Genomic DNA, 62,822 nt, shown 5'->3' on the forward strand with positions numbered 1-62,822 from the left:
GTGAAAAGCTTTTGTTGCATGATATCTCATCAGCAGGAATATAATACATGATTACAATCGATCCATTTACAGTGTATAGATACATGATAAGGGAATAACGATGATTGCAAGGCAAAGCCAGCAAAGTCCGGTCACGGATAGTCCGGGGACATCAAAGATAGTAGTTCAGGACTGCTCTCTAGTTGTGGTAGGATGATTCAGTTTGCTTGATAGCAGCTGGGAAGAAACTGTTATGAATCTGGAGGTGTGCGTTTTCACACTTCTGTACCTCTAGCCTGATGGGAGAGGGGAGAAGAGGGAGTGGCCGGGGTGCGACTGGTCCTTGGTTATGCTGCTGGCCTTGCCGAGGCAGCGTGAGGTGTTCAGAGACACCATCATCTGCAGTTTCTTGTGCCTCCAAAGTCAGAAATATGGTTTAACCAGGAGTAAACATTTCTCTTCATCTTGCTCTGATCTCCATGTGATGAATCTGTATCCAGAACGGTTTGTGTCAGCACAGGGTCTGATCACCATGGATAAGGCAGAAAGATCAGAATTACTTTCAAGCGGCATTATATCGAGTTTTAATTCTCTTTAATTAAAAGCTTTCGAAACATGTTCGCTAGACCAATAGCAACAACTATAAACTTAAGTTCCAAAACAGAGACTTATTTAGATTAGGTTTAGAGTAAAAGGAAAATTTAAAAAATCATGGGTGGCACGGTGGGGCAGCTGGTGGAGCTGCCAGTGACCCAGGTTTATCCTGACCTCTGGTGCTGTCTGTGTGGAGTTTGCTCGCTCTCCCTGTAGTCACACGGGCTTCTTCCAGGTGCTCCAGTTTTCTGTGTGGAGTTTGCACATTCTCCCTATGACCACGTGGGCTTCCTTTAGGTGCTGGTTCCCTTCCACAGCCCAACGTCATGCATATTTGTCGGCCTCTTCATTGGCCTCTATAATTGGCGCGGCCTGCAACCACAACAACCTGACCGCGGGAGAGGACAGCAGGAGAAGGGAAAAGACATTGTGGCCTTCCATCACAGTGAGGAGAGGACTGGAGGAGACTCACTGTGATGGATGTTTTCTTGATGGATGTTTCTTTTGTGTGTTTTGGGGGTTGTGTAATTTTAATGCCTATTTTGATGCTTTTGTTGTTGGACTGTGGGTGACTGAATTTTGTCCAATTTGGATGACAATAAAGCTATCTTGAATCTTGAATCTTGAATCTTGAATTGCCCCGAATGGGGAGAAGGTGAGGAAAAACTTTTTCAGTCAGAGAGTTGTGAATCTGTGGAATTCTCTGCCTCAGAAGGCAGTGGAGGCCAATTCTCTGAATGCATTCAAGAGAGAGCTGGATAGAGCTCTTAAGGATAGCGGAGTCAGGGGGTATGGGGAGAAGGCAGGAACGGGGTACTGATTGAGAATGATCAGCCATGATCAGCCATGATCAGCCATGATCACATTGAATGGCGGTGCTGGCTCGAAGGGCCAAATGGCCTCCTCCTGCACCTATTGTCTATTGTCTATTGAAAGTGGGATGACAGGGAACTGGTGTGGATGGGTGACCAATGGTTGGCATTGTCTCGATGGAAGCAAGGGCATGTTTCCATGCTGTATCTTTCAATCCATCAGTCTAAGATGGTGTAATGTGTAGGAAGGAAGATAGATACAAAAAGCTGGAGTAACTCAGCGGCTCAGACAGCATCTCTGGAGAAAAGGTATAGGTGTCATATGTTGAAAGATTGGAGCGACTAGGCTTGTGTACACTTGAATTTAGAAGGATGAGAGGGGATCTTATCGAAACATATAAGATTATTAAGGGGTTGGACACGTTAGAGGCAGGAAACATGTTCCCAATGTTGGGGGAGTCCAGAACCAGGGGCCACAGTTTAAGAATAAGGGGTAGGCCATTTAGAACTGAGATGAGGAAAACTTTTTCAGTCAGGGAGTTGTGAATCTGTGGAATTCTCTGCCTCAGAGGGCAGTGGAGGCCAATTCTCTGAATGCATTCATCAAGAGAGAGTTAGATAGAGCTCTTAAGGATAGCGGAGTCAGGGGGTATGGGGAGAAGGCAGGAATGGGGTACTGATTGAGAATGATCAGCCATGATCACATTGAATGGTGGTGCTGGCTCGAAGGGCTGAATGGCCTCCTCCTGCACCTATTGTCTATTGACGTTTTGTCTGAAGATGGGTCTCGATTACCTATTCCTTTTCTTGAGAGATGCTGTCTGACCGGCTGAGTTACTCCAACTTTTACTGTCCATCTAAGGTGGTGCAAAGATCAGTGGAGCCGATCGTAAAGAGTGGAGCAGGTGCTGAGCTCTCAACAGAGATTAATCTGTGGGGCTTCAGCGATTTGTCTTTCCGATGGATGGGTAGTGTCCTCTCCCATCCTAACCACCTCCAAGCGATGTCGCTGAGAAGAGTTTTCTGATAACCCCCTAGGTGCCACAGTGAGCGCCCTCTAGTGGTGACCCACCCTGGGATGGGGCACCCTAAATGCCCCATGATACCAAAGATAGGCACACCAAGCCGGAGTAACTCAGCGGGCCAGGCAGCATCTCTGGAGAGAAGGAATGGGTGACGTTTCAGGTGGAGACCCTTCTTCAGACTGAGTGTCTGGGGAGAGCGAGGCTCACAGATAAGGAATCTGAAACATCAAAAGAGATGCAGTTCAAGGAAACTGTCGAATTGATCATTGTTAGCTAGGAGAAGGTGACGGAAATAAAATGTAATCGGGGATAGTCAGACTGTCAGAAGACTGGGAAGGAGGGAGGGATGGAGAGAGAGGGAAAGCAAGGGTTACTTGAAGTTGGAGAAGTCTTAATGATAGCGGAGTCAGGGGGTATGGGGAGAAGGCAGGAACGGGGTACTGATTGAGAATGATCAGCCACGATCACATTGAATGGCGGTGCTGGCTCGAAGGGCCGAATGGCCTCCTCCTGCACCTATTGTCTATTGTCTAAGTCAATATTCATACCACTGGGGTATTCATACTGCCCAAGCGAAATATGAGCAGGAAGGAACTGAAGATGCTGGTTTAAACCAAAGTTGGACACAAAAAGCTGGAGTAACTCAGAGAGTAACTCAGCAGGTCAGACAGTATCTCTGGAGAAAAAGAATAGGTGACGTTTTGGGTCGAGACCCTTCTTCAGACTCTGAAGAAGGGTCTCAACCCGAAATGTCACCTATTCCTTTTCTCCAGAGATGCTGTCTGACCTGCTGAGTTACTCCAACTTTTTGCGTCTATCAAGTGAAATATGAGGTGCTGTTCCTCCAATTTGCGCGGGGCTTCACCCATTGCTTCATGGTAGCACCTGCAACCTCACCATACACTTGAAAAGTCATCCATTATGGCCAATGATCTACCCCCCACCATTAAAAATAAATGAAGGAACCAATTTCCTTTGTAAAATGGTTGCTCTCGATGAAACTTCTTTTAAAAGTGCTTCCTCATCAGTACATTAAACCATAATTATTTTGAATCAGCAAGGTTTTCAATAATCATCAGGTCTCAGATCATTTCAGTGTCTCCTTAGACAGTAGTGCATCAAGACAGAGTATTCATAAATTGCGAGCTTTGTATGAACTGATTTTGGTAATAATATAAATTGAACCAGTTCATTGTCAAAATAGAGTAGATAAGATTGTAATTGAAAGGAAAAGATTATTAATTGCAGTGTATCCAGTTGCAGTAAATCTGAAAGTAACATAATTGTGTATATTAATACACTTTCACCTGCAACACAAATTTTTGCCTGTACTCAAAATCCCAGAAGTTACAGAAAAATAGCAATTTCACATACAAATGAAAAACTAAATTTGCATTTTTTTAAATAGAAAGCTAAAGGGAGGAAAAAAATAAGAATCACATAAATAGGGAATGTAATGTTATTCAGCAAGGAATCCAGTTTGGTAAACTTAAGATGTAGAGCCAGTGATTGGGAAGAAAGTATTTTGTGTGAATTTAGTTTGGGGAGGATGGGGGGGGACAAGAAAATCTGAAAGCTATATGGTCCAACACTGCCATCTACAGGTCAGACACAAATATATTACCGAAGGACACTTAAAGTGTGGGAAGGAACTGCAGATGTTGGTTTAAACCAAAGATAGACACAAAAAGCTGGAGTAACTCAGCGGGGCAGACAGCATCTCCGGAGAGAAGGAATGGGTGACGTTTTGGGTCGCGACCCTTCTTCAGACTGATGAGTCTGAAGAAGGCTCACGAGCCTAAATGTCACCCATTCCTTCTATCCAGGACACTTAAATAGACAATAGACAATAGACAATAGGTGCAGGAGGAGGCCATTCGCCCCTTCGAGCCAGCACCGCCATTCAATGTGATCATGGCTGATCATTCTCAATCAGTACCCCGTTCCTGCCTTCTCCCCATACCCCCTGACTCCGCTATCCTTAAGAGCTCTATCTAGCTCTCTCTTGAGGGCATTCAGAGAATTGGCCTCCACTGCCTTCTGAGGCAGAGAATTCCACAGATTCACAACTCTCTGACTGAAAAGGGTTTTCCTCATCTCAGTTCTAAATGGCCTACCCCTTATTCTTAAACTGTGGCCCCTTGTTCTGGACTCCCCCAACATTGGGAAAGTACTTGGGAAAGTGGAAAATGAAGGCAAGCGCGACCAGAGCCTTCTTTATCACCCTGTCATAGAGTCATAGAGTCATACAGAACGGAACCAGGACCATCACCCTAACTTACCCATGCTGACCAATATGCCCTGGCCCTGCACTAGTCCCACATGCCTGCATTTGGCCCTTATCCCTCCAAACCTTTCCTATCCATGTACCTGTCCAAATGTCTTTAAAATGTTTAGGAAGGAACTGCAGATGCTGGTTTAAACCAAAGATGGACGCAAAGTACTGGAGTAACTCAGCGGGACAGGCAGCATCCCTGGAGAGAAGGGATGGGTGATGTTTTGAGTCGAGACCCCTCAATCTCTAAAATGTTGGTGTCAACCTGTATCACCACTTTCTAAACTCTGGTATTGAATGAGGATCACTGAGGGAACAAAGAGTGGGATGAGAATTACCACCCACGTCCCACTTTCTAAACATTGAAATAGTTCAGTGGGGCAAGATTTTTATTACAGAGGATCGTAAGTGCCTGGAACGCACTGCCAGAGGTGATGGTGGAGGTAGAAACGACAGTGGCATTTAAGAGGCTTTTAGATAGGCACATTGAACTGCAGGGCATGGAGGGATATGGATCACGTGCAGGCTAGGGGTGCCAACTATCTCACTTCCAAATAAGGGACAAGGTGACGTCACCACCCCGCGCCCCACGTGACCTCACCCAGCCAGCGGCCACGTGCTCCCACTCCACCAATGGCGGCCGCCCGGGACGAGATGCGGGTTGCTACTCAACATACGTTAGGCCTCCGGACCTACACTGTCCAGACCTATAGCGCCTGGGCCTACACTGACCGGACCTACACTGTCCGGGCCTACAGTGTCCGGACCTTCAGTGTCCGGACCTACAGCGCCCGGGCCTACAGCGTCCAGACCTACACTGTCCGGACCTACAGTGTATGGACCTACACTGTCCAGGCCTACAGTTTCTGGGCCTATTGTGTCCAGGCCTACAGTGTCCGGGCCTACAGCGCCCCCGGGCCGAATATGGGACAAGGGTGGTCCCGTACGGGACAAACCAACTTAGCCCAAAATACGGGATGTCCCGGCTAATACGGGACAGTTGGCAACACTAGTGTAGGCAGAAGTAATTAGTTTAACCTGGCATCTTGTTCAGCACCATCATTGTGGGCCAAAGGGCCTGTTCCTGTGCTGTACTGTCCCATGTTATATATTCTATTTAGGGTATATAGAGGTTTATAAAATGATGAGGGGTTTAGATAGATTAGATAACCACAGTCTTTTTTTCCAAGCATCAAACTCTGGCTCATTTAAAAATAGTTTTTTGCTCAGAACAATAGACAATAGACAATAGGTAATAGGTGCAGGAGTAGGCCATTCGGCCCTTCGAGCCAGCACCGCCATTCAATGTGATCATGGCTGATCATTCTCAATCAGTACCCCGTTCCTGCTTTCTCCCCATACCCCCTGACTCCACTATCCTTAAGAGCTCTATCTAGCTCTCTCTTGAATGTATTCAGAGAATTGGCCTCCACTGCCCTCTGAGGCAGAGAATTCCACAGATTCACAACTCTCTGACTAAAAAAGTTTTTCCTCATCTCTGTTCTAAATGGCCTACCCCTTATTCTTAAACTGTGGCCCCTGGTTCTGGACTCCCCCAACATTGGGAACATGTTTCCTGCCTCTAACGTGTTCAACCCCTTAATAATCATATACGTTTCGATAAGATCCCCTCTCATCCTTCTAAATTCCAGTGTATACAAAACCTAGTCGCTCCAGTCTTTCAACATATGACAGTCCCGCCATTCCGGGAATTAACCAAGTAAACCTACGCTGCACGCCCTCAATAGCAAGAATATCCTTCCTCAAATTTGGAGACCAAAACTGCACACAGTACTCCAGGTGCGGTCTCACTAGGGCCCTGTTCAACTGCAGAAGGACCTCTTTGCTCCTATACTCAACTCCTCTTGTTATGAAGGCCAACATTCCATTGGCTTTCTTCACTGCCTGCTGTACCTGCATGCTTCCTTTCAGTGACTGATGCACTAAGACACCCAGATCACGTTGTACGTCCCCTTTTCCTAACTTGACACTATTCAGATAATAATCTGCCTTCCTATTCTTACCACCAAAGTGGATAACCTCACACTTATCTACGTTAAACTGCATCTGCCATGCATCCGCCCACTCACACAACCTGTCCAAGTCACCCTGCAACCTCATAGCATCTTCCTCACAGTTCACACTGCCACCTAGCTTTGTATCATCGGCAAATTTGCTAATGGTACTTTTAATCCCTTCATCCAAGTCATTGATGTATATCAATGACTTGGATATCAAGAACTATTTGACAAATTCTTTAAAGGCCCTGGATTTCAAGTGCCTTGTAATTAATAGCTATAAACAAACACTGTTGAATGTTAACTCTCGGTATTAGTATAATATAAAGTTAGCCCTCGATATTTATTCCAGTGAGTTATCTTTTATTTATCGTTATGTATGAAGTTGGGAATCGTTTTTCACTTTGAACTTAAACTGTTTATGAATGCTCAAATATTAAGAGCAATGTGTTAATGTTCCACAATCAATAATCCATGAAATCATTCAGGATGAGCAGTAATCCTCATGTACATGTAACACAAAGAGTGTAGATTAAACAGTACATCCATCAGCCTGTTAGAAGATAGCATAGTTCACATTATTTGTCGAAGCTTTGCAGTGTTTAAACGGAAAATATATTAGTTTTTAAACTTTGCAATTCACTTGCATCATTCTTGAACACTGTTAAGATATTTCTTACTGCTATTTACAAAGATTCTCTCTGTTAGCCAAATTTTCCAGCGTGCCAATGTCAAATATTCAGGAAATGATTTTATTTAAGGAATCGTCTGTGCATTTTTATTTAATTGCCAATAACTTATACTTAATGGCAACAGTGACAGTATAAATAATTGGCTTTTATAGGTACTCAACACTTGGAAGATTGATAATCATCGTCACCCATTCCTTCTCTCCTGAGATGCTGCCTGACCCGCTGAGTTACTCCAGCTTTTTGTGATACCTTCGATTTGTACCAGCATCTGCAGTTATTTCCCTGCACATTCGGTGCATCAAGGTACATACTGGACTCCACAAGGGCAGAAATGTTTTACTTGTTTTGCAAATGGAAGGAACGGGTCGGATGGAGTTAAGAAACATCAAAGGGGCAGAAAGCAATGTGAGCATTAGTTTGTAGCTCTGTCCCCTTGGCAGAAGTTGTAGTATTGGACACAGTATCATTCATGGAATTAGGAGAAACATGGAACAAGGGTGATATAATAATCACGGTGATCATTGATCTTCACAGTCACTGCGGTGGCAAGGAGGACATGTTCATGACCCAAATGTATCGGGAATAAGGAGGCAGACACAAAATGCTGGAGTGACTGAGCGGGACGGGCAGCATCTCTGGAGAGAAAAGAATGGGTGACGTGGTTACGTTAAGCCTGACAATGTTCAATAACACAGGGTTAACTAATAAACAAACTGCAGATGCACAACCAGTGCTTTTTTTGCAGACTGAAAGGTGCTGGTAGGCATCATTAATAAACATATGTGTCATATGGCCAGAAAACTCTTTACAGGTTCCGATACGTTTTTCCAGCGTGTACAGTCACAAAAAAGCACTGTAGATAACAAGTTGAGTTGTTATGGCACATTGGGAAATTAGATGAAAAGATAATCTGGTAGCGGAACATTGGTAAACTATCAATGAAAATAGTTCTTCATTTGCAACAAATATGTCTTTCCTTAAGAATTAAAACAGCCCCCAAGCAAAGTAGTCTAATTGTAGTTTAGAGATATAGCGCGAATACAGGCCCTACAGCCCACCGAGTCCGCACCGGCCATCGACCCCCGCACATTAACACAAGCATACACACACTTAAGGACAATTTACACTCGTACTAAGTTTCCAAACTCAAGCCAATTAACTCACAAACCTGAACATCTTTGGAGTGTGGGAGGAAACCGAAGATCTCGGAGAAAACCCACGCAGTCATGGGGAGAAGGTACAAACTTTGTACAGACAGCATCAAACCTTGGTCTCCAGCACTTCAAGCACTGTGAGACTGCAACTCTATTGCTGCCCACTGTAGATAACAAATTGTAGAAACAAGGAACTACAGATGCTGGTTTACAAACTGAAGAAGGGTCCTGACCCGAAACAGCACCTGTCCGTGTACTCCTGAGATGCTGCCTGACCCGCTGAGTTACTCCAGCACTTTGTGTATTTTTCTGCAGCTAACAAAAGTTAAGTGTAAAATTACAAGAGCTTTATTTGTCTTTCTGCTGACTGGTAAGCATGCAACAAAAGCTTTTCACTGTACCTCGGTACACGTGACAATAAACTAAACGGAACTAACGCTGGTAATGACTCACAGGATGTGAAAGATTTTAGAATTTGGCATTGTGCATCCAAGCATTTGTTAAATAGAGAAAATAGCTTAAAGAATGTAAACTAGGGAATATGAAATAGATTGTAAATGCTCTGAAAGAATACACCTGTTAAAGTGCACAAGATTCCTTCATAAACAAGAAGGACTGGAAGTGATGATGCGAAAATAAAAAAAGGGCAGAGACAAATATTTTGTATATATCTTCATGACAGAAAACAAAATGATTCAAATTTAGTGGAAAAACTAAAAAACCAGGAAGAAAGAACTTAATACCATTTAGATTTTTATTTTAGAGATACAGCGCGGAAACAGGCCCTTCGGCCCACCGGGTCCGCGCCGCCCAGCGATCCCCACACATTAACACTATCCTACACACACTAGGGACAATTTTTACATTTACCCAGTCAATTAACCTGCATGCCTGCACGTCTTTGGAGTGTGAGAGGAAACCGAAGATCTCGGAGAAAACCCACGCAGGTCACGGGGAGAACGTACAAACTCCGTACAGACGGCGCCCGTGGTCAGGATCGAACCTGAGTCTCCGGCGCTGCATTCGCTGTAAGGCAGCAACTCTACCACTGCGCCACCCGTGCCGTTAGTACAATTATTTAGTACATTCTCAGGAAATGTTTTGTTGAGTGAGACATGGTAAATTGAAGAACAATTCCAATGACTTTCAATATAAAATTTTGGTTGTGACTAGGGTTGCCAACTGTCCCGCATTAGCCGGGACATCCCGTATTTTGGGGTAAATTAGTTTGTCCCTTACGGAACCTCCCTTGTCCTGTATTAGTAGGGTTGCCAACTTCGTCACTCCCAAATAAGGGACAAAGGGTGACGTCACCGCCCCCCCCCGCCCCACGTGACCTCACCCAGCCAGCGGCCACGTGCTCCCGCTCCACCAATGGCGGCCGCCATTGGTGGAGCGGGAGCACGTGGCCGCTGGTTGGGTGAGGTCACGTGGGGCACGGGGCGGTGACGTCACCTTGTCCCTTATTTGGGAGTGAGGAAGTTGGCAACACTAGTTGTGATCCAGAGCTCAAAATCCCTGGACAAAAAAAAAATCTACACGTTTCACCTTCAGGCTTAATAGTGAATAGTGAAAGGCCTAATATAAGAAATAAGTAGCCTGCTACGTTAGAGTGAGATATTAAGAATCTCCTTCACTCAAAGTACTGCGAGCCATTAGAATTCCCTTGCCAGAGATTGTCCAGGTCAGAAAACTTGGAATCGTAGAGCAAAGAGGCAGTCCCTTCTGCCCATCCAATCCATGCCATCCCCCTGGACTAGTCCTATTTTCCAGCCTTCTAAGCTTTGGCGATTCAAGATCAAGATTTCAAGATTTCACGATCAACTTATTGTCACATGAAGTGAAAAGCAGCAAGACACACGGACACATAAAATAAAGTTTAATGTAAACATCCACCACAGCGGATTCCACATTCCTCACCGTGCTGGAAGGTAATAAAGTTTGTCTTCCTCTTTGTTCATCCGCAGTCGGGGCTGTTGAACCGTCTGCAGTCGCCGCTGCCGACCGTCCGATTCGAGTCATTCATCTTAGAAACATAGAAACATAGAAAATAGGTGCAGGAGTAGGCCATTCGGCCCTTCGAGCCTGCACCGCCATTCAATATGATCATGGCTGATCATCCAACTCAGTATCCCGTACCTGCCTTCTCTCCATACCCCCTGATCCCTTTAGCCACAAGGGCCACATCTAACTCCCTCTTAAATATAGCCAATGAACTGGCCTCAACTACCTTCTGTGGCAGAGAATTCCACAGACTCACCACTCTCTGTGTGAAAAAAAACTTTCTCATCTCGGTCCTAAAAGACTTCCCCCTTATCCTTAAACTGTGACCCCTTGTTCTGGACTTCCCCAACATCGGGAACAATCTTCCTGCATCTAGCCTGTCCAACCCCTTAAGAATTTTGTAAGTTTCTATAAGATCCCCCCTCAATCTTCTAAATTCCAGCGAGTACAAGCCGAGTCTATCCAGTCTTTCTTCATATGAAAGTCCTGCCATCCCAGGACTCAAGTAGAGAGGTAGTTAATTTGGTTAATGACGGTATAAAGAATATGGAGACAATATGTGAATGTTGGAGAGGAAGGAATGCAGCAATTGGATGCCGACTGAATGTTGAGTCAAAATAGCTCACTCCTGTCCATGGTGTTTGCATTTACATTAATTTTCTCCTGCCCACGTCACCAGTATATTTACTGAAACATAACTGGAGGTTAATTTGACTGCTCAAAGTCTACCAAATGGCATAGAACATAGTTTTCAGTTTCAGTTTAGTTTAGACAATAGACAATAGACAATAGGTCCTTCGAGCCAGCGCCGCCATTCAATGTGATCATGGCTGATCATTCTCAATCAGTACCCCGTTCCTGCCTTCTCCCCATACCCCCTGACTCCGCTATCCTTAAGAGCTCTATCTAGCTCTCTCTTGAATGCATTCAGAGAATTGGCCTCCACTGCCTTCTGAGGCAGAGAATTCCACAGATTCACAACTCTCTGACTGAAAAAGTTTTTCCTCATCTCAGTTCTAAATGGCCTACCACTTATTCTTAAACTGTGGCCCCTTGTTCTGGACTCCCCCAACATTGGGAACATGTTTCCTGCCTCTAACGTGTCCAACCCCTTAATAATCTTATACGTTTCAATAAGATCCCCTCTCATCCTTCTAAATTCCAGTGTGTGCAAGCCTAGTCGCTCCAGTCTTTCAACATATGACAGTCCCGCCATTCCGGGAATTAACCCAGTAAAGCTACGCTGCACGCCCTCAATAGCAAGAATATCCTTCCTCAAATTTGGAGTTTATTGTCACGTGTACCGAGGTACAGTGAAAAGCTTTTGCTGCGTGCTATCCAATCAGCGGAAAGACAATACACATGCAGGAAGGAACTGCAGATGCTGGTTTAAACCGAAGATAGATACAAAATGCTGGAGTAACTCAGCGGGACAGGCAGCATCTCTGGAGAGAAGGAATGGGTGACGTTTCGGGTCGAGACCCTTCTTCAGACTAATCCTCTACAATCGAGCCATTTACAATGTATAAATACATACAAAATGGCGTAAAATGAATCAAAGTTTCGCCCATTTTGTTTCACATTATGGTATTGCAAAATATTAACACACGCACAATAATGGGGTTTTGTTTTTAGTTTTTTAGTTTTAGTTTTAGAGATACAGCACGGAAACAAGCCCTTCAGCCCATCGAGTCCACACCGACCAGCGATCCCCAAACATTAACGCTATCCTACACACACTGGGGACAATTTAAACATATACCAAGCCAATTAACCTACAAACCCGTACGTCTTTGGAGAGTGGGAGGAAACAGACGATCTCGGAGATCACGGGGAGAACATATAAACTCCGTACAGACAGCGTAGTTGTCCTTGTTGGGATCAAACACGAATCTCTGGCGCTGCAAGTGCTGTAAGGCAGCAACTCTACCGCTGAGCCACCGTGCGGCCCCACTTCTTTACTGCCCAGTCAACAATCTAATCAGTTGGCTAATCCAATGATCCCCAGCTTTTCTAATCCGGATGAAACAGAGTCATCTACTCGAGGGGCTTTTCTATCGGGGAGTCTGCTCATTCAAATGGCCGGCTCCTCTGAGCTGCGCTGAAACTATCCAAACAATCTCAGGGTTTAGTGGCTGTGATATCATCTGTGCTGCTTCCTATTTTAGTTTCTTTCCACGAATAATTGAATTCTATTAAAGCAACTGACCCATTCCCTGATCTTGTCTTAGACTCGTTAAGTCCAGTGCAGTTGACGCAAAACGACAGGGCTGTTCGAACCAGGACTAAGCCCGTAATTAACAGTGATGATTGGATCATTTTATGAGCATGACAGCTGAGTTACTGCATGTTATAATAACCAAATGATGTTACAAACCTTAATATATCTCACAGATCAAAATCAATAGCGGCATGCAAAGAGGAGAGGAAATGGCCTTCATCTCTTGTAAAGATTAATTTAGTTTAACAGTGCTTAATGGAACTTTTTAAATGCTGAGTTATGGTTTTGAAACATGTCATATGTTCTTAATGTATCGTGTGCCAGTGGTATTATATTCAAAGAGACATTAAGTGTGAATGCACAGAGCCTTTTGCCCAGTGTAGGAGAATCAAGAACCGGAGGACATGGGTTTAAGGTGAGAGGGGAAAGATTTAAGAGGAACCTGAGGGGTAAGAGGTTGGGTGGGTAAATGGAACGAGCTGCCAGGGGAGCTATTTGAGCATAGTTTAGTTTAGATTATTATTGTTGTGCGTACCAAGGTACAGTGATAAGCCTTTTACTTGCGTGCCGTGCTGGCTCGAAGGGCCGAATGGCCTCCTCCTGCACCTATTGTCTACCCAGTCAAAGAAAAGACAATAGGTGAAGACAGTCAAGCTGTCCACCATGAACAGATAATGGGATTATGGGGCGAAGGCAGGAGAATGGGGTTGAGAGAATCTGTTTCTTCTTCTTCTTCTTGTGTATGGCGTGCACAGCCTAAAGTTGTAGGCCAAGGGTAGACATCCAGGCCAGGGCAGCAGCAGGTGCTGGGTGGATGGCCTTGATGCTACCAGGGAGAAGCCTCAGTGAGCCGTCATTCACCATGTGTGGGATGGTCCGGTCTGGATATCCGCAGTCGCAAGCAGGGCTGTCTGTCCGCCATCCCCCACTTGTGCAGGTGATGGGCTGTGGAGGGTGCGGATCTTGTTCAGGGTTAGCCATTGCTTGCGATGGAGGTCAAATCCCAGTGGTTTCACTGTGGGGTCTGTGAAGACCTCTCCGTTGCTGGTGTTGGCATCTTTCCAGGTTCTGCGGCACTCAGTCTTGGGGTCAAAGTCTTCCAGGGATTTGGCTGAAGACCAGAAGGGTTTGCGGGACCTCAGGCGCATGTTGGGCAGATTGTTCAAGTCAGAGTGGATGGGAAGGTCAGGGTTAGCCTCGATGGTGCACCAATCTTTCAACATCCTCTCCCTTCTGCGTACGCTGGGAGCGGCGAAGTGAGAGAGGACAGGGAGCCACTGCAAAGATGTTGACTTGAGAGAATGAGATAGATGAATAGATCAGCCATGATTGAATGGCGGAGTAAACTTGATGGGCCGAATGGCTTAATTCTGCTCCTTGAACTTATGAACTTTTAGTTCAGTTTAGTTTAGAGATACAGCGTGGAAACAGGCCCTTCGGCCCAACGGGTCCCAGCCGACTGGCGATCCCCGCACGTTAACACTATCCTACACCCACTAGGGACAATTTTTACATTTACCAAGCTATTTAACCTACAAACCTGCACGTCTTTGGAGTGTGGAAGGAAACTGAAGATCTCGGAGAAAACCCACGCAGATCACGGGGAGAACGTACAAACTCCGTACAGACAGCGCCCGTAGTCAGGATCGAACCCGGGTCTCCGGCACTGCATTCGCTGTAAGGCAGCAACTCTACCGCTGCACCACCGTGACCGCCCTATGAAACTTATGAAAGGATAAAGGGAACAAACCTGAGGAAGGTAAGACATTACATAACGACAGCATTTAAAAGACACCTAGCGAGGTTTAGAGGGATATAGACCAAAACACGGGCCAAAGGCCATGTCTTAAATGGGGCATCTTGGTCAGCATGGATGTAATGGGCCGAAGGGCTTGTTTCTGAGCTGTGTGACTCTATGTCTGTGTGTGTCTGGAGTAAAATTGGATGTTGCTACAATAATAATACATCTTCTTTAAGGGAAACATAAACTGGTGTTACAAGGAGTGAACTATTTCTTCTCTCCAGAGATGCTGCCCGTCCCGCTGAGTTACTCCAGCATTTTGAGTCAATCTTCGGTTTAAACCAACATCTGCAGTTCCTTCCTACACATTGGTCAGAGGAGACTTGATGGGCTGAAGAGCCTGTTGCCAAACCTAGCTGTATCTCCAAACCTAAACTAAAATCATCTAACAACGAGTGCATGTGAGAGCACCAAAACATGTCTACCGTTGGGCATCTTAAATGACATTTGTTGTTTGAAGTTCATTATGTTGGCCCCCTTGCTTTTTCACCACAGATCGACAGCTACAGTTGGTGTCAGTAGAGTGCTCGACTGGCAGCTTTAGAAGAACGGACACCACCTGATGGCAGATGAAATAAAGGAAACAAAAAGAACTGCAGATGCTGGTTTACAGAAAAGATATAAAGTGCTGGAATAACTCAGCAGGTCAGGCAGCACCTCTGGAGAACACGGGGAGGGGGAAAGGGGGGAAATTGGTGTCCCATCCCCTTCCACCTATATTCCTTCATCCGGCTTCACAATTCATACCACTTCTCTGCTTATGCTTATTGGGCGCAGCGGTAGAGTTGCTGCCTTTCAGCGAATGCAGCGCCGGAGACCCGGGTTCGATCCCGACTGCGGGCGCTGTCTGTACGGTGTTTGTACGTTCTCCCCCTGGCCTGCGTGGGTTTTCGCCGAGATCATCGGTTTCCTCCCACACTCCAAAGACGTGCAGGTTTGTAGGTTAATTGGCTTGGTAAATGTAAAAACTGTCCCTGTAGGAGAAAAACTGCAGATGCTGGTTTAAATCGAAGGTAGATTACAAAATGCTGGAGTAACTCAGCGGGTCAGGCAGCATCTCAGGTGAGAAGGAATGCGTGACCCTTTGAGTCTCGACCCACAACCTCACGCATTCCTTGTCTCGCGAGATGCTGCCTGACCCACTGAGTTACTCCAGCATTTTGTGTCTACCTAAAAATTGTCCCTAGTGGGTATAGGATAGTGTTAATGTGTTGGATCGTTGGTCGGCACGGACCCGGTGGGCCGAAAGGGCCTGTTTCCGCGCTGTTTCTCTAAACTAAACTAAACTAAAAATCTCACACTTTTTGGCTTTTCATCCATGGCCTTTGTCCAACCATCTGCCTATCAACCCCCCTCCCTGCTCACCTGTATCCCCTCTCATCTGATAGCTATGCTCTCTAGGACATTTGGACAGGTACATCTACAGGAAAGATTTAGAGTGGTATGGGTCAGGAGTGGGCAAATGGGGCCAACTTAAATGGGGCATCTTGATCGCCATGGATTACTTGAGACAAAGAGCCTGTTTCCTGCTGTATGACTCTATGATGCCATTGTCCATATAATTGCCACCAATATGTATCTATAAATGGCAGGAGAATGGGGTTGAGAGGGAAAGAGAGATCAGCCATGATTGAATGGTGGAGAAGACTTGATGGGCCAAGTGGAAGATTTTCTTGTTTTCAAGATAGTTTCCATGCAGATCATACAAGAAATGAAAAAATGTCCCAACTATTTTGTGATACACACTCAATTTATGGTGTAGAAACGAAGAGCTGCAGATGCTGGTTTACAAAAAGAAAGAGTCTGAAGAAGGTCCCTAACCTGAAACGTCACCTATCCGTGTCCTCCAGAGATGCTGCCTGGCCCGCTGAGTTATGTATTTCATTCTCCATTCATAGTTTCTAGCAAATGCCAATTAAAAAGCCAAATCTGACAAGAGTTATTCACAACTTCTGGAAAACATGATCGATGAAAATCTTTTATTTAGCTCATCAACATTGGCAGGCCAACGTTACTAACTGCTGTGGTTTTTATTTCGACTGTAATCAGGTGTGCCTGCCACTAATTGACATGTGGGTTGCCCAGGAATAGCTAATGGTTCAATTAACTAAGTTCAAAGTGAGAGGTCACAAGACCACAATCAGAGATTTTGGCCTCGTGACCTTTCACTTCATCAGAGATCAATTGTCAAGCAGTCAGTTTTGGATGACTAAGTCCATCAGCGTTTATAAGAGAGATTGCAATGTTAATGCGTTTATCCTTGGGTCAGCTGCATAGTTAAATATATTGCTGACCCCTGCCAATTCAAGGTCAACAGGCCCAGTTTTACAAAGAATAAAGTAATTCTGTCAAGTGCAGTGAACTTTGCAAACCTTGTTCGAAGTGATGAAAAGGGGGAAGATTAATTTTGAAAGGTTCCAAATATCCCACAGCTCAGGGATTTGCTTCCATTTAAATCCTGGGGTTTATTGGCAGGTAGAAGATGGGGCGCTAGATAATAAACCTTAAAAACACATGAGAGAAGTACAGGTCCAGGACAACAGTTAACATAAATTTCAATAACATTTCCTTACAACCTAAATGGGTTTGATTTAGGTTGGTGCAAATTTCTGCAACAGTTGCAGATGGGTGGGTGAATCGTGCACTGTCATAGAGCCTCGTACCACGGAAACAGGCCCTTCTGCCCACCTTGTCCATGTTGACCAGGTTTGGCATACTAGACTTGGCCCATTCCCCTGCATTTGGCCCATATCCAAACCCTTCCTATCTGTATATTTGTCCAAACCGTTACGCTTAGGGTTGCCAACTTCCTCACTCCCAAGTAAGGGACAAAAGGTGACGTCACCGCCCCGCGCCCCACGTGACCTCACCCAGCCAGTGGCCAAGTGCTCCTGCTCCACCAATGGCGGCCGCCCGGGCTGGGAGGCGGGTTGTGATGCAACCTCTGTTAGGCGAACGCACTCGGCCCTGCTCCCCGAACACACTTCGTTAACCTACAGCGGCTCCGGGCCTACAGCGGCTCCCGGCCCTACAGTGTCCGGGCCTACAGCGCCCCCCCCGGGCCTACAATGTCCGGGCCTACAGCGCCCCCCCCCCCCCCCCCCCTCCCCGGGCCTACAATGTCCGGGCCTACAGCGCCCCCCGGGCCTACAGTGTCCGGGCCTACAGTGTCCGGGCCTACAGCAGCCCCCGGCCCTACATTGTCCGGGCCTACAGCGCCCCCCCGGGCCTACAGTGTCCGGGCCTACAACAGTCCCCGGCCCTACAGTGTCCGGGCCTACAGCGGCCCCCGGGCCTACAGTGTCCGGGCCTACAGCGGCCCCCGGGCCTACAGTGTCCGGGCCTACAGCGGCCCCCGGGCCTACAGTGTCCGGGCCTACAGCGGCCCCCGGGCCTACAGTGTCCGGGCCTACAGCGCCCCCCGGGCCTACAGTGTCCGGGCCTACAACAGTCCCCAGCCCTACAGTGTCCGGGCCTACAGCAGCCCCCGGCCCTACAGTGTCCGGGCCTACAGCGCCCCCCGGGCCTAATACGGGACAAGGGCAGTCCCGTACGGCACAAACCAATTTAGCCCACAATATGGGATGTCCCGGCTAATATGGGAAAGTTGACAACCCTAGTTACACTTCTTTGCAATACCCACAAATCTAGCTGGGATACGTAATGGGCAAGCAGTCCTTTGCACAATAGTTTGACCCATTGGCTGTAAATTGATGCCCTATTATAAAATCAAGCATGCCATCTTGCTTGGTGCATTAGTGCAGTGCCCATGGCAGGTCTCAACTCTTAAATGTGCAATGACATCTCCATAAGCTGATGGATGAGGCCTCAATCTAAAGACTCAAGACTTTAGTTGAAGTCCATGGAGATCTAGAAGTCATTGTCATTCTTTTCACAAAAACATTAACAAAAATAGATCATCTGATTAATTATGAACTCCCTATTTGTGGAACCTCACCTCTTGCAGCTTAGTGCATTCGCTGGCGTTTCAACAGAAGCTGCTCCTGAATCTGATGGGACATGCTTTCTAGATTATGTATCATCTGCCCAAAATCCATGATTATGTTGGCTGCTTTCTCACAACTGTAACGCATCAGTTCCATAGACAACGTCCAATGAAAGTCCAAAACATCACCTGTCCATGCTCTCCAGAATGCTGTCTGATCTGCTGAGGTACTCAGCACTCTGTGTCCTTTTGTGTGTTAATCAGCATCAGTATTTCCATGTTTCTACATCTTTCATGAACCTCGAACGGACATGCTCCCAAGTGATAGACCCAATGGGGAACAAGTGTGTGTGTGTGTGTGTGTGTGTGTGTGTGTGTGTGTGTGTGTGTGTGTGTGTGTGTGTGTGTGTGTGTGTGTGTGTGTGTGTGTGTGTGTGTGTGTATGTGTGTGTGTGTATGTGTGCTTGTTTCTGCGTGTGTGTTTGCGTGTGTGTGTGTGTGTGTGTGTGTGTGTGTGTGCTTGTTTCTGTGTGTGTGTGTGTGTGGGTGTGTGTTTCTGTGGGTGTTTCTGTGTGTGTTTCTGTGTGTGTTTCTGTGTGTGTGTGTGTGTGTGTGTGTGTGTGTGTGTGTGTGTGTGTGTGTGTGTGTGTGTGTGTGTGTGTGTGTGTGTGTGTGTGTGGTTGTTACTGCGTGTATGTGGGTGTGTGTGGGAATGCGTGTGTGTGTGTGTGTGTGTTTCTGTGTGCATGTGCTTGTTTCTGCGTGTGTGTGTGTGTGTGTGTGTGTGTGTGTGTGTGTGTGTACGTTTCTGTGTGTGTGTGTGTGTGTGCTGTGTGTGTGTGTATGTGTGTGTGTGTGTGCGCGTTTCTGTGTGCGTGTGTGCGCGTGTTTCTGTGTGTATGTGTGTTTCTGTGTGCATGTGCTTGTTTCTGCGTGTGTATGGGTGTGTGTGGGTGTGTGTGTGTGTGTGTGTGTGTGTGTGTGTGTGTGTGTGTGTGTGTGTGTGTGTGTGTGTGTGTGTGTGTGTGTGTGTGTGTGTGTGTGTGTGTGTTTCCGTGTGCGTGTGCTTGTTTCTGCATGTATGTGGGTGTGTGTGTGTGTGGGTATGTCTGTGTGTGATCTCTAAGCTGTACTTTTACAACCTTTGTGGCTGAATGCAGTTTTTACCATCCAGCTCAGAACAAAGCCAACAAACAGGCAGTCCTTGTCAATGCACGGTAGAGTTAGTGTTTGCTACAATCTGGGTTCTTGCAGATACTGCAGTGGTAGAGGTTGGAAGCAAACAGAACAAACCTTAACTGATGCACAATTCAGTCCATATCAATAGATAATAGACAATAGACAATAGGTGCAGGAGGAGGCCATTCGGCCCTTCGAGCCAGCACCGCCATTCAATGTGATCATGGCTGATCATTCTCAATCAGTACCCCGTTCCTGCCTTCTCCCCATACCCCCTGACTCCGCTATCCTTAAGAGCTCTATCTAGCTCACTCTTGAATGCATTCAGAGAATTGGCCTCCAGTGCCTTCTGAGGCAGAGAATTCCACAGATATCAGGTGCAGTCGGTGGATTAATAAGAGATTATCATACATCGATAAACTAGGATTGATCTGAATCATCCCCAGTTACTTGTGGTGGAATTATTTCCTTATTCCACGATCCTGGCCATCACTGAGAATGATCAGCCATGATCACATTGAATGGCGGTGCGTACAGGCTTGAAGGGCCGAATGGCCTCCTCCTGCACCTATTGTCTATTGTCTATTGACTTGTCACCCACCCTTCTTCTCCAGAGATGCTGCCTGACCCGTTGAGTTACTCCAGCACTTTGTCTACTTTTACTTCTCAGCTTTGTGCTCAATCTCAAATTATTTCCTTATTCCACGATTCCACTGACAAATTTGACATTTGTTGCCCAATTAAAATTTTCTGGAAATGTCAAAAGTATCAGCACGTTACCAGCTGGTGAAGTCCAGCATGAGGTTAAATCCAGTGCCAATATTTTCTTCATTTGTCCTAAGTACCATCTATCTCTCGTTCCCCTTTCCCCGTTCTGTCCCTCCGATGTGACTGACCTGTGTGTGGTATCACAAAATGCTGGAGTAACTCAGCAGGTCAGGCAGCATCTTGGAGAGAAGGAATGGGACCTGTGTGTGTGGGAAGCTTTGATGTGACACTGGGCCTCACCACCGAGGCTAATGTACCCCTACCTCCTCCTGGTACAAAGATGGAGTGAGTCAGTTTAGTTTTGTTTAGTTTAGAGATACAACGTGGAATCCGGCCCTTCGGCCCACCGATGCCTCACCAACCAGCGATCCCCGCTCACTAATGCTATCCTACACATAATTTACGTACATCTATACCAAGCCAATTAGCCCACAAACCTGTACGTCTTTGGAATATGGGAGGAAACCGAAGCTTCCCGGAGAAACCCCACGCAGGTCACAGGGAGAACGTACAAACTCTGTACACAGACAGCACCGGTAGTCAGGGTCGAGCCCGGGTCTCTGGCGCTGTAAGGCTAGCAACTCTACCGCTGCGCCACCCTTCTGCCCTGTCGAGTTATATAGAGAGTCATAGAAAGATACAACACGGGAACAACTGATGGCCCAACTCTAGCCCAACTGATTCATGATGACCACCACGTCTGGCATTCTGGGCTAGTCCCATTCGCTTGTGTTTGGCCCACACCCTCTCAGCACTTCCTATCCATATATCTGTCGAGTTATTGAGAGAAAAGCCAAACACATTTCTCCCTCTCACACACACACACGTCTATTTCTATATTTCACCTCAGACGTAAGTGTGAGATGCTCTGCCTTGATTGAACTTGGCTGTCTGAAGATAGAGCAGGAACTCAACCTTGAACCATTCTAACTGCATAAGCCTCTTACCACACGACGCATTTACCCATTTAGCCAAGAAGAGGTTTATGGTCTGGCTTTTAAAAGTTACTTCAACTTAATTAAGCCCACTTTAAACAACATTAAGATAATCAATTTTCCAATATACTCTGCCTTTACTCAAGTGCACTGATTGCAATTTATGAAAATTGACTTGACATTAACAGGCTGTTCATTAGTAGAAAGATCCTCGTAGTTTTAATGTGTTAAAACTTCACTGAAGAGGAATCAGAAACTTTATAACGACGGGGCACATAAATATTTTATATATTTCCATGCAGTGAATTTAGCATCTGATGTATTAGCACAGTCTTGTACAAACCATAAAGTGGGTTGCTGCCTCTTGCTTAACAAGGTGGGGATAGAGGGTTGCTACACACAGGAGGCAGCCCAATTCTTAATCTTGTATTTACTTTTTGGAATGCAGCCTTGGGTGTCAAAAAGAATCCAGAACCAGGGGCCACAGTCTAAGAATAAAGGGGAGGCCATTTAAAACCGAGGTGAGAAGAAACTTTTTCACCCAGAGAGTTGTGGATTTGTGGAATTTCCCAGCTACAGAAGGCAGTGGAGGCCAATTCACTGGATGAATTTAATAGAGAGTTAGATAGAGCTCTCGGGGCTAGCGGAATATGGGAATATGGGGAGAAGGCAGGCACGGGGTACAGATTGTGGATGATCAGACATGATCATGATGAATGGCGGTGCTGGCTCGAAGGGCCTCCTCCTGCACCTATTTTCTATGTTTCTATGTTTCTAATACCTTCTGACTGCCACTGATATGCTTTTTTCGTGTACTTAAGCCAAGAGATAAGTGCTCAATGGTAGACTCAAGGAACTGCAGATGCTGGTTTACAAAAAGAAAAGTGCTGGAGTAACTCAGCGTGTCAGGCGAATGTGAATAGATGATGTTTCTGGTCGGGGCACTTGTTGAGTCTAAAGAAGAGTTCCGACCTGAAATGTCACCCATCCGTGTTCTCCAGAGATGCTGCCTGACCCGCTGAGTTACTCCAGCACTCTGTGAAACGTCACCTATCTGTGTTCTCCAGAGATGCTGCCTGACCTGCTGAGTTACTCCAGCACTGTGTGAAACGTCACCTATCTGTGTTCTCCAGAGATGCTGCCTGACCCGCTGAGTTACTCCAGCACTCTGTGAAACGTCATCTATCTGCGTTCTCCAGAGATGCTGCCTGAACCGCTGAGTTACTCCAGCACAGGTGTGTGTTTCATTGTCATATGTACAGACAAAGGAACAACAAATTCTTACTTGCTGCAGCCTTACAGGCCCATTACTGCAATAACACAGAGATAAATATATAGTAATCAATGATACAATAAATGAATAACTTTAATATAAGGTAACCAAAATAATGAAAGACCAAAGTCTGTAGTCCAACCACAAACACAGTCTATAGAATATCGTAGTTGCTGAGGTTAGTGTTGTGCAGTGTTCAAAAGCTGGGTGGTTGCTGGGAAGAAGCTATTAAGAATAAAGGGGAGGCCATTTAAAACTGAGGTGAGAAGAAACTTTTTCACCCAGAGTTGTGAATTTGTGGAATTCTCTGCCACAGAAGGCAGTGGAGGCCAATTCGCTGGATGAATTTGAAAGAGAGTTAGATAGAGTTCTAGGGGCTAGTGGAATCAAGGGACATGGGGAGAAGGCAGGCACGGGTTACTGATTGTGGATGATCGGCCATGATCACAATGAATGGCGGTGCTGGCTCGAAGGTTGCTGGGAAAAAGTTAGTGGTCTCCTCCTCTCACCTTAGAGCTACGCCCTCTGGTGCAGGACATTCCCACCCTGGGAAAAAAGCTTCTGGATGTCTACCCTATCTATGCCTCTTATAATTGCATATACATTCACTTCAATGGACAGTGCATGCACAGGAAAGATGTTACATTTTCAGTCTGAAGAAGGGTCTCGTCACCCATTCCTTCGATCGATACGTCACCCATTCCTTCTCTCCAGAGATGCTGCCTGTCCCGCTGAGTTACTCCAGCTTTTTGTGTCGATCTTCATGTTAAATTTAAGCTGATTCTTGTTTTGTTTTTAATCAATTAATTATTGATTGAATGATTGATGAATATTTTATTATCACATGTGACATGTCAAGGTGAAATTCTTTGTTTTGCAAATCATACTCAAGGTATGCAAAGAGTCGCCACCTAAAGGGCGTCGGCAAAGTTACAGAGTGGTCAATGTAGTCCCCAATGGTCCCTCTTCGTTCTCCCCCCCCCCCGCCCCCCCCCCCCCACACGCCTTCTTTCTTCTGTTATTAATCATTTCAATTTTATCTAATTTTTTTTAACTTGAAACTTCAATTATGTGAAATCATGTTTGAAAAATTGTGAATATTTGTGAGTGTTTCTGGACTTCCTGAACAACAGTAGCACACTGGCCACAGTCTGGAGATTTGGTTCTTGAAACAATTCTGTACAATTTACAATCACAAATGTTGCAGCATCTCGCTAATTGGACTGGAGGCGGCTTTAACAAGACATTTTTGCCCGTAAATCTGTTCGCAGCAAGGGCTGGTTTAATAGGAATCACAGGAAACTCCGAGGCCATTGTTTTAAATGTAATAGAAAGATGCTGGTTTATACCGAAGTTAGGAACATAATACCGGAGTAACTCAGTGGCTCGGGCTGTGGGTCTGGAGAAACGGAATAAGGGACGTTTTGGGTCGAGACCCTTCCTCAGACTGACTATAGGAGTGAGAGCCACTGCAGTAAAGGTAATCTTACACTGGTTTAACTGATTGATGTATTTTTTGGTTTAGTTTAGTTTAGTATTATGGAATGGGAACAATTCCATGACCCTCCGAGTCCATACAAACCATCGATCACCCGTACACAAGTTCTAAGCTGTCCCATCCTGGTGCAGAAGGAATCAAACATTCATACGTTTGAGGCCCTCTGAGGGGGCGCTGTGAACTGTTTATGTATGTGCTGTTATGTTTATGTGCCATTGTATGTTCGTTTCTTAGTACCTGAACTGATGTACAGCACATTTGAGGCCCTCTGAGGGGGCGCTGTGAACTGTTTATGTATGTGCTGTTATGTTTATGTGCCATTGTATGTTCGTTTCTTAGTACCTGAACTGATGTACAGCACTTTGGTCAACGTGGGTTGTTTTTAAATGTGCTATACAAATAAAATTGACTTGACTTGACACTCACATGTGGCTAAAACTCACCCCCCTGGTTACTGGTTATCAATGATATCTTTCCAGATATTTTCTGGTATTTTGATTTGTTGCGTGCTTCCAGTATTGGTTTTAGTTTCTTTTAGTTGAGTTTATTATTGGCACGTGTATCGAGGTACATTGAAAGACTCTTGATGTGTGCTATCTGGTCAAAGAAACGTGATTACAAAAAAGCCATCCACAGCTACAGCTAAAGGATAAAGGGTTACAACATTTAGGCTAAGATAAAGTCCGATTGAAGGTCTCCAATGAGGTAGATAGGAGGTCCGGACTGCACTCTAGATGGTGAGAGGACACTTTAATTGACTGATAACAGCTGTGAAGAAACTGTCACAGTTTTGCAGTTACGTTAGTGATAAACTTGCATTAAAAATGTGTGGGAATGAACTGCAGATGATGGTTTAAACCAAAGTTAGACACAAAAAGCTGGAGTAACTCAACGGGTCAGGCAACATCTCTCGAGAGAAGGAATGGGCGACGTTTCGGGTTGAGACCCTTGTCACCCATTCCGGCTCTCAAGAGATGTTGCGCAGTAGCGCAGCGGTAGAGTTGCTGCTTTACAGCGAATGCAGCGCCGGAGACTCAGGTTCGATCCTGACAGGAGTGCTGCACTGTAAGGAGTTTGTACGTTCTCCCCCTGACCTGCGTGGGTTTTCTCCGAGATCTTCGGTTTCCTCCCACACTCCAAAGACATACAGGTATGTAGGTAAATTGGCTGGGTAAATGTAAAAATTGTCCCTAGTGGGTGTAGGATAGTGTTAATGTGCGGGGATCGCTGGGCGGCACGGACTTGGAGGGCCGAAAAGGCCTGTTTCCGGCTGTATATATATGATATGATATGATGACCCGCTGAGTTACTCCAGCTTTGTGTGTCTATCTTGCATCAAAAATGGTTCAACACTGACCTCTTGTGGTACTTCATGCTGACTGCGGCTTTTCCTTGACAAACCACAAACCTGCATTAGTGCCTGCATCAGCATGCGGACAGAGGCATTCTTGTCAAAACGGTCCGAAAGCCAGAACGTATTAATGTGGGCAGTTAGACGTACATTGGACATAGATTTTGTAACTAGAAGCAATTCAGCGTGCGTTATTCTTGACTATTCCTTGACAACCCTTTATTTTGACGCCACTCTATTCAATTTTAATCCTTGCATTTTAACACAACTGCATTTCAAAAATAAGTTTTGGCTTAAAAATTAGCAGAGGAGAAGCTTTTTATTGGCATTCAACGACAAACCCAGCATTTATTGGTCATTGTAGTTTTAATATGGTGTAGTGTTTGTATGTTATGTGGGGGGGGTGGGGAGGTGGGAGGGAACGGGAACTGTAAAATTCTCTCTCCCGAACGGAGACGCGACCTTTGTTTCTGTGTCGTGTCCCCGTTCCCGTTGCGGCCTACCACCGGCCATGCACCTGGGACCACCTGGGGCTCTGGTTCGCAGAGCCCGCGGCCCGGACTCACCACCTGCGGCGCTGGCTGCCTGCGGATGCTGCGGGAGCGGCTGCGATTCGTCTCCGGAGGCTCCGGCGCGGGCCGCGTGGATGTCGGAAGCCCGCAGGCCCCTGGGTGGGGGCCGACATCGGGAGCTCCGGCAGCGGCAGCGACAGCGTCTTCGCCCGCCCCGAATCGCGGGGCTTGGGTCGGCCCGCCGCGGACCTTTCACCGTCCGGCGCGGCCTGAAATAGGCCGTGGACCTTTCACCGTCCGGCGGGGGCTTCAATATCGGGAGCCCCGACCGCCCCGACCGCCCCGACGTGGCAACTCCAACAGCCTGACCGCGGGAGAAGACGGCAGGGAAGAGAAAAAGACATTTTGGCCTTCCATCACAGTGAGGAGGGACTGGAGGAGACTCACTGTGATGGATGTTTCTTTTTGTTTGGTGTTAGTTGTGATTGTATGTGTTATTGCATTTTTATTGATTATTCTTATTGGTCTTATTGTTCAACTGCGGGTAATGTTTCATTTCACTACACATTTATGTGTATGTGACAAATAAACCACTATTGACCCTATCCTTCTTCAGACTGATTGCGATCAGGGAGTGGGGAGAGCGCTGGAAAAGAGGAGGGGCAGGACAAAGCCAGGTGAGTGATAGTTGGATACAGGAGGAAGGGGATTCACGGGTCTGCTCAACAGCAGAGAAGGTGCTGTTCTTAAATCTGGTGGCATTTGGAAGGGAAGGATGTGATTTTATTTCAACAATATGTGGGTACATGGAACAAGAGAAGGTAGTTGAGGCATGTACTCTAACAGCTTTAATAGACCTTTGGGTAGGTACATGGATAGGAAAGGTTTAGAGGGAGATGGGCCAAATGCAGGGTAAATGGGATCAGCTGAGATGGGGCAACTTGGGCCAGCAATGGACGAGTTGGGCTGAAGGGCCTGTTTCTGTGCTTTATGACTGTATGACTAATCGATTTACTAAATTTAGTAAATCACCATGCAGCAACGTGGAACATACCAGCTCAGCAGGAAGTGCCCCAGTTAATGTATAATTACTGTCAGCTATCGCTAATGACCAAGAAGACAATTCTAGTATAGTTCCTTGCTTAAATCCCGTTTGCAATCTCACATGGATGATAATAAGTACGTTTAATTTATTTCTTAAGTAAGCTGCAGATTTGGAAATTATTATGTTTTGACAATTTAATTTGTTTTGTATCTTGAAAGCAAATCGTGTAATTAATTTGTTTGTATGCATTATTTTAATTAGATTTTATAGAGTTACGGAACCAAACACCATGGAAACAGGCCCTTCGGCCCAACTTGCCACGTCAACCAACATACCCCATCTACGCTCGCCCCACCTGCTTGCTTCCGGCCCAGATCCTGCCCTGTCCACGTGTCTTTGAAATGTTGTGACAGAACCTGCCTCAATTACCTCCTCTGGCAGCTCGTTCCCTCTGTGTAAAGAAGTTGCCCCTCAGGTTCCTATTAACTCTTTCCCCACTCGCCTCAGTCTGAAGAAGGGTCTCGACTGGAATTTAGAAGGATGAGAGGAGATCTTATAAGATTATTAAGGGGTTGGACACATTAGAGGCAGGAAACATGTTCCCAATGTTGGGGGAGTCCAGAACAAGGGGCCACAGTTTAAGAATAAGGGGTAGGCCATTTAGAACTGAGATGAGGAAAAACTTTTTCAGTCAGAGAGTTGTGAATCTGTGGAATTCTCTGCCTTAGAAGGCAGTGGAGGCAAATTCTCTGAATGCATTCAAGAGAGAGCTGGATAGAGCTCTTAAGGGTAGTGGAGTCAGGGGGTATGGGGAGAAGGCAGGAACGGGGTACTGATTGAGAATGATCAGCCATGATCACATTGAATGGCGGTGCTGGCTCGAAGGGCCGAATAGCCTCCTCCTGCACCTATTGTCTATTGTCTATTGTCTATTGACCCGAAACCTCACCCATTCCTTCTCTCCGGAGATGCTGCCTGTCCCGCTGAGTTACTCCAGCATTTTGTGTCTATCTTCGATTTAAACCAGCATCTGCAGTTCCTTCCTACACACCTTAAACCTATGCTACTTGATTCCCCTACTCTGAATAAAAGACTGTGTGCATTCACCCTATCGATTCCACTCATTATCAATTTGATATTCAATTTTATGAATTACAATCAATATTTTGCACAGTGTGTTTGATACACATTAAGCAGAAAGATAGAAGAACTTTTATTTGGGGTTATTGGTTAAATCACCAAAACCCGTATCATTCACTGATGTTATGTGTCCATTGATTACTACAGCAATATTTATTCTATGGGCTGGAACAAACATTATGGCTTCAGGATGCTTACAGAATGAATTGACCAGTGCTTGGTAGATCAGTTAGCATTAGTGGATAATGAAACAAAGCTAACATTTCAGATTGATGACTGTTCATTTGAACTCCTAGAAAAGTTTAAAGGAGAATTCTGGCTGTACAATTTTTAATGCCCAGAGCTTTGTCTCAAAGTACAAGTCGCATTTTAAGAGTTTAATCTATAGTCAAATAAATTGCTACATGCTAATAAAATGTAGATTAGTACAGGTGTCAGGGGTTATGGGGAGAAGGCAGGAGAATGGGGTTGAGAGGGTAAGATAGATAGATCAGCCATGATTAAGTAGACTCGATGGGCCGAATGGCCAAATTCTGCTCCGATAACTTGTGAACATGAAAATGTTAATTGTGTACACTTCTGAGTCCTACTATTCAGTGTAGACACTTCTTTGGCACATGCCACTTACCTCCAGAGTCAGGGACAGTTTCTTCCCAGCTGTTATCGGGCAACTGAATGGTCCTCTCACCATCTAGAGCGTGGTCCTGACCTCCCATCTACCTCATTGAAGACCTTTGAACTATCTTTAATTCAATCTGAAGGGTCTCGACCCGAAACGTCACCCACTCCTTCTCTCCAGAGATGCTGCCTGTCCCGCTGGGTTACTCCAGCATTTTGTGTCTATCTTTAATTCGACTTTATCATACACTAAATGTTGTACCCTTTACCCTTTATCTGAACAATGTGGACAGCTTGAATGTAATCATGTACAGACTTCTATTTGGCTGGATAGCACGAGACAAAAAGCTTCTCACTTAGTACACGTGACAATAATAAACTGAACTAAATTGAATGTGTAGCATGGAACTGCAGATGCTGGCTTGCGCCAAAGATAGACGCAACATGCTGGATTAATTTAGCGGGGCAGTCAGCATCTCTAGAGAAAAGGAATAGGTGGCCTTTCAGGTCAAGTCAAGTCAAGTCAAGTCAATTTATTTGTATAGCACATTTAAAAACAACCCACGTTGACCAAAGTGCTGTACATCTGACCAGGAAAAAAAAGAAACATACAGGTCGAGATCCTTCTTCAGACTGAGGGCCAGGGAAAAGGGAAACCAGAGGCGTGAAAAGTTATAAAGTACAAAGAAAATGAAAGGCATGAAAAGAACAAATCAGGCCAGCACCGATGATTGAGGGAAGGTGGAGCCCACAATGGTCCATTGTTGGCTGCGGAAAAGGTGATAACGAGGGGATATACGAACGGTGTAAATAAGCAGTGTGACAGTGAAACTAGTCTGGGGGAGGGATAGGGAGAGAGAGGGAAGAGCAAGGGTTACTTGAAGTTAGAGAAATCAATTTTCATGCCGCTGGGCTGTAAGCTGCCCAAGCGAAAAATGAGGTGCTGTTCCTCCAATTTGCGTTTGGCCTCACTCTGACAGTGGTGGAGGCCCAGGACAGAAAGGCCAGTATATGGTACACAATATCCATTATTGTACGTAGTGCCTGTCAGGAACAAGGGATGGGGCTGTTCGTGGGCAAAGAAGGGTGCAAAAAACAACTCTCTTCTGTTCTACGGGAACATCTGTTCCAATAAAAGCTGTTTTGTCTTAACTAGGTTCAAATGTCTTTTGTGTTTATTTAGTTTAGCTTAGTTTAGAGATACAGCGCAGAAACAGGCCCTTCGGCCCACCGGGTCCTCGCCGACCAGCGATCCCCGCACATTAGCACTATCCTACACCCACTAGGAGACAATTGTTACATTTACCAAGCCAATTAACCTACAAACCTGCACGTCTTTGGAGTGTTGGAGGAAACCGAACATCTTGGAGAAAACCCACACGGTCACAGGGAGAACGTACAAACTCCATTAAGACAGCACCCGTAGTCGGAATCGAACCTGAGTCTCCGGCGCTGCATTCGCTGTAAGGCAGCAACTCTACCGCTGCGCCATCGTGTTCATCAGGTGTTCTTGTTATTGGTGGATAATGAATGACTACTGTCCTCAACAACACTCAACAAGATTGGCACTATCAAGGAAACAAGTTACGACCCAACGATATAAACATTGAATTCTCCAATTGCAAGCAGTACCCTCCTAGCTCCTCTCTCTTTCCCATATCCCCCCCCCCCCTCCCACGCCCCACCTATTTCTCCTAATATCTAGCACTCCACCAGTCACCCTGCTCCTTTCCCCTCCTTTGTACACTCATCTCCCATTTTGGTCGCTCATTTTCATTATATCCCCCCTCTTCCCCCCCCCCCCCCCCCCCCCCCCCCGACGGGCCCTTCCATCCTCATTCCTCCCTCTGGCTTCACATTTCACTCCTTTTCTCTCCTTATCTGACACCCTTTTGCCACATTTACACCACCGCCGTTGGTCACTTAAAGTCATAAGGCACGGTGGCGCAGTGGTTGAGTTGCTGCCTCACAGCGCCAGAGACCCGGGTTCGATCCTGACTACAGGTACTGTCTGTACGGAGTTTGCACGTTCTCCCCGTGACCTGCTTTCTCCAGGATCTCCGGTTTCCTCCCACACTCTAAAGACTTGCGGCTTTGGTAAAATTGTAAATTGTCCCTAGTGTGTGTGTAGGACAGTGTTAGTGCGCGGGGATCGCTGGTCAACGCGGACTCGGTGGGCCGAAGGGCCTGTTTCTGTGCTGTATCTCTAAAGTAAAAATTAGGCCATTCGGCCCATCAAGCCAACTCCGCCATTCAATCATGGCTGATCTATCTCTCCCACCTAACCCCAATCTCCTGTCTTCTCCCCATAACCTCTGACACCTGATGGGTGACTTACTCCACCCATCTGCTGATCATCCCCGCCCCTCGCCTGTATCCACCTATCACTGATCTGACACCCTTATGTCGTTGCGTAGGAAAGGACTGCAGATGCTGGTTTAAATCGAAGTTAGACACAAAATGCTGGAGCAATCAGTCTGAAGAAGTGTCTCGACCTGAAACATCATCCATTCCTTCTCTCCAGAGATGCTGCCTTTCCCGCTGAGTTACTCCAGCATTTTGTGTCTGCCCTTATTTCTTTATTTGCCAGGCATTGCCTTGCCCCCACCTCTCTTTTCCAGCTTTCTCTTCCGTACAACAATCAGTCTGAAGAAGGGTCCCGACACGAAATGTCGCCTTGTCCATTGCCTCCCCTGATGCTGCCTGACCTGCCGAGTTCCTCCAACACTTTGCGTTTTGTTTATCAATAACATTGGAAAGAACATATCTGGAAAGGTAATGCCTTGTTCCAACCCCTGGTTGACCTTAGCACTATTCATTGCAATGGTAAAATGATCGTTAGGTATGAAACGCCTTCACTCCCAGAAACTAAAACATGGTATTTGTTTGGATAAATGCCAAAATGAAAAAGAAGAATGTTATATGAGTTGCATATTCATGTTAAGACACATTGAATTATTCAGATAACATGACCTGCAAAAGATATGTTCTCAAAAACCTTAATGTAATTTGTTACGACATGCCTTTCTAATTACTTTCCAATTAACTATGTACCTGTTTCAGCAAGCTAACACTGATTTTTTTTTCATTATATCGTCCTAATTGATGTTATACAGCAAATTCTACATGCCACCAATTTTCTTCAAAATTGTTCGGGCTTTGTAAAAATAACATTAAGATATGCAGTACTGTAGATTGAATTGGACCCACAATTACAACTCGCAATATTTTTTGTTGAGGTAAATCAAGTTGAAAAAATATCTTAACAGAATTTTTTCCTGGTTACCCAAGTCAAGTTTATTTGTCACATACACATGCAAGATGTGCAGTGAAATGAAAGGTCACCCACAGTCCAGCAATAGAGCAATAAAAATAAGCAATAACACACACAATCACAACCAAAAAAAAAGAAACATCCATCACAGTGAGTCTCCTCCAGTCACCTCCTCACTGTGATGGAAGGCCAGAATGTATTTTCTCTTCCCCTGCCGTCTTCTCCCGCGGTCAGGCTGTTGACGTACCTTAAGATGCGACGGACAAAGTTTAAAGGAGATGTGCTGGACAAGATGTTTACTTGGAGGGTGGAGGGTGCCTGGAATATGCTGCTAAGAGTGGAGGTGGAGGCAAATATGATAGTGGCATTTTAGTGGCTTTTGGATAGGCACGGGGATGTACAGGGAATGAAGGGATATGGATCGCGTGCAGGCAGAGGAGATTAGTTTATCTTGTCATCGTTCGGCACAGACACGATGGGCCGAAGGGCCTGTTCCTGTGCTGTAATGTTCTTTTCAAATCTTTTTATTAAATTTCAAAAAATAGTCAATAGTCAATTGACTAACAGTGATATTGATACATAGGGATCATGATTACATTAACAACAAATGTAACCTAAATATAAATCCAGTTTCAAAATACATAGAGGGTATAGACCTCCCAGTCTCTATGTAATTATAGATATAAGGTTAAAAGAGAACTTATATTAAAAAAAAGACAAAAAGAAAAAAAAAATTATCCCCCTAAACTAAAATAAGCAAACAAAAAAAACAAAAAACATAACAGAATCTGTTCTAAAATGGAGTCAGCAATTTAAATCTCAAAACTCGACCCATCTCACCCAGATTCTTTCCACTTTCAATCAATATCATTGAGTATACTTGACCATGCATGTACTCTCTGTTAAATGCAGAGAATCCAATCAGCTGAAACACTTTTCCCAGTGATTGAGATGAACCCTGTGTTCTGATAGCAGTCTTCGCTTGCCACACCAGCATTATGTAGCACCGTCATTATATTAACATAGAAACATCAAAAATAGATGCAGGAATAGACCATTTGGCCCTTCGAGCCAGCACCACCATTGAATATGGTCATGGCTGATCATCCACAATCAATACCCTGTTCCCGCTATCTCCCCATATCTCTTGATTCCGTTAGCCCTAAGAGCTATATCTCTCTCTTGAAAAGGTGTCTTCAGACTAATGGAGGGTCCATACCCAAGATAGACACAAAATGCTGTAGTAACTCAGTGGGCAGCATCTCTGGAGAAAAGGAATAGGCGACGTTTCGGGTTGAGACCCTTCTTCAGACTCAGGGTCTGATTCATCCTGATGCAGGTTCGCAAACTGAAATGTCGACAATCTCTTTGCCTCCACAGCGTGACCTGCTGAGCCTTTCCAGCAGCTTATTATTTTACTCCAGGTCCTAGCATCTGCCATATCTTCATCTCAAAGATTCATCTTCTTGCCCCATGCAAACAGAGCTTACAGAAATGCGAGAAAATGCAAGTCTGAAGAAGGGGCTCGACCCGAAAAGTCAGCCATTCCTTCTCTCCTGAGATGCTGCCTGACCTGCTGAGTTACTCCAGCATTTTGTGAAATAAATACCTTCGATTTGAACCAGCATCTGCAGTTATTTTCTTACACTTGCAGAAATGCAAGGAAGCCATTTGGACAGTCATGAGTCCAGTCCCGACCCGAAAGACCTATTTATGATCTTCAGGAATGCTGCCTGACCCGCTGAGTTACTCCAGCACTTTGTGTGTTTTTTTGTAAACAAACATGGGCAGTTCTTTGTTTCTATTTCTCAAGTGTGTTCGATTGTCGATTGTCATATGTACCGAAAAGGGATCAATTCTTACGTGTAGCAACATAACAGGTCAGTTAACACTGTATTCATAGATAATACAGTAAACAAAAGAAAGTCCAATAAATTAAAAAAATATATGGACCGTGCTCATCAGCGTCTTGGGATCAAATGCCTGCATTTGATATTCAATGATAGTACAATGTATATATTATTCTATTTAATCACACTGCAGATCTCCATACTAGCCAAGAGCTTCATACCCAAGGAGCCTACAGCTGCATGCACACACAGCTGCATGCCCCCACAGCTGCATGCCCACACAGCTGCATGCACACAGTTGCATGCCCACAGTTGCATGCCCACACATCCGACAGCTGCATGCCCACACAACCTTCCAGATGCAGGCCCACAGCTGCATGCCCACAGCCTTACAGCCGCATGCGCACTCAGCCTATAAAGAAGCCGCATTCCCACAGCGCCAGTGCAGATTGCATCTGCATGGCCCACACCGCTGCACGCCCAGAGCTGCACGCCAGTGAGTGTAGGTTTGCAGCTGCATGCCCACAGCGCCAATGCAGGGTTTGCATCTGCATGCCCACAGAGCTGCATGCCAGTGCACGGTTAGCATCTGCACGCCCACAGAGCTGCATGCCAATGCACGGTTAGCATCTGCACGCCCACAGAGCTGCATGCCAGTGCACGGTTAGCATCTGCACGCCCACACAGCTGCATGCCCACAGCGCCAATGCAGGGTTTGCATCTGCATGCCCACAGAGCTGCATTCCAGTGCACGGTTAGCGTCTGCACGCCCACGCAGCTGCATGCCAGTGCAGAGCCAGCGTTGCAGGCGCGCGCACCCTGTGGACGGACACGTCGGCAGCGACCCTGGACGCCAAGTCCCGCCCCCGCGTCTCAGCCCCCGCCGGCCATTGGCTAGACCCGCCCATCGAGCTGAATGGCCAGTCAGGAGGAGGGGGCGGGTCCTGTGGCGGAGGCGCGCATGCGCAGTGAGCGGGCGGGAGGGAGGCCCCGGCGGAGCCTGGAGGAGGAGGAGGAGGAGCGGGTGTCGTCGCCCCCGGCAACGGGCAGACAGACCCCCGGCAACCGGCCCCGGGTCCCCGGACAGAGCAGAGCAGAGGGCCCCCCCCCGCCTGGATGGACGCTTCGCTTGCGGTGAGTCATTAAACCCGGGTCAAACCCCGCTGGACAAGAGGCTCCACAACAGTCACTGCACCAACTTCATTGCAGCTGAGGCTCATTAGACGTGCAGATGCAAACCTACACTTCGATTTGTACCAGCATCTGCAGTTATTTTCTCACACTATATGATCAGCCATGATCACATTGAATGGCGGTGCTGGCTCGAAGGGCTGAATGGCCTCCTCCTGCACCTATTGTCTATTGTCTCCCCTCAAAACCTTGTGCACTCCCTCAATAGCAATAACGTCCTTCCTCCTCAAGCTAGGCGTAGTTTCCACTCTCCCCCCCCCATGACATGACAATAATAATAAGCCATGTCGTGTGTTGAAAGAATGGAGCGACTGGGCTTGTAGACACTGGAATTTAGAAGTGTAAGAAAATAACTGCAGATGCCGGTACAAATCGAAGGTATTTATTCACAAAATGCTGGAGTAACTCAGCAGGTCAGGCAGCATCTCAGGAGAGAAGGAATGGGTGACGTTTCGGGTCAAGACCCTTCTTCAGGCTGATCATTCTCAATCAATACCCCGTTCCTGCCTTCCCCCCATACCCCCTGACTTCGCTATGCTTAACAGCTCTATCCAGCTCTCTCTTGAATGCATTCAGAAAATTGGCCTCCACTGCCTTCTGAGGCAGAGAATTCCACAGATTTACAACTCTCTGACTGAAAAAGCTTTTCCTCATAGACAATAGGTGTAGGAGGAGGCCATTTGGCTCTTCGAGCCAGCACCGCCATTCAATGTGATCATGGCTGATCATTCTCAATCAGTACCCCGTTCCTGCCTTCTCCCCATACCCCCTGACTCCACTATCTTTAAGAGCTCTATCTAGCTCTCCCTTGAATGTATTCAGAGAATTGGCCTCCACTGCCTTCTGAGGCAGAGAATTCCACAGCTTGTACAAAAACTTAATAAGGAAAGCTAAATGTTCAGTTACAAACTGTACAGGTTTTCTACAGGTAACTTGAACATAGGTTCAAGAACTTTAATAGTTGCATGTTAAAAGGTGACACACGGGAACTGCAGATGCTGGGTCACAGAGTGACTCAGCGGATCAGGCAGCATCTGTGAAGAACATGGATGGGTGACAATAGACAAATAGGTGCAGGAGGAGGCCATTCGGCCCTTCAAGCCAACACCGCCATTCAATGTGATCATGGCTGATCATTCTCAATCAGTACCCCGTTCTTGCCTTCTCCCCATACCCCCTGATTCCGCTATCCTTGAGCTTTATCTAGCTCTCTCTTGAATGCATTGAGAGAATTGGCCTCCACTGCCTTCTGAGGCAGAGAATTCCACAGATTCACAACTCTCTGACTCAAAATGTTTTTCCTCATCTCCGTTCTAAATGGCCCACCCCTTATTCTTAAACTGTGGCCCCTGGTTCTGGACTCCCCCAACATTGGGAACATGTTTCCTGCCTCTAACGTGTCCAACCCCTTATATGTTTCGATAAGATCCCCTCTCATTCTTCTATGGGAGGGTAGGAAAACAACTGCAGATGCTGGAACAAATCGAAGTTATCAGAAAATACTGGAATAACTTAGTGGGACAGGCAGCATCTCTGGAGAGAAGGAATGGGTGACGCTTGTTCGGGTCCAGACCCTTCTTCAGACTGCACCATTTGTCTATTTATCAATGCAAAACCATTGATTCTGCTCACTATGCACGCGAGTCAGATAACACTACATAAATACATCAATCTGTACCATAACCAAGCTACTATACAGCAATACAATACAGTAGATAGACACAAAAAGCTCTCGTTTCCCTTATCCCTAACTATGGGGAGAAGGCAGGAACGGGGTACTGATTGAGAATGATCAGCCATGATCACATTGATTGGTGGTGCTGGTTCGGAGGGCCGAATGACCTCCTGCAGCTATTGTCTATTGTCTATTCTGAAGAAAGGTCTCGACCCGAAACGTCACCCATTCCTTCTCTGCAGAGATGCGGCCTGTTCCCATGAGTTACTCCAGCTTTTTGTGTCTATCATTTTGTTTTAAATCAGCATCTGCAGTTCCTTCCTACACAATACAATACTGTATTAGGTTTAGGTTTATTATATTGTCATAAACATAGATGTACAGTGAAAACTTTTGTTTTTGCATGCTCTGCACTCAAGTCAGATAATACTATGCATAAATGCAATCAATCTGTACATAAACAAGCTACTATACAAAAACACAATACAATACAGCGATGGTATACAGAAGTACAAATAAGCTGCTATACTGCAATACAATACAGCAATGCGAGACAGCAATACAATCTACATCTACAAGCTACTTTACAGCAATACTATACTGAAATACAATGTCTGGACATAAACAAGCTACTATACAAAAATACAATCAGAGTACACGATCAAGTCGCAACCCATCAAAACATTGATAATCAAGCTACTATACACAAGCTACTATACTATACAGTCCATCTGTACATTGATTATGCACCCTGATCCCGTTTGACAGAAGATACAGAAGCTTGAAAGCGCACACCACCAGCCTTGTCCGATGGTACTGTCCGATTCACCTCTAGCCCATTGTGAAAATTGGACTTTGTCTCTGGAATTGGTGCGCTGAGAACTTTATTCTGCGCTCTGTATCTTCCCCTTTGCTCTATCTATTGCACTTGAGTTTGACTTGATTGTATTCACATGTATGGTATATCTGATCTGTTTGGATAGCATTCAACATAAAACTTTTTGCTGTGCAATAATAATAAACCTAAACGTGTACAGAAGGTAGGTACAAGGAACTCCAGATGGTGGAATCCTGCGTAGAACACATGCAAGATAAAAACCATCAAGATATGCATTGTAAGAAAATAACTGCAGATGCTGGTACAAATCGAAGGTATTTATTCACAAAATGCTGGAGTAACTCAGCAGGTCAGGCAGCATCTCAGGAGAGAAGAAATGGGCGACGTTTCGGGTCCATTTCGGGCGACGTTGGGGGAGTCCAGAACCAGGGGTCACAGTTCAGTCTGAAGAAGGGTCTCGACCCGAAACGTCGCCCGTTCCTTCTCTCCTGAGATGCTGCCTGACCTGCTGAGTTACTCCAGCATTTTGTGAATCAAGATATGCATAATCTAGCTTCTATACATAAATAAAATCAAGCTATATGTAAACAAGAAAACAGAGTGCTTGAGTATCTTTGGAGAACATGGGCAGATGATGTTTTAGATCGGGACCCCTTCCTCTGTTCTCCACAGATGTGTGGGAGGAAACCGGAGCACCCGGAGAAAGCCCACGCAGTCACAGGGAGAACGTACAAACTCCACACAGACAGCACCCGTGGTCGAGATTGAACCCGGGTCTCTGGCATTGTAAGGCAGGTTCGATTGGTTTATTAAAAAATTCTAAGACATTGGACAAAGTATTTATGAAATCTTTTATTCCTATTTGGAAGTTATTTCTCATATGAAAGATGGCTGCCCCGACAATGGTGCCTGTCTTGAGAAAGAATGTCACCACATAAGTCAGAGCTGGGAAAGATAGTTGTGTGGGTTGCTTCAAAAGGTGGTTGTTCCTAGTCACGGGCATGCGTAAACTTGATATCTGAGAAATGTGTCTCAGCTTTCAGTGCTGCTTTAGAAGCAAGCCACAATATTTCAATCTCATGCTTGTATAGATTTGTTACACGGCACTAATATTTTGATGAAAAAGTAAGGAATAAAAGAATGGGATTAATGGTAGCAGGTGGTTGATGGTTAGTGAAAACTTGGTGGGCCGAGTGGTCTTTTTTCTGTAATGTAACGCTATGATTATCCAGATATACAAATTCTAAAACAGAGTAGTTTATTGTCACATGTATCGAGGTACAGTGAAAAGCTTTTGTTGCATGCTAACCAGTCAGCGGAAAGACAATACATGATTATAATAGAGCTATCCACAGTGTACAGATACATGATAAAGGGAATAACGTTAAGTGCAAAATAAAGTTGGAAGATGTATTGAACGATAAATAACTTTCTATTCAAACAGTGTTTGGGCATTCTCCAGCACTGCCCCAACCAATTACGAATAATCCAAGTAATGATATATATCTTTATGGCTCCTGGTATAATTGCCAGTTGTAGAATACGTGCATAAATCTTGTTCACAGTGTAGCTGAAGTGCATTCTATCTCAGCAGATTCCTTCGGTTTCATCGTGGGAAATTGCATTGAATGTCAACAACAATTGACTAAGTATGAATGAGTACCATTTTAGTGAAGTTTTTCAAACCCTGCATTATATTTGTGTTTTACCAAATTGAAGTGCGTACATTAACTAGAGTTTATCTCAAGAATCTGTAGTCCATTAATGAATTCTAATACAAAATCTGGATATAAATTGATGTTGATCTGCCTGGATGGAGTTGGATTGAGTGACCGTTTTCTTCTCTCTTGGAAAAATCGTTCTAAAATGCTACCAGGAAACAATTTTGTCTGGCATTCATAAACTGTACCCGCCCTGAAAATCTCATCAATTCATGCAGCATGGAAACGGAGCCTTTGGCTCAACTGGTACATGTTGACCAGGATGTCTGTCAGCCTATCCTTTTTACCTTCATTTTCCTCTTAACCTTTCCCATCCACATATCCGTCCAAATGATTTTTTAAGCATTGTAAATGTACCTGCCTCTACCATGCACTGTGGCAGCTTGTTCCATATACTCACCACTCTAATGTGAGGGGGAAAGAAATGTGAGGGGGAAAGAAATGTCCCTCGGATCCCCTTTAAATTGAATCTCATTCACCTTAAAACGTTTTGGGTTGAGACCCTTCTTCAGACCCCACCCGAGACGTCACCTATTCCTTACTTTTGACTGCCCGACCTTAGGAGAAAAGACTATGACCATCTACCCCATCTAATCCCTACATCATTTTAGAAACCTCTTGAAAGTTACCCCTCAGCTTTCTTCAATGCAGGGAACACAGTCCCATCGGATCCAATCTCTCCTAATTCAAGCCCTCCAGTTTAGTCAACATCCTGGTGAATGCTTTCTACACCCTCTCTAGCTTAATCATATACTACTTTCAACAACAAGGCAACCAAGACTGGACATAGCATTCCATTTGCAGTCTAACCAATGCTTGGTACAACTATAAAATGACGTTCAAACTCATGGACACAATGCCATGTCTGCCAAAAGCATGCATGCCTTGTGCTCTCTTTACCTCCCTGTCTATCTATGTGGCCACTTTCAGGAAACTATGTACATGTACCCCCAGGATTCTCTTTTCAACAACACCCCCCCCAGAGCTCTTCCATTCACTGTGTTTGACCTTACTTGTTTTAACTTCTCAGGATGCATTACTTCACATTTGTCCAAGTTAAATTTAATTTGCCATTCCTTTGACCATTTTCCCAGTTGATCAATATCCTGCTATGAAACCTTGAGCAACCTACTTTAGTCCAGTCTGAAGAAGGGTCGTGACCCAAAACGTTAATCATTCCTTCTCGCCAGAGATGCTGTCTGTTCTGCTGAGTTACTCCAACTTTTTGTGTCTACTTTACTGTCCTCAAGAGCATCAATTTTGGTGCCACCTGCAAACTTACCTGGCAATTTTGGTGCCACCTGCAAAGATGCCACCTACTTTTGCACCCAAATCAATATCTATATAACAAGCAGGGTACCCAGCACCGATACCTGTGACACTCCACTGGTCACTGGCCTCCAATCTGAAAAGCAACCCTCCACTACCACCCTCTACCTGCTTTCTCCATGCCAATTTGTATCCAATTGGCTTGTTCACCCTGGATCCTAATTGTCCTAACCTTCTAGACCAGCCTACCATGCGGGACCTTGCCAACTTTGGTGACGAGATTTCACTTCTGAATTCCATAGAATCATAATTTCCTTTCTGACTTCTGCTTTTAACAGTTGGATTCGTAATGGATAAAATGGTAATGTGTAGGTTTGTATTTTAAGTGGAGCTATCCAGCAGATCAATGCTGCTTGAATGGTAAAAACCTTGGCAAGTTCAGTTCTGGAGCTATAAATTCAAAGCCATTATTACAAAGACATCATTAACTGACAACCTTGTCGTACTGTAACTTGAAACAATAACTAGGCACAGAATATCGGGTAGTTCATTCTATTTAATTTGCCTAGTTATGTTGATGCTTTGAAAACCAAGTCCCATTTCTCCACAGAACTGAAACGTACACCATTTGCTGGCTTCTGCAATTTTCTCTTCATTGCTGCAATTATTACAAAGACCGGTTTATGCCAGAATTTAAGTGTGGTTGCATGGATGTGGAGTGTTGAATTCAGTGGGGCAGCCTCTCCTTCCACACGAACATTCACAGGTGTTCATTGTTGCACAGCCCAAGTACATTAACAATGTGAGAGCACTTATCAAGTCAGTAAATTTCAGAAGATTTGTTTTATTTAATTTAAATTCATGTAGGATTTATTGTACTAACACTTCTCTGAATACTGTTTTACAAATGACTCCTGGAAGAGGTGCTTTTTTATTGTAGGAAGAAACTGCAGATGCTGGTTTACACCAAAGATAGACACAAAACACTGGAGTAATTCAGCAGGAGAGACAGCATCTCTGGATTGGAGGAATGGATGAAGGAATGACTGAGAGTCTGAAGAAGGTTCTCCACCCGAAACATCACCCGTTCCTTCTATTGAGAGATGCTGCCTGTCCCGCTGAGTTACTCCAACATTTTGTGTCTATCTTTTTTTATTGGTGTTGTATTCAAAAGATTTTGGTGAATAAAACATGAGCATGTTCAAAGTTGTAACTACCACATTGTTCCAATTTGTAACTGTGGATGTAAATCTTTGACTTGCACTTTTGTTTGGGTAATGTTTAGTTTTGATAATACTGATTATGAACGTTTCTTTTAGGAACTAGTCAACTTGGTGTAAAATCTGCTATGGTTACGCAAATTTGTCTGGAAGGTAATCAGTTTGGGAACAGTTTGCGGCTCTATCCTTTGTCATATGCACCGATACGGAACAATAATATTCTCGCTTGCAGCAGCACAACAGCTTTGTAAACACAGTGCTCAATAGATAACATCATAAACAAACAAAAAAAGGTTTAACAAATAAAAAACCCAATATAGTGTAAGCAAAACAAAGTCCCAAGTGCAACAAAGATGGTTCGTAGTTCAATTGAGTTTTGTGGTGATCAAGAGTCTGGTGGTTGTTGGGAAGAAGCTGTCCCTCAACCTGGACGTTACAGTTTTCAGACTCCTGGAACGTCTTCACGGTGGCAGGAGTGAAATGAGAGAGTGGCCAGGGTGGTGTGGGTCCTTGATGCTGCCTGCCTTTTTAACACTGTGCCTCCTGTCGATCAGGGGCCAGGGGCCACAGTTTAAGAATAAGGGGTCGGCCCTTTAGAACGGAGATGAGGAAAAACTTTTTCAGTCAGAGAGTTGTAAATCTGTGGAATTCTCTGCCTCAGAAGGCAGTGGAGGCCAATTCTCTGAATGCATTCAAGAGAGAGCTAGATAGAGCTCTTAAGGATAGCGGAGTCAGGGGTATGGGGAGAAGGCAGGAACGGGATACTGATTGAGAATGATCAGCCATGATCAAATTGAATGGTGGTGCGGGCTCGAAGGGCCGAATGGCCTACTCCTGCACCTATTGTCTATTGATCCCTTCGGTTGGGATTACGGAGACATGGCTCCAGGGTGACCAAGGCTGGGAGCTCAACATCCAGGGATATTCTATATTCAGGCGGGATAGACAGAAAGGAAAAGGAGGTGGGGTAGCGTTGCTGGTTAGAGAGGAGATTAAAGCAGTGGAAAGGAAGGACATTAGCTTGGAGGATGTGGAATCGATATGGGTAGAGCTGCAAAACACTAAGGGGCAGAAAACGCTAGTGGGAGTTGTGTACAGGCCACCTAACAGCAGTAGTGAGGTTGGGGATGGCATCAAACAGGAAATTAGAAATGCGTGCACTAAAGGTGCAGATTTCTTGGAATGTTTGCGAGATAGTTTTCTAAACCAACATGTCGAGGAACCAACGAGAGAGCAGGCCATTCTAGACTGGGTATTGAGTAATGAGGAAGGGTTAGTTAGCAGTCTTGTTGTGCGAGGCCCCTTGGGCAAGAGTGATCATAATATGGTGGAGTTCTTCATTAGGATGGAGAGTGACAAAGTCAATACAGAAACAAGTGTTCTGAACTTAAAGAAAGGTAACTTTGAGGGTATGAGGCGTGAATTGTCCAAGATTGACTGGCAATTGATGCTGAAAGGGTTGACGGTGGACATGCAATGGAAGGCATTTAAAGGTCGCATGGATGAACTACAGCAAGTGTTCATCCCAGTTTGGCAAAAGAACAAACCAGGAAAGGTAGTGCATCCGTGGCTAACAAGGGAAATCAAGGATAGTATTAAAACAAAAGATGAAGCATACAGATTAGCCAGAAAACGTAGCATACCAGAGGACTGGGAAAAATTCAGAGTCCAGCAGAGGAGGACAAAGCAAGAGGATTTGAGTTTAGGAGCAGGGAGGTTCTACTGCAGTTGTACATGGCATTGGTGAGACCGCACCTGGAGTATTGTGTGCAGTTTTGGTCTCCTAATCTGAGGAAAGACGTTCTTGCCTTAGAGGGAGTACAGAGAAGGTTCACCAGAATGATCCCTGGGATGGCGGGACTTTCATATGAAGAAAGACTGGATAGACTAGGCTTGTACTCGCTGGAATTTAGAAGACTGAGGGGGGATCTTATAGAAACATATAAAATTCTTAAGGGGTTGGAGAGGCTAGATGCGGGAAGATTGTTCCCGATGTTGGGGGAGTCCAGAACCAGGGGTCACAGCTTAAGGATAAGGGGGAAGTCTTTTAAGACCGAGATGAGAAAACATTTCTTCACACAGAGAGTGGTGAGTCTGTGGAATTCTCTGCCACAGAAGGTAGTTGAGGCCAGTTCATTGGCTATATTTAAGAGGGAGTTCGATGTGGCCCTTGTGGCTAAAGGGATCAGGGGGTATGGAGAGAAGGCAGGTACAGGTTACTGAGCTGGATGATCAGCCATGATCATATTGAATGGCGGTGCAGGCTCGAAGGGCCGAATGGCCTACTCCTGCACCTATTTTCTATGTCTATGTTTCTATGTCAGCACACGTGATGGATTGGGCAGCGTTCACCACTTTTTGTAATCTTCATTCCCGGGTGTTCGAGATGAAGCACTGAGTCAATATTCTCTCTACCATACACCTGTTGAAGTTCAAGAGAGTATTCATGGACATACGGAATCTTCTCAAATTTCTAAGGAAGTAGTGGAGTTGATGGGCTTTATGATTACATCAACCTGCTGGATCCAGGATTGATCTTCAGAGATATGCACTCCCAGGAACTTGAAATTGTTGACTCTGTCCACCACTATCCCATCGATGATTTGTGGATCGTCGGCCTTCATGTTCTAAAGTCAACAGTTAGTTCCGTGGTTTTACTGACGTTTGAGAGCAAGGCTGTTGTTCTGACACCATAAACTAAGACTCTATGAACATAACAGACCTAATGAAACTATTTCAGTGGAAGAGCAGGCGAGTTCCATGCTGGTCAATAATTGTCCATGACTCTACATTGCGATATGATACGATAGAACTTTATTTCTCCCAGGAGTGAAATTAATTTGCCAACAGTCATAAAAACACAAAAAACATGAAACATGAAATTAAAGTGATGAGTGGAAAGGCTTTGGGGATGTGCAAAGATTGGGGGGAGGAGAGTCAGTCTCAGTCTACCCCACGATAACTTTTTTTACCACAAGGCGATTGACCTGAAATATGAGCTCTGTTTCTCCACAGGTCACAAGTCAAGACAAGTTTATTGTCATCTGCACTAGTATAGAGAGATATAATTATAATGGAAATCTTGTTTGCGACATTATCACAGGCACATTGACTCCAACAACATGCATAACAGCAAATGAACGTGTAGCATGTTTCCCTGGAGCATTTCCTGTATTTTTTGTTTTAATTCCAGTTTTTAGTAAATGTAGTCTAACTAAAATACAGATCATTTGACCATTCACTGTTTGTCAAATCTTGCAATGTGCAAATTGATTATAACATCCTATGGATATCGGGTGCACTTGAAAGTAAATTACTGGGTGTAGGAACACTGCAATAATCTGAACGTGATTCAGAAGTTGCTATGTAAATACAGGTTTTTTAAAACTCTTTCTACAGTGCCACCCATTTTAGTGTTGTCAGTGTAAAGTATATGAAACCTATACTTTCGTATAGATTAGTATTCTATCATTGGTATTTATTCACAAAATGCTGGAGTAACTCAGCAGGTCAGGCAGCATCTCAGGAGAGAAGGAATGGGTGACGTTTCGGGTCTCGAAACGTCACCCATTCCTTCTCTCCTGAGATGCTGCCTGACCTGCTGAGTTACTCCAGCATTTTGTGAATAAATACCTTCGATTTGTACCAGCATCTGCAGTTATTTTCATACACTTAGTATTCTATCATGCAAGTTAGTGTGTGTGGTAAAAAACTGCATTTCATAAGCGGTAGGAGCAGAATTAGGCCATTCGGCCCATCAAGTCTATTCTGCCATTCAATCTTTCCCTCTTAACCCCATTCTCCTGCCCATAACCCCTGTCACCCGTACTAATCAAACACTGATTAGAATGGTCAACACTGATTCTTCTGTACCACTGGCCCAACAATACCTATATTGTTTGGGAGAGGAAGAAATATATAATCTAATGTCAGAGCACTACTCCAATAAAGGACACATTAACCACACTAGGGTATCAAGTAATCACATATGAAAACAGAAAAGCTGAATTTGCTAACAATCTAGTTTCTGTTCATATTGGTAGCAAACAAGATGCAGCTAATAATCTTTCCTTAATTAAAATGCAGGAAATTAGAAAACTATTCTATGGTTTTGGGTTTGATAGCGTAAAACTCTTGCAATTATTTTTGGCATTTGACTCCAGTAGATTAGAAAGCAATGTGGGCCTGTATCAGATAGTTCCTTATTTTTTTGCAGTTTCAGATTTCAAATACTGTATTATGATTACAGTTCAGTTTCGTTTATTGTCACGTGTACCGAGGTACAGTGAAAAGCTTTTGTTGCGCGCTAACCAGTCGGCAGAAAGACACTACATGATTTCAATCGAGCCATGAAAAAGGGAAAGCGAGGAAAAGCCAGCAAAGTCCGATCAAGGATAGTCAGAGGATCACCAAAGACGTAGATAGTAGTTCAGCACTACTCTCTGGTTGTGGCAGAATGGTTCAGTTGCCCGATAACAGCTGGGAAGAAACTCTTCCTGAATCTGGAGGTGCGATTTCTATTAGATATTCACACACCAGTAAGCCTTAGCTAAATCCAATATTGTTTCTCACTTGCTTTGTTCCAGGACATATTGTTGTGAACACCCTTGAGGAATTCACAATTGTCAGATTGGTGCTATTCTGTTATCATAGTAGGTAGGATGATAAAGTCACTCTCCCTTTGCTCACATTCTTATCTAATCTCCACGGTTCAGCATTCCACCACCTCACAGCTGTTACCAGAGAAGCCTTCTAGGCTTGACTAGATTAACCACTGTCTCAAAACATTTCTGTTTTTAAAACTCTTTCTACAGTGCCACCCATTTTAGTGTTGTCAGTGTAAAGTATAGATTAGCACCTCAATTTTCAATGACCAACCCTTATCTTGTAACTATGTTCCACCATTTGCCTATTGTTGAAAACATCTCTACCTACCCCGTCTTGCCCCCTTAGGATCATGTACACCTCAATAAGATCACCTTTCATATTGCAAAAATCCAAAGAATGTAGATCTAATTTTTTAGCCGCTCATGATAGAACAATCCTCTCGTGGGTAATCAGCCTAGAGAATCTCTTTTGGGCTACCTTCATTGCTATACATCCTTAACATGGCAACCAAAATTGTGCTCGCCGTTCCAAGTATTGCCTCGACAAGTATGAGTGCAACAATACCTCCCAGTTTCTAAACTGCAACTCTTGCAATAAAAGACATGCCATTTACTTTCAAATACACTTGTTGCACCTGCCTGTTAACTTGTTTGAGATTCGTATATTACAGTACTTGGGTTCCTTTGTACTTCATTCATCAGCAGTCTTTCACTAATTTTTGTTGGCTGCAACCTTCCCCCCCATTGATGAACTGTGCACTGCAAGGGCCAGGAAGCGAGCGGGTAAGATCATCTCTGACCCCTCTCACCCTGACCACAGACTCTCTGAAGTACTTCCGTCTGGAAGGCGACTCCGGACTGTCAAAGCCGCCACAGCCGGACATAAAAACAGCTTTTTTCCACGAACAGTAGCTCTACTCAATAGCCAAAAGTCTGTAGCCTCATTTTGCTCTGGTATTTTATTTTATTCTTCACGTGTTTAAATTATAATGTTTTATTTTTAATTGTCGACTGTATATCGTGCTGTGATCCTTGCGAGCAAAGCACCAAGGCAAATTCCTTGTATGTATACATACTTGGTGAATAAAAATTTACTCAATTCAATTCAGTGAGATAATAATCCATCTCTAGGGTACATCTATAGATAGTCTGAAGAAGGATCTCAACACCTATTCCTTTTCTCCAGAGATGCTGTCTGACCCGCTGAGTTACCCCAGCTTTTTGTATCTATCTATAGAATCCTTTAACTGAGGTAGATGATCACACACTTTCCCATAATGAACTCCATTTGTCATGTTTTCTCCCACACACTCAACCTATCATATCCTGTTGCAGAGTCCAAATATCCTGATTGCAACGTGTCCTCCCACCTATTTTTGTATTGTTCATTGGTTGCAATTACCAAAGGTTATTGTGAATCAGGAAATGGGAGGTCTGGAAAGTTTTACGTGCCAGAATCTTACTGCCACATTTACAATATGTTGGTGTACTCGTCTGCTCCACTGCTCCACTGTGAAATCTCCTCAAGGTATGCCTACTTTGAAAAAAGTTCTTCTCTCTCCAATGAGAGTTCTGCAGCATTCTCTCTTGCCGCTCTCCTGTGATTCCTCCTGCTCTCCAACTATCCTACTTACGGCAGAAATAGATAGATTCTTGATTAGAATGGGCGTATGGGGTTATGGGGAGAAGGCAGGAGAATGGGGTTTGGAGGGAGAGATAGATCAGCCACGATTGAATGACGTAGATTTGATGGGCAGAATGGTGTAATTCTGCTCCCATCACATGACCGTATGACCACGTTTTAACCCAGACTCGTTGCCTTGTTGCCACCTTTCCCTCAGCCAACAATGAACCATTCTACATTTACTTGATCATCTCCTGTAAATGATCTGTAAATTTCACACCTTGCTTTTCCATATCTCCTGACTCACAGCCTGAGGAAGCGTTTCGCCCCGAAACGTTACCCATTCCTTCTCTCCAGAGATGCTGCCTGTCCCGCAGAGTTACTCCAGCATTTTGTATCTATCTACATTATGTTGGTGACAGATAAGATCATAATCAGTCTGAAGAAGGGTCTCAACCCAAAACATCACCCATTCCTTCTCTCCCGAGATGCTGCCTGACCCGCTGAGTTACTCCAGCATTATGTGTCTACCTTCGATTTAAACCAGCATCTGCAGTTCTTTTTCCTACAGAACATAATCCCATTGTATACTTACAAAACCATGAAGTACATGTATATATCTAGACTGCAGCTGAGGGCTTGATGTTGATATCTATGTATGGAATGTCATTTTTTTTACTGGGTTAAGAAGCATGTGTGTGCTTAGTTTTTGTCATAACCGTTTAGTTTTAGATGAGATATCTTAATATTTTGGACCATTTGGAATTGATTGATTGAAAGATACAGCAAGGATACAGGAAACATCGAGTCTATACTGACCAATCATCCGTTCACACTAGATCTATGTTATCCCACTTTCTCATCAACTTCCTGCAGACTAGGGGCAATTTGCAGAGGCCATTTAACCCGCATAGATGCACTTCATTAGAATGTGGGTGAAAACCAAACCCACGCAGTCAGAGTGAATACTTCACACAGTCAGCATACACCAACGAATGGGCCTGTAACTGACTACACCGTTAAATGAAGATTTCTATATTACTCCATGTATATCTTTCAATGCTTGCATATCATCTATCACTGATACAAAACAGAAAATGCTGTTGGAACCATTTGGCAGATTAGTCGGCACCTGTGGAAAGAGAAACAAAGTTAATGTGTTTGATGAAATAACAAAAAGTCTTGGATGTTAAACCTTAATGCTGTTTCTCTTTCCATAGAGGCTGCCTAATCTGCTGAGCATTTCCAGAATTTCCTGTTTTTATTTTTAACATAGGCTATATTGTTAATTATCACTGCTTTTGCTGCATATATTGACTATTCACTTGTTAAAAAGCAATGATTGTCAATTTTTTAACATAATGTGTTTTTACATCAATTCATAATTGCTGCCTTAATTTATGGTTCTGCCTGTCTTAAAATGTGAACAGTGTTCACTTGTTTTTAAAACATTCAGAGTCTATGAATAGACAATCACACTGGAGATGTAAGGACAATGTTCCACATTGCTTTCTACCTACTGCTTGCCAGTGGACTATCCACATTTGTGTATTTGTAGCAATGTCCTCTGCAATGTTAACAACAAAGTAGTCCACATAACCATTATAATTGCGCTTCAAGATAATCAAATGCACTTAAAGCTTTTCAGAGAGGTAAATATCATTTGTAATTTTATTTTAATTTAATTTGCAATAAATGAAAATCTTGAATTGTTAATTTGATCTTCCAAGTATTTACTGTGGCAGCTACCAGCTGTGATTAAAATCAGTGTGGGTGTCATACTTTATGTGGAAAGAACCACATGGTAGGTGAAACAGAAGTGGGATACCTAAGGTAACGGGTAGCACTTAAGAAAGAAGGGAGAGAAAGCAGGAAGGTAGACAGAACAAGACCAAATGTAGAAAGAAATGCAGATGCTGGTTTATACTGAAGATGGACACAACTTGCTGGAGTAACTCAGCGGATCAGGTAGCAGCTCTGGGAGACGTTTCGGTTCGGGACCCTTCTACAACCTCTGAAAGCAGGAGGTGAGAGTCTGAAGAAGGGTCCTGAACCGAAACGTCTCCAATCCTTTTTCTCCAGAGATGCTGCCTGACCCGCTGAGTTACTCCAGCACTTTGCGTCTATCTGAAGAACTTGACCAATTAGCTTAACATCAATAGCAGGGAAAATGCTCGAAACAATTACGAAGGAAGTGGTTGCAGGGCACTGAGAACATAATAGTAGAATTGGGCAGAGTCAATACATCTTTATGAAAGGGAGATCATACTTGAGATTTTGTGTTGACTCAAGCAAATCTAATGTGGACAAACCAGTTTGTATTGAGGAGGGCTGTTCTGGGATGCCAGAACTAACCGTTGAGCCTTCCCGAAGTTTTGTGGGCCTAACTCAAGGAAACACTCAAGGAAACATTTGCCAACCCCAATGATATACTTGCATCTATACAATCAGTTTTTTTAAAGAGCTAGTTGTAGGTAGCTGTTTTTTTGCATCCAGAGTTATTTTTGTCATATTCAGTTGGAGAGTTAGATAATGCTTTGGGCTTGGTTTTCTTAGTTGAGCACTTATCTTGGAGTTATAGCACAAGTACTTTGTGTTTTAATTGTAATTTGGACTATTGGCAGGATTTTAGTAATGAGCCAAACAAAAATGTAATTAAAGGATTGGAGTGGCACAGAGTGAAGATTGGTTAACAAACAGAAAATGGCATTATTCTGAATAAATGTCAGGGTGAGGGACTGTGATCAGTGGGAGCTGCAGTGATTGGTGCTGGACTACCTCAGCTGCTTCCTAACCACAGTAGTGATTCGGATGAGGGGATCAATTATAATAAGGCACAGCTACTTTATTAATCTAGTGGCATACATGCAGATTGACTAGATCTGTCTGCTTTGCTGATGTCCGTCAAGATGAGACTTATTCTTTCTTCAAAGTTGATTTTTGGCTTGTCACTGGTTCCACTTTCAAGTATTCTCAGTTATGTTAATGGAGAGTTTTCTTCCCTCATTTAGTTTTACGCAAGGTGCTTCCACTTATTATTGTTCAGCAGAATGTTACCTTTGTGAGTTAACTGGATGCTGTGTGCATGTCCTGTTCACATTTCTCCAGTGTTCTCTCCTGGTTCAGTAGTATTTGTATGTCAACACTTTCTAGATATTTCCACTTAAAAGTCATTGCATCAGCACTTTAACATTTGTCAGAACATCAGTATGCTCTTTTGATAATATAAATTGAGGTGAGTCATCTGTAACCCACATCCTTGTTTTGCAGTGACAGTCATCTTAATTGGCATGAACTTTAAAATCACAGTTCAGATTTTACAAAAACATAATTCTATTCAGAGGACAGTGATTCACAACAGACATTTAATAGTTTCACTGTTTCTGCCAACTGCCACTTGGTAGAGTGGCTCCCATGGAATGGGTTAATGCGAAATGACTAAATTCTAGTCTGTTTTGTATGTGTTGTGATGTATCAAATATGGAAAAACGTGTCACCCTATGATTATCATTCAACTCTTAGATTATGTTGTTGCTGTTGGTTCTTCCTGTCAGTATTATTGTGTGTACCATGGTATAATCAAAGTAGAACTTGTGTGGAGTAGCGGTAGAGTTACTGTCTTACAGCACCAGAGACCCGGGTTCAACCCAGACTATGGGTGCTGTCTGTACGGAGTTTGAAAGTTCTCCCTATGACCACGTGGGTTTTTCACCGAGATCTTCGGTTTCCTCCCACTCTCTAAAGACGTACAGGTTTGTTGGCCTGGGTTTGTATACTTGGTATAAGTGTAAATTGTCCCTGGTGTTTATGTGGGCATGTGTTAATGTGTGGGGATCGCTGGTCGGTGGGGACTCAGTGGGCCGAAGGGCCTGTTTCCACGATGTATCTTTAAACTAAATGTAATTCTCTGTTGCAGGTGTCAGTAGTATGATGAGGCTGAGAGATGGGCCGACAAGATCCTTCCAAGCTCCTGTAGATGTCCACACTTCGCAAGATGGTCAGCTTTATGTATTTGGAGGTGATGTAGCATCATCCGATGAATCATCAGACGATGACAAGAATAGTATTGAACTGCGGCTGAGAGGTCGAGAGTGTCAGTGGTCCAGTGTTAATGCGGAGAAGTTCAACAGTACAGTGGTTCTTGTTCGAGAGGTTGGTGATGGTGACAACCTCAATAAGTTCGCTTTGCAGTATGGCTGTACGGTAAGTTTTAAAAAACAGTCATTATGGTTAAGTCTGGTTCTTTTCTCGTTGGCTTGAATTCGCAAAGTTTCATCCTTGGGTCAAATGACATTTTATCGTTTTACCCTGGCTGGAAAGTATAGCTGAGTGTTGTTTCCAGCTAATTGTGCCACTGCTCATTTGTGCGCAAAATTATTTTGGCCTTCATCCCCTTTTAAATCTCCTCCTGGATATAACTGGCTGGCGTCTTCAAGGAAGCAGGAATTAACAATGTGCTTTAATGGGTAAACCCTGATCCAGGAAAATAGCTCTGATTCCTAATGACCGTTATGGACCAGCCACACATCATGAGACTATTTCAAGGAAAATCTATAGGAAAGAACTGCAAATGCTGGTTTAAATCAAAGGTAGACACAAAATGCTGGAGTAACTCAGGGGGACAAGCAGCATCTTTGGAGAAAAGGAATAGGTGACGTTTCGGGTCAAGACCATTCTTTAGACTGGTCTCAACTTGAAACATCACCCATTCCTTCTCTCCAGAGATGCTGCCTGACCTGCTGAGTTACTCCAGCATATTGTGTCTAACATTGAGGTTGTAATTACAGAGAGTCAAACACTAGTTTACTGAGAAGGTAATTTTGTTATAGACTTGCAGAGTTGCAGCTTTTGCATACAATATAACCCTCTGTAGGAGCTATTAGTGCGTACAACTTACTAGCATGTTAAGTGTAGGTTTGACTAATATGCTTCAGAAAGAATATCTCCTGTTCATGCCCAGCCTGGTCTTTGTCAATCCTAATGTGCTGATGAAGTCGCCTCTTAATTGCCCTCTGAAATGGCCGGGGAGCTCGATTAAAATGTATGAAATCATTAGAAAAGCAGACTAAACTAATGAAAGATCACATAATAATCAACAAATGCTCATCCCGCCCAATTAGCGCTGGCATCTGGAGGACATGTCAGAATGGAGAGGCCTGACTCGTAAATGAGCCAAACAAGTCTCACTCACCTATTCATACTCGTACGCTCATGCGTTCCAGCAGTGTTCCCGACGCCTGTTATTATCCCTCGGCGCTCTATGCCCTGCCACTTGGATCAGTGCTCTGGTTTATAATCGGGGAGAATGGCCTTGGAGGTCCATTGTGTGGATATCAGGGCCCAAATGAACAGTGGCATCAGGCTGAGCATTGATGAGCCAACCTGCTAGTGGTCACCTATTCCAGTTCCTGAGCTGGTGAATGATGGACCCTTCATGCTAAAACCACAGATTACACTCTGGCTAGAGGACCATCTGTGCACTGTGTCATCTGTGTCAAAATGCAACACCCCACAGAACAGTTAGAGCTGCTGTTTCCTAGCAGAGGCGACCCAGGTTCAAACCTGACCTCTACTGAAGGGTCCCGACCCAAAACGTCACCGAGCAAGGTTCTCCAGCGATGTTTCCTGACCAGCTGAGTTACTCTGGCACATTGTGTCCTTTTTTATAAACCAGCACCTGCCGTTCCTTGTATCTCCTGACCTCCACTGCTGTCTGTGTGTGTGTGGAGTTTGCACACTTTGGGCTTTAATGTTCCGTCATTAATCTCCTCTATTCTACCCTCCATGAACCACTACACACAAGCGGCGGCCCGATGGTGCAGCGGTAGTGTTGCTGCCTTACAGCGCCAGAGTGCCAGCGCTGCATGACAAGTGAGGGTGGAGGAAGTTAGAGGCAGGACAAAGCCAGGTCTGGAGAAGATTTAAACAGGGTTATAACTATTTTTGATTTGAAGCACTAAGATTCGGAAACACCCAGAAACAAGCAACATCAGGCTGACTATGGGTGCAGTCTGAAGAAGGGTCTCGACCCGAAACGTCACCCATTCCTTCTCTGCTGAGATGCTGCCTGACCTGCTGAGTTACTCCAGCATTTTGTGAATAAATACCTTCGATTTGTACCAGCATCTGCAGTTATTTTCTTACACTGACTATGGGTGCTGCCTTTATGGAGTTTGTACGTTCTCACTGTAAACTCCAGGTGCTCCAGTTTCCTCCCACACTCCAAACCTGCATGTATGTAGGTAAATTGGCTTCGGTAAGAACTGTAAATTGTCCCTGGAATGTAGGATAGTGTTAGTGTATGGGGTGATCGTTGGTCAGCGTGGAGTCAGTGGGCCTGTTTCTGCACTGTGTCTCTCAACTAAACTAAACTAAATAACTCTGCAACATCTAACCTGTGGCATTCCCATAATTTTTTAGCCTGTTGTCGCTTGTTTCTGGGTGTTTCTGTCTCTTAGTGTGTCAAATCTAAAATAGTTATTCCCCTGTTTAAATCCTCTCCAGACCTTGCTTTCTCCTGACTCAGGTTCGATCCTGACTACGGGTGCTGCACTGTAAGGAGTTTGTACGTTCTCCCCGTGACCTGCGTGGGTTTTCTCCGAGATCTTCGGTTTCCTCCCACACTCCAAAGACGTACAGGTATGTAGGTAAATTGGCTGGGCAAATGTAAAAATTGTCCCTAGTGGGTGTAGGATAGTGTTAATGTACGGGGATCGCTGGGCGGCATGGACTTGGAGGGCCGAAAAGGCCTGTTTCCGGCTGTATATATATGATATGATACGAAGGTCCTCCAACCTGGTTTCTCTGGCTGTGATTGTGTGCTCCTCCCTCTCTCACAACGCCCAGTGCCAAAAATGCCGTGGACATTCTTGGCTCCAGTCCCTGAATTCCATCATGAAATGATACCAGATGTAGTAGGGGAAATTAATTACTTGTCAGTGCCTTACTGCAAGTAGAGGTCTGCTTAACATTAGATTTAAAATATTCCACTGCACATCTTTAAGATTTAATTTTAAGACTTTATTTTGTGAACGGTACAAATGTGGAATAAATAGGACATTGATTTATTTAAGTCATTGATAAAAGATGCATCTATATTACATTTGATTTTGATATCTGATAAGGTAATCAGTCCAGTTTCTCTGCTCTGTCACTCCATAAATAACTTACACTATTGAGGTACCCAAATGCAGTACAGTGAATTAAACCTTTGCCTCTGTTAGGTTGCAGACCTCAAGCGGGTGAACAATCTCATCAAAGATCAAGACTTCTTTGCCTTAAAGACGATAAAAATTCCAGTGAAAAAGCACGGATTGTTGACAGAGGCGCAGGAAGAGGCAAAGCGGCGCCAGGCTGTCGGCGCAAACGGCAGAGCCGACCCGTGTCCAGCGGCCTGTGCTGCAGAGGGCCAAGCCCCAGAGCAGAACAAAGCCAGCGGATTTTTTGAAGACATTGACAAGGATATTGAGAAGTTAATCCAGTCTACAGATCAGTCTAAAGATCGCTTGGAAGAAGTGATTTATTGTCAGAAGTCCAATGGATTTAATTCGGGGCCGCTCTCTCCAAAGAGTTCACATCACGGTGCGGACTGGGGTATTCGATGGTGGAATGCTGTGGTAATCATGCTTTTAATCGGTGTCATTATTCCAATATTTTACATAGTATACTTTAAAATTCAAGATCCTGAAAATCCAGTGGACCCAACAATGTTGACTCATTCTGCAGCTGGGTCAAATGGTACGAACTCCACCACTGTGCAATCAAATCCCCCAGCGGTTTCAAATGGATGAATGGGATAAAATATCCATGAATTTTGTATTAGTTGATAAACTGTTTGCGGAACCTAGCTGGAACATTTGCTTTTGGATCAGTGTATTTGTACCAGCGCAGGGATGTCTATTCCATCGTTAGACCTTCACTGCGATAGCAACATCGCTTGTGTTGCTCCAATTCCAGTCTTAACTTGGAGGTGGACTTTCCCTGTTGTAATTGGTTTGCAACGTTTTGTAGTACGACTGCAGGGTGTTTAGCACGGGTGATAATTTAAGGAAAATGTATTGGAATGATCTAATTCTAGAGTTTATGACCATGCTATCAGGAGTTAAAAAGTGATTGCCATTTCTTTGAAGAGATTGACTGCTGGCAAGCCAGCTCTTGTTTAACAAGGACTTGCCAGGCAGAGTGCAATGGGCACTGCCAACTGTGCCACGCACTGTTGAGATTTATTATCAAATTATTTTAATAAACCAAATTAAGTTAATATCACAATTTAGACATTGTCTTCCCAGTATCAAATGATGCTAATCCTCTAATTTTGTCCTTAGTGTTTTCGACTTTTGAATCTTGACACATTTTGTAAGACAACCTAGATTACAGTTTGTATAAATTATTTGCTAGTTGACTGACATGTAACTATAAAAACACACATTGCTGGAGTAACTCGGCAGGTCAGGCAGCATCACTGGTGAACATGGATGGGAGATGTTTCAGGGTGGGTCTGAAGATGGGTCCCGACCTGAAACGCCGCAGCTATTTACAATATACATTAATGACTTGGATGAAGGGATTAAAAGTGCCATTAGCAAATTTGCAGATGACACAAAGCTGGGGGGCAGTGTGAACTGTGAGGAAGATGCTATGAGTTTGCAGGGTGACTTGGACAGGCTATGTGAGTGGGCGGATGCATGGCAGATGCACTTTAATGTGGATAAGTGTGAAGTTATCCACGTAGGTGGTAAGAATAGGAATGGTGTCAAGTTAGGAAAAGGGAACGTACAACGAGATCTGGGTGTCCTAGTGCATCAGTCACTGAAAGGAAGCATGCAGGTACAGCAGGTAGTGAAGAAAGCCAATGGAATGTTGGCCTTCATAACAAGAGGAGTTGAGTATAGGAGCAAAGAGGTCCTTCTGCAGTTGTACAGGGCCCTAGTGAGACCGCACCTGGAGTACTGTGTGCAGTTTTGGTCTCCAAATTTGAGGAAGGATATTCTTGCTATTGAGCAGCATAGGTTTACTAGGTTAATTCCCGGAATGGCGGGACTGTCATATGTTGAAAGACTGGAGCGACTAGGCTTGTATACACTGGAATTTAGAAGGATGAGAGGGGATCTTATCGAAACATACAAGATTATTAAAGGGTTGGACACGTTAGAGGCAGGAACATGTTCCCAATATTGGGGGAGTCCAGAACCAGGGGCCACAGTTTAAGAATAAGGGGTAGGCCATTTAGAACGGAGATGAGGAAAAACATTTTCAGTCAGAGTTGTAAATCTGTGGAATTCTCTGCCTCAGAAGGCGGTGGAGGCCAATTCTCTGAATGCATTCAAGAGAGAGCTAGATAGAGCTCTTAAGGATAGCGGAATCAGGGGGTATGGGGGGAAGGCAAGAACGGGGTACTGATTGAGAATGATCAGCCATGATCACATTGAATGGCGGTGCTGGCTCGAAGGGCCGAATGGCCTCCTCCTGCACCTATTTGTCTATTGTCACCCATCCATGTTCTTCACAGATGCTGCCTGATCCGCTGAGTCACTGTGTGACCCAGCATCTGCAGTTCCCGTGTGTCACCTTTTAACATGCAACTATTAAAGTTCTTGAACCTATGTTCAAGCTACCTGTAGAAAACCTGTACAGTTGGTAACTGAACATTTAGCTGTTTTGTACAAGCTTTGGAATTGTATCATACCCATGATATTTGGACAATGGGGCTGTAAATAGAATGATCCAAACAGCAGTAACATTGAAGTATTCTGCTGTGGAAACAAAAATAACATTAAGTATTTCCTCGACTAAAGTGAAAAGCTGCAAGTAAGAGGGATGTTTTAGCACATTGACGATGAAACAAACTTCAAAACATTAAAAACGTCATTGATAAATTTTCTACCTTCTGAAATACCAAACTGCTTTGCACAGTGCATTGCAACTACGTTTAACTTCTTGGATTTCTTCTCTTGCTGATTAAAATCTTGTTTACTGCAACAAAAAAAAGAACAAATATTGTTTTTGCATTAAATCTAACTTATTTGGGACAGGATTTGAGTCGGTTAAGCACATCACATGTATAATTACAATTTGTGATTTTTTATATTTTGCTGCTACCTTCTGCTCTTGCAGAAGATTTTGGAACAGTGCCGTGTTTTTCCTGGATGGTACTTTTTTGTATTAAACTACCAGGAATGTATTTAATTTGTATAGTGTTATATTTAATTGTAAGCATAATTCACAGAATTTTAACGAAGCAGTGGACAGATACGTCTGAATGGATGGAGTGCTTAGGGGAAGCCCGAAAGGTCCATGAGATAGCGACAAGCCTAATGAGTGCGAGATCTCATAACCTCATGTCCTATGTAGGATAATTACCAGTGTCAATAAAGGAAATGCAAGGGCAGCATGGTGACACAGAGGAAGAGCTATTGCCTTACAGTGCCAGAGACCCGGGTTCCATCCTGACCAGGGGGTTGCTGCCTGTACGGAGTTTGTGCGTTCTCCCCATGACCTGCGTGGATTTTCTCCGAGGTCTTCGGTTTCCTCCCCTACTCCAACGACGTATAGGTTTGTCGGTTAATTGGCTTGGTATAAAATGTCAATAATTGTCCCTAGTTTTTGTAGGGTAGTGCTAATGTGCGGGGATCGCTGGTCGGTGCGGGCTCGGTGGGCTGAAGGGCCTGTTTCCGCGCTGTATCTCTAAACTCAACCTGAAAGGGTCAGTGCGGATCTGAAAGTAGAGCTTCATCCCTGATTAGTTTTCATGAAAATGGGAAAGTAAATGGAAAATCTGCATTGGGCATTGCTAGATTGTAACTTTAATGATATGGAAGAATGAGGGAAAGTGGCGGGAAGGGATTTCTTCTCATTCAGATAGGAACACTCATTATTAAAGTAACCCTGACCGGGAACTCTGCAGAGACCTTTGTTTCACTTACACTTTCTGGATAGTGCAGCCATATACCAGCTCCTGCTTGAAGTACATATGTACTTCATTTCTGTGACAGTGCATTGCAAAAATATATATTATATCTTCAGAATTCCATTTGACATGGGAAATGACAATATCATTCACAGGTACTGTTTGTCAGAAAATTATCAGTCTCCCTGGCATTTTAGTGTGTATCTTTAATCAATTCAATGTGGCTGCTTTTGGTACAGTTGTATTTTTCACTATATTTAATGACGAGCTGGAAATCTGTTGCTTAGTGTGGTCTGAGCTCTGGTTCAATCCAATCACAGTTTTGAGGATTTCTTTGCAACAGGTAACTCAAAGCAAACTGGAATTATTGGGCATTATCCTCTTATCTCACCTCTTACAAAAATCAGACGGTTAGTTCATAGGTTCAAGGAGCAGAACGAGGCCATTCGGCACATCAAGTCTACTCCACCATTCAATCATGGCTGATCTATCTTTCTCTCTAAACCCCATTCTCCTGCCTTCTCCCCAGATCCTCTGACACCCGTACTAATCAAGAATCTGTCAATCTCCGTCTTAAAAATATCCATTGACTTGGCCACCACAGCTTTCTGTGGCAATGAATTTCACAGATTCACCACCCTCTGACTAAAGAAATTCCTCCTCATCTCCTTTCCAAAGGTATGTCCTTTTATTCTGAGGCTGTGGCCTCTGGTCCTAGACTCTCCCACCAGTGGAAACATCCTCTCCACATTCACACTATCCAGGCCGTTTCACTATTCGGTTAGGTGCTTATCTATAATAAATAATAAGCCCTATATTTAAAAAAAAAAGAAAATCACTAAACTGCAGAAACATCTGAAATATAAATAAAACTTCCAGGAAACCTTCAGAAGGTCGGGTAGCATCTGTGGATAGAGAACAGTTAACATTTTAGGTCTCAGAAGTTTTGTCAGATGCGTAAATGTTCGTTTTTTTTAAAAACTTTGCAGCTGTGAAATCAGTTTAAAATGTTATACATACCAGAACAGTAGTTCATGGTGGGACATTGCAATTGATTATCACAACAGATCCTGAGTTATTCAGTTCACATTGCAAAGGGGCATTGAGAATAATTGAAATCTCTATCCAATTACTTTAACTGGAGACGTTTCACTTAACATCCTCCTTCGTTGTCGTCGACAGTTAACAGTGTAAGGAGATGGGAGAGGGAAAGAAGGAAAATCTAGCAGGTTCTAGTAGGAACCATCTAATAGGAAGCAGGAAATACTTGAGGTGGGGTGGTGCTATAGAGATCTTTATAAATTTTGCTCTAGTACTGCAAAATAATAAATTGGAAAATGAGGAAAAACTAACAAGAATTAATCAAAGGATTCTTGTTAAAAATGTTGCATGGAATTCTAATCAAAGAGAATCTGTCTGCTACTTACTTGTTACGGCACAGGAGTGTTTTGGGTCCATAACAATTCTGAGCAGAACAGGTCTATTCTTTCTCTGAAGAAAGATACAAAGAGCTAGAGTAACTCAGCAGGTCTGGGAGAACTCTGGAGAAAAAGGATGGGTGACGTTTCTGATCGGGAGCCTTCTTTAGACTGAAAGTAGAAGGGAGCGAACTGGAGGTAAGAAAAGTCCAGAAGAAAATAGGGCTGGAAACAGATGACCAAGGGAGGGTGGAGTCCACAATGATGTGTTGTTGGCTGGGGAAGAGGTGAACAGTGGAACTTGTAGGACGACTGGGGTGGGGAGGGAGGGAGGTAATTCAAAGGTTACTTGCAATTAGATAAATCAACATTCATGCTGCTGGGTTGTAAGTTGCCCAAGTGAAATATGAGGTGCTGTTCCTACAATTTGCATGTGGCCTCAATCCAACAGTGGAGGAGGCCCAGGACAGAAGAGTCAGTACGGGAATGGGAAGGGAAGTTAAAATGTTTGGCATCCGGGAGATCGCGTAGTCCAAGGCTCCTTGTGTAGGAAGGAACGTGTAGGCGCCTTGTGTAGGAAGGAACTGCAGATGCTGGTTTACACCAAGATATACTTCTCTAACTGCAAGTAACCCTTGTTTTTCCCCTCTCTCCTTCCCTCCCCCTATCCTAGTTATCCGACCAGTCTGACAGTCCTCCTGATTAAATTTTATCTTTGTATGCTTCGCTGTCACCTTCCCCTTGCTCACAATGATCTATTCTACATTTTCCTTGATGTCTCCTTTTCACACCTTACCTTTCCATGTCTCTGTCTCCCTCTCCCCTGACTCTCAGTCTGAAGAAGGGTCTCGACCCAAAACGTCACCCATTCCTTTTCTCCAGAGCTGCTGCCAGTCCCACTGAGTTACTCCAGCATTTTGTGTCTAACATCTGAGTGTTCCTTCTTTGTTTCCCTGGCGAGTTGTTCTCTCTCGCTTGCCCATCAACTCCCCTATGGGTCTCTCGCCACCAAGAGACACCAATAATCTACCAGGGCATCTTTGGGATGTGGGGGGAAACGCTTGAGGGGAAGGGGAGCAAACCCACTCACACAGCAGCTCAGCTCAGGACCAAACCTGGGCCCTACACCCGAGACCAGTAGAACACTGCTTAAAATGGATAGTTAAAGCAGCTCAGGCAAAAATAGAAGTAAAATTAAATGGATCCCAAATTAGACCGTGATATAAAGTTACATTTTACCTGCTTATGAAGTGTGGTTGGAGTTAAGTCCGCCTGGCCAGTTGAATTGGTCAGCACTTCCATTGCCAGGGAAGTTCATAAGTTATAGGAGCAGAATGTGGCCCATCAAGTCTACTCCACCATTGAATCATGGCTGATTTAACTTTCCCCCTCAACCCCATCCTCCTGCCTTCTCCCCATAACCCCTGACACCTGTACTCATCAAGAATCTACCAATCTCTGCCTTAAAAATATCCATTGACTTGGCCTCCACATCCTTCGGTGGCAAAAAATTCCACAGATTCACCACCCTCTGACTAATGAAATTTCTCCTCATCTCCTTTCTAAATGTACATGCGTTTATTCTCAGGCTATGGGTCTGTGTAATCAATGTCTTCAACGGCTGTCCTGGTTTGAGTGGCTTGAACCTTTGCAAATTGATATTTCCAAATATAATTTTAAGGGCACAGCTCCTGACCATCCATGTAGGTTCTGGTTTAGTTTTGACTGGCAGCCCAACTGGATCACGGGCAGCTGCTCATCCAAAACAACTTGCCTCAGTCGTACTTCTTCCCACTTTGCCAAAGGATTGATTGCCTTAAAAGGTTCCAGTCTGAAGTCCAGCGGATGTGGTAAGAGTGAACGTGGTGCATTCAGCTTGTTTTTGTGCTTACTTACAGCTCCAGTAATCTACCTCTTACTGTTGTCTTGGAAAATTGTAAACTAAAACCACCATCGTCTTATTGTTGAGTTGTTATTCAGAGCAGGTTGGCGTGAGGCAAAGCTGCTGTTCAATTGGAACATTCCCAGCCAAACTCTGCAGGGCACCACACAGTGTTATTTGGGGTACTTTGCTGAAGATTTAGCTGCAGCAATTAACGGCATCCGATGTGGCCTCTGGTTTGTGTGTGGGATGTTACCCGTTTGGATCCAAATGCAAAGGAATCTGATCTTTGAGCTCTGGTTAAATATTTCCATGTAACACAAGTACATTTTTTCATACTTTTGTATTTTTTCAAGTTTGTGATTAAAATCTTGTTAAAAATAAATGTGGTCACTGATTAATTTATATCCCTTTTCATTATTTTTGTAAGTTGACTATCAATGCATTGAATTAATCATTCACAAAAGTAAAATTACCTAGATTTCACTGCTCAAGTAAACATTTTAG

General features: G+C 44.3%; 1 protein-coding gene across 1 annotated transcript; it reads left to right on the forward strand.

Moving 5' to 3' along the window:
- Positions 1–34,950: 34,950 nt before the first annotated feature.
- On the forward strand, positions 34,951–60,739 carry lysmd4 (LysM, putative peptidoglycan-binding, domain containing 4). Its single transcript, XM_078427298.1, has 3 exons — positions 34,951–35,098; positions 52,026–52,312; positions 55,333–60,739. The coding sequence occupies exons 2-3, from the start codon at positions 52,037–52,039 to the stop codon at positions 55,897–55,899; spliced, it is 843 nt and encodes a 280-aa protein (XP_078283424.1). The 5' UTR covers positions 34,951–35,098; positions 52,026–52,036; the 3' UTR covers positions 55,900–60,739.
- Positions 60,740–62,822: the final 2,083 nt, after the last annotated feature.

Source organism: Rhinoraja longicauda, chromosome 33 (genome assembly GCF_053455715.1).
Source record: "Rhinoraja longicauda isolate Sanriku21f chromosome 33, sRhiLon1.1, whole genome shotgun sequence".
In the NCBI taxonomy this organism is placed as follows: Eukaryota; Metazoa; Chordata; class Chondrichthyes; order Rajiformes; family Arhynchobatidae; genus Rhinoraja; species Rhinoraja longicauda.

Excerpts from the sequence above, each read along its gene's own strand:
- lysmd4 (XM_078427298.1), top strand. The coding sequence starts at position 52,037 with ATGATGAGGCTGAGAGATGGGCCGACAAGATCCTTCCAAGCTCCTGTA. Across the intron at positions 52,313-55,332 it reads CTTTGCAGTATGGCTGTACG|GTTGCAGACCTCAAGCGGGT; the intron begins GTAAGTTTTAAA and ends TGCCTCTGTTAG.